This window comes from Tyto alba, unplaced genomic scaffold, assembly GCF_018691265.1.
Source record: "Tyto alba isolate M040663 unplaced genomic scaffold, T.alba_DEE_v4.0 Super-Scaffold_6, whole genome shotgun sequence".
NCBI lineage: Eukaryota > Metazoa > Chordata > Aves > Strigiformes > Tytonidae > Tyto > Tyto alba.
The window spans coordinates 35,747,222-35,807,016 of record NW_024881327.1 but is presented as its reverse complement, the minus strand read 5'-3'; the positions used below and the strand labels follow the sequence as shown (position 1 = coordinate 35,807,016).

The following is a 59,795-nucleotide window of genomic DNA, read 5'->3' as shown; positions in this document are numbered from 1 at the left end:
GCACAGGGGCCTCAGGGCACTTGGGCACCCAGCTGCCTCTGCTGTCCTTCGCACTCAGGCAGCCGTGGGGACTGGAGGGTTCCCATTTGTCTTCTAAAAAATAACCAACAGCGAGAATCGAAAAGGTGTGTTAAGTACACAAGGCGTTTGTTCCGATGTTTAGCTTTAACCAGTCTGTACCTGGTCAGCTGAATTTGTTTATGAAGTCTTATCTGATTCTTTTGTTTTACAGTTTCTCAGCTCAGGCGGCTCATTAGCATGTGAAAAGTACATAGTGACCATCCTGCTTCTGTAGGTTTATTTAGCCTGATTAAGATCTTTCAGGTGTTCTGACTGAGTAATCTTACACACCTGTTTGAATTGTTGACTCAGACTATAATTAACACAGTTTCTTAGTCCTTTTGAACAGAAAAGAGCTTTGCCAGTTGGATTGTCCCGGTTTTTCAGTCACGGTAGTCATGCTGCATCTGGGTTGTTACGATGTGTCGTGTTGCTGTTACTTTGGAAATACTGAGCAGCTGTTCATTTCGTTCTTTAAAGTATCACAAGAGGGCGCTCACCTAAAACTAAAAGTGCATGATTCTGCGTCTATTTCCCCCCTTTTTTTTACCTTCTGTTTTTCTCTCTCCAATGTTTTGACAGTGCTCAGATATATGTTATAAACAGATGAAAAAGTTCTATGGATTAAAAGGATAGAGACAAAAGTGCTAGCATGAGGAAAATGATCCAAGCTGTTTGCATTATTTAATTATTAGTAATTTTAATCCAGGTGGCTAATTGAGAGTATATTAGCTACTCAGAATTAAAATTAATAGTTTGTTAATAGCTATGATGGTGGTGTGTGTTTTGTTTAATTATGAGCAGGCACAGTGTTTGAACTCTGCACTGCTGAAGATTGAGGCAATGAAAAGACTTTGTTAGATCAATCAAGACCTGTGGGCAAGTTACAAAATTCTCATTGCAGTAGATGAAAACTTAGTTAACTGTGTTTGGACGCACACTAGCATGTGTAGATGAATCCCTAAACCAGAAGAAATAACTAGTGAGTTCTTTCTTGTTTAGTTTATATATATAAATTCCCAAACCTTTCCAACTTTTTAGAAACCCATGAATGAACTGTTTGACAGAATATTATTGAAACAGCCACAACTCACTCATAACTTAATATAGCTAAAGGAAGGTGCAGTCTTCCTGAATGGTCTGCTAGGCAAAATGTCAGACTTCTTCCACTTTAGTTTGATCTTTTTGTTTGCTTCACACAGGCATTAACATTGATATGATTTTCTGTACAGGAAATTACATGCAGTTGCTGTAACCTTCATATACTTGTTCACTAGGCATAAAGTAGCTATTCATCCGGCGTTACAGTTGACTGAACATGTTCACTTTTAATAGAAAGGAATGGAAAAATAAATGCAAGTTGGTACAGATTTTATCAAATGTTACAGATATTAATAGTTACATAAGTAAATGACACTCAACTGAGTTCCAAAGTCCACTGTCTGACAGGTAACCCAAGACAAAACAAACACAGGTCAAGCATTTCAGTAAGGTTTTATTTTCGTCAGTAACCAAGCAAAACAAAGTATTTTTCTTTCAGTGATCAAGAATGTACAGAATGAATCCTTATATAATGAATAATTAGGAAAATAATGAATAATAAGTATGTGCAATTACTGTTTTAGTTGAGAACTGATTTGCTTCCAGTATAATCCAGAATCCCACTTCTATACAAGTAGTTAATGTGTGTATCTTTCTCCCATATTTCACCCAAATCTTCAAGTACTGCCCTGAGGAGAACCCCTCTCCTGCACAGACGTGTGGGAGAAGGCATTCACACAAACGCCTGTGCAGCCTGCTGGGGTTACAGCTATAGTCTCTTCCTTCCAGTTAAAAGCGCAAGGATGGTTGTGGGAACACAGAAATCACGACAGTATATTCATATCGTTTTCACTTCTATTGTTTTTAGGCTTCATTTTGGAAATTACCGTGGTGGTGTAGAACAATGTATTTTAAAGCATGGGGGGGGGGAGAGCTGCTGGCTAGTGGAAGCGATGCCCGGGAGACAAGCCTCGTCCTGACACAGAAACAAGTCGAGTTTCGGGGATGCTGTTGTTCGCTGACTAGCAGCGCAAACAACGCCAGTACGGAGGGCTGTCGCTGCGATTTCCCCGAGGAGCGCCGCGCAGGTCCTGCCCCCCCCCGGCTGCCTTCACCCCTCCGCTGGCTCCTTCCGGCCGCCGCCGGCGGGACCGCCGCCGCGCCGCCCCCGCCGGACCCCGACTGCGACTCCGCCGCGGGGGGCGCGCTCTTCGCCAGCCGCTGCGCTCGCCCCGCGCCTGGCGGAGGCGGCGCAGCCCTTCCCGCCCCCCCCCCCCCCCCCCCCCCGAAGCGCGGCGGCGGCGGCGACTCCTACTCCGAGACGCGACGCTCCCCCGGGGTCATCCGGCGGGGGCCGCGGGCCCTTTAAGGCGGGGGGGGGGCGGGGCGGCGGCCCGCGCGCACGCGCAGGGCCCTGACAGCCGCCGTGGCCGTGGCCGCGGAGCTGGCGCTGGCGGCGCTATGGGCTGTGGCGGGGTGGCCTGAGCCCGCGCCGCCCACCGCGCTCAGCCCGCGGCCGCCCATGGCCGAGCCGGCTGCTGAGGAGCCGGACGAGCGGCTGCTGCTCCTTACGGAGCCGGCGCCTCAGGCGGGGCCCCCCTGGCCGGGGCCGCGAGGGGGGAAAGCCGCCCCCGGCGGGGCCGTGAGGCTGTCTGGGGAGCTGGGGCTCGAGGAGGAGGAGGCGGACTCGGGTGAGGAGGATTCGGGGCCCGAGGGGGATGGAGAGGACGAACCTCTCCTGCGGGCCTCGGGCACCGGCCGCGGCCGCCGAGCGGGCGCCGCCTGGGATAAGGAGCCCCGCGCCGCCGCCGCAGGTACGGCCCGGGGCCGCCGGGTCCCCGCCGGGCGCGGGGGGAGCTGCGAGGGGTGCGCGGCTTGGGGCAGGGGGGGCTGCTCGGGGAGGGCTGCCCGGGTGTCCCCGGGCGGGAGAGGTACCCCCTGCCCTGTCCCGTCAGCTTGATGGGCAGTGCCCGGTGCCTCCTTGGGGTGTCCCTGGCTCACGGGGAGCTCCTTACGAGCTTTCACCGCAGAGCATAGTGCCAGCGAGGGGCAGAGGTGCGACGCCCTTGCTCGGCACAGGAGCTCTCCGACAACAGACTTTGAAGGGAAAGTGGTCGTAATTGGCTCTTAATTGAAATGCCTTATCCTTATGCGCAGGGCGGCACGAACTCATGTACATCTTCATGAGCATCTCCACTGTTACTTCTCCTTGTTCTCTGTCTCCTGTTTTGTTGGGCTTTGCTTTGTTTGTTTCTATCATGTTTTTTGAAACGTTTTTTTAAAAAATATATTCATATCAGTACCACTTTTAAAAGTGGTAAACACTTTGCATGTTTACCAGGCTCTGTTCTGTGGTGGGACTGGCAGCTGCTTCCTGAACACTTGGTGAACACTGTCGAGTTTTCTGTTTGCCTCGCCTGTTCTAGCAGTTACTTGCCCGTGGCTCCCATCTTTTCATCCTGTAAAAAAATTTTAGTCTGTTTCTGTTCTTTGCTCCCGTCATCTGTTCAATTTTTCGTATCATCACGTGTATTAAGAGTTTTTGGTGTGAACGCTTCTGTTATGTTTTTGGTTTTCATAAGAATTTATCTGCTTGCCATGTTTTGAGATCCAGCCTTGAAGAGGAAGAAATGTGATGTGGAATTCAGAAATGCGAGAACTTAGTTATAACTTTGAAAAGAAGCATAAGCGTGGCCATTGTCTAATATGGGCAAGATGATAAACTACACAGTATTTATTGCTTATTTTTTTTCTTTAGAATTTCAAGCTTTCTAATTCTGTGCAACTTTGTAAATAGGTGTGCATCTAGGAAAGCTTTGCTGATTGCAATCTGTGGACTTCTATTACTTAATGGTGTTTGCTGCTCTAATGATACAATAAGATTTCTTGCCAGAGTGTGGTGAAAATTGTTCCTTTTGCAACAATAGTGTGTTAAAAATAAAAAAAATCCGAACAAAACCCCTATCCCTTTGAACAAAGTAAGTTATGCTAGTAACTTTTTTGTTTAGTAGCTGTAGAGAGCTTTGGCTAGTGTACTGTGTTTAACCATAAGAAAAAAAAAATCTCTTGTTTTAATATATGGTCCCAAGTGTAGACCAGACCTGTAAATGTGAACATGTCAAATACTGATGATCCTCTGTCTTGCTCCCACAAGACTTAAGATGTGTTAATGAGACAGTACTTCTAGCAAAGCATAGTAGTTAATGCTTCAGAGGGAAGACTAGAGCCGTGGGTCTTGCACTGCTGGGGCAATTAGGATGGTGAATGCAGTGTGCTGCTTGGGATCTGCACCAAGAGTATGTAAGAAAATCTCAGAGCTGTGATTGCAGCATCTCATCTCTTGCTTTGTTGTCCTTACTTTTTCTGTATGTCTAACACTTGAAGGTACAGGATTGTTTAATGTGTCAGGTGGAACAAACATACAACAGATGTTATTCAGGAATGTTATTGCAACATGAAGAGTGTTTTCATAATGGAGTTATGACCATAATATGAGGCTCTGTATAGAAAAAGATGGAATTGGTTGAAGGGACTATCTTTAATTGTGTTGATGTTAAAATAGTATAAAGCTAGTTTATTATTGAATTGATACATGTTATTTTTGCAAAGTGTATTAGTTTAGCTTATGTCATGTTAACTTGATGGAAGAGCAGGTTTAGGTGTATACGTGGATGATAGTATTTGTATTTTCTTCGGCATGTCCTCATCATTCCAGTATAGCAGATTCAAAGCCTTAGGCCTTGTCCAAATTAACTTGAAAAAAGTTAAAGAGCTTGGTAGTTAGACTGTGTGTGTGAGCCCTGGTCACCTGAGTGGGAGTTTAATGACGAGTAGTTTTCAAGAGCAGTTGCAAGAAAAACCTTGATTAGTTAAAATTTTAAGTTTAGAGACTGTATTGAGAGTAAGTTGTGACCATAACATTCTTTCACAGTGGAAAACTTGGTTAAAATAATTTTCTGAAGACACTACCAACTCAGAAAACCCTGCCATGTTCAGCAAATACTAGCTTCAATTAAAATGGCTTATTTTAATATGGAGAGTATTGATAAATGGAAAGGAAACTTCTTAAAACAGACAGTTTCCTTGTTTTCAGCCTATATGTTTTTATACAGCCACATCACTGGGGTAACAACAGGCTTTCTAGTAGCATGGTAGCAATACTGAACAAATCACAAGTTTCAAAAATTATTTTTCTCCTCTTCCTTGGGCATATAGCATAATGTGGTTTGTTTGGTTTTAATCTGATTTTGAATTGAATGTACTTTTCCCACAGTTGTCCTTTATGTTACAAAAGACATGGTTCAGGAATGTCTTCAAGGCATTGAGAATTCTTAGGGGTTTAGATTCTGGGATGAATGCACATAAATGAAAAACTGACCTCCAAGCTGTTTTCCACATAGACAACTTCAGTCCCTGTGATAGAAAGTTCATCTGTAGGTCCTCTTCACCTGGAAGGTTAATGTGCAGAGCAGCCTAATATGGATGTTGCATTTTGTTTGGTAACAGTATAATTCACAACCCTAATTTTGCTTTCGCTGGTAAAAATATGTAGTAGTTGCAGCTCAGCTGTGTGATGTGATGTTTCTCATGTAGAGATAGTTGAGGCTTGAGTATGGAATAAGAACCACTGATTCAAAGTGACTTTTTCCATTAAAATGAGTTGTGGTTTTTTTTGGTTTGTTTCCCTAACTCACTTAAGTACTTTGTGACAGGGAAATTTTGGAACCCTTTCCTTCTCTCTTGGTGTCTGACTCTATGAAATGTAATTTATTGGTTGTCTCTGACAGTCCCAGTAAAAGTCTTAAAATTAAACTGTAGTTTATTGCAGAAGTATTGGCCAAGTAGTCTAACAGATTCTGATTCAGTGGGCTGTAGTTGTTGATCCTTAAGGATGAGCTGTTATTAGTTTTAAGGCTTTTCTTTCTGTTGGCAACTTATACTATACTATGTTTTATGCTTTTTAGTTGGTTTTGTTTGGAAGCCATGTTATTACTTGTGAGTGATTCATGTAAGCAAGTGGTAGTGTTCTAGAAAACTTCAAAGAATGTCCTGTGCTACAAAAAGGTGTTCCCAAAACATCAAGAGTGATTTTTATTATTTTTTTTTATTTGGCTATCCACAAACTGTTTAGGAGTATCTTTTTCTGAATAGATTCTGTGTTGATTGTCATTCCAGAAGAATGTATGTGTTTTATTTCGTCTTAAATTTCTTCAAATGCTGAAATGGGACCAAGGCAACTTTATCTGTGAATGTTTAATTTAGAATAATGTAGCTGTTTCTTAATGCAGAAATGAGCCCTAACGCACAGACCCATTAAAATGTACTCAGTAAGAATGTGGAATATCCTTAGCCTGAAAAGTAAGGTACGAAAACCTAGTTTCAAAACTTTCAAAGAAATAGTTTGAAAAAGTTTCAAGAGCAATAGAAGTATTAAATCATGTCGACTTCTTTTCTAGTTATCTTTCTAAATGTTTGCGTGGAGTCATAGTTTGCATAAATGCCTGCATACAGCTGATTTTTCTGGTCGGTATGTAAAGAAATGCTACAAGTAGTTGATAGTATCTTAATGTTGGAATGGTGATGACATGCAGTACTTCACTGAGATATTAGTGCCACTTGTCAGTGCTACATGTAACGGATTCTTTTGTGAATAACTAAGTTGTGTTTTAGCAGATAATGATCGTGTTAGCCAAGCTGTTAAATGAATAGTATGATACCATTCTAATGGTTAGTGGGTAATGGACAGTTGGCTTTCAAGTAGCTTTCCCTCTACAAAAGGACACAAAAATCTTAATAAAAATGGTATGTAAAGTCTTTAGCACTTTTTTTACAGATATGATTTTTGAAGGGATTTTTTTCTTATAGGCTTATGTAAATAAAAATCTTGAAAAAACCTTGAAAAGTGTAAACACTTTGCAGTGGTAGTCTTAAAGTAATTGTTGCAGATTTGGCTGATTTACTTGAAACAAAAGGTTGATTGGGTGATGGTTAATCAGTGGGAAAACCCACCCTGATTTAGTGGGCCAGATTTTTCAGCTTGGTATTGAACAGGTTACCAGGCAAGGCTGTTAACTTTTCAGTGTGTTTACTGAAGTTGTTGTGAATTTGTAGTACAAATTACACTCAAGATTGCTTGTTGTCTTATTTTTCAGGGCATACAGGACATAATGCTGATATGAATATATTTCTAGATGATCCAGAATTTGCAGAAATTATTCTGAGAGCAGAACAAGCTATAGAGTGTGGAGTTTTTCCAGAAAGAATCTCTCAAGGATCCAGTGGGAGTTACTTTGCCAAGGATCCAAAAGGGGTGAGCATGTTATTGCAAAGTCAGACACTATCAGCAATGAGCTTAAAATGGAAATTTAAAAATTCTATTTAAATTGAAATTAATTTAAATAAGTTGTTTAGTAATTTATGGTATGCCAAAATCTATATTGGAAAAATCAACACAAGTAATAATTAGATTTCTAATTATGTCTTGTAGCATAAGCTAAGCCAAAATAACTTATTCTCTGTTGCAGTTCTACCATGTTTTGAATGATTTGCACCAAAGAAATACAGGCAAAAAAGATCTTCTAACATCTGAAAACAATTCAGGAATTCCTTTGTGCAGAATCAAACATTTTGTTCTTTGTATGTTTTAATTGATTTTTAACACAACTGAGTTTCTGATTTGGGTACCATTTAGGTTTCATTAGCCAAACATCCTATATTTTTCTCTCTTTTCTTTTTAGATGGTCTTTTATTTAGGTCATGTCTCCTTCCTTCTGTATGATTGCTAGATGGGCAAGAGTGATATAGACAAATTTACCTTTTTACTTGTACTTGTCTACTGAATCTTAACTTGAAGATTTGGTTTCCTCTCCCTAAGTGGTAGATGGTACCTTGAATAGGACACCTCTTTGATGATCACTAAGGTTGCTTTGAGACAGAGAAGTAACAGTTACCTGAATATCTTTGTTGGAAAGTAACATTTGGCTCGCGTTATTTTAGTAAAAGAACACAATGATTCTGACGTACTTTCTTATTGTTTTCTTTAAATCAGAAATACTTTGTCTGCTTACCGACCTGTTCTAAAAAAGACAACTCCCAACCTCCACACCTTTGTAAATTTGTCATATCTAATTTTATTTTAAAATCAGTCAGCAGTCTTCTGGTCTTATGTAGATGTAGGTGTTCATTAATCCTCAAGATACCAGTTGTGCTGGACATGGAAATTGTGAAATTTCACGTGCCTAGGTATTCAGAATGTGTTCAGAATTGTTGTTCTTCCCTGTATCACCAAAACAGTAATTTCTTAGTCATTTAGGAAGTATTATGTTTTTTGTTTAGCTTTTATTCACATTAATGGTCATTACAGAATATATTCTTGTTTTGCCAGTTAATTTTCATAGCTGTTTAGTTTCTTTTAATGCCACTTTTCTGGTGGTAGTGTTTACACTGTGTTGAATGAGTGATTTTTAGAATAGTTACCTGACTTAGTACAAATAAATATATGAATTTATGAATTTATTTCTTAGATGGAAAGTGCCAAAACTACCCCTCTAAAAATCTTCTAAGAACTGAATATTGTAGTTCATACTCCTGTGTTCCAGGAACATTTATCAGTGATAACCCCCTTCATTCTGGTGGAGGAGAGCCAAAGTAGGTTAGGAAGGAGAGTGTCTCTCTTCTTGAAACTGGAAGGAAAAAAATAATTATTTCTCTTATCGCTTTGTGGGATTTTTGTTGTCGCATACAATGCTGTTAATATGAAAACCTGTTCCAAGTTTCAGCAGACTTCTTAAACTTCAGGTCACTTCCCTACTTTAGTAGTTTAGTTCTTTGTAGGTTTTCAGGTTGTATGCTTATATATACTTATTAAAAATTTATACTTTTTTAAAGAGGTATTTTAAATTAGGATTATAGTTTATTTAATAAGCAATTGGAAAAAATATCTGAGCAAGTAACCAAATACTGGTTTAAATCAATACTTTTTCAAAAATTCAATGCATGATGTGTCTAGAGAGTATTCTGTAGTGTTATGCTAAAAAACAGTTAAGTTTTGGGGTTTTTTTGGAGTTAATGCTGTTCGACTGAGATCCTTTATTTTTAGAAAGTTAGTTAGTAGAGAAATTACTTGAAAAAAAAACAGACCTGTTATGGATTTCCATATGTGCAATTCTGTTTTGTCTGAAGCATCTCCAGACTGATTTTGCAGTTTTTTGGTGACTAGCAAATGCCTGAGAGACTCACTGTGCCCTGGGGCTAATGAGGGTGCGCTTGTGATTTTTGTAACCATAGTATTTTGGACAGAACACCTTACTTCCTTGTTTCTTACCCAGTGATTTTCATGTTGCTATTACTTCTGTTCTGCAGTAAAGTGTTGGTTTTGTTTCTAATTAAGTTCCTAGTAGTGACGTGCCCTCCCCCTTCATTCAGGCCATTGGTTTGAATGAATTTAGGAGAAATGAAGACTAAACCACCACATTTTTTAATGTGGGCCAGAAAAATTTCATTGCAAAATATGAAAGTATTTGCCGACATGGGCCTGTGAGAATAATGATACTGAGTTCCTCGCTGACCTTCAATTTTACTTTTATTCTTCGCACTAAATTTAGAGCTAATTTAAGTTGATTATCCATATTAGAGGTCTGATAAAACTTCATTTTGTCAATAGTGCAACTCCCATTTGTAGAATGGATTTCACAGCCTGTTTGACAGAGTATTGCATCATTCTACTTCAGACCAGTTTTGTGACTTGCTTTCTCCTATTCTTCTTGAGTAATCTCCTCTTCCTTATGCTGGGAAAGTACTTATTAAAGACATGCTAAGCCTTCTTTCTGGTCAGCTTGTGAAGTGTTTACCCACACAAATACCAAGTTAAAGGTAAAATAACCTGTTTCCATTAGGTTATTTTATTCGCTGATTTGAGGCTATCAGAAAGATAAAACTAAAATTGCCTAATTAAAATTATAAACTTTTTGCATTTATGGGCATAATTATATACTGATATAAAGCACTTGGGTACTTAATCAGTACTATTGCTGAAGTGTTGAATATTTCTGCATTTGTTGTTCATTGTGTAACCAATAAAGTAAAAGACATTGTGTCTTACAAACTGTTCTGCAACATGTTTTTGACAGTTTAGCTATTGGCTAATTGGTAATGCCAATGAAATCAGTATAGAGATTAATTTTGACTTGCAAAATTAAGACTGGCCTTGGTAGGTTGTCTACATACTGAGCTTTCTGCTTCTTTTATGGTCCTCACAACAGTGGCTCTGCAAAATTTAGCAAGGTTCTAACTTCAGTGAAACCTTGAAAACCATATCTATGTTTGAAGGTATAGTATAGTATGGTCCAGGCGAGTAACAGAATGAGCTAAACTCCCTTTTAAAATGGGCAGTTTGTAGGAAGTATTATCCAAAGAACAATTCAGGAAAGAGGTGATTAATAGCTTGGCATGTACTACCAAGTACACCACTACGTTTCTGGGAAATGAGAAGCTACTAGCTTTGTAGATACTAGCAGGTAGATACCTGTGATTCAACAGGAAAAAAATCAAACTCTTTAACAATTCTAAACCTAACGCTAGAATTTTGACTGAACTAGTATACCAAGTAAATTCAGTTTCCAAAGTGTTGTGATTTTGAAGGAAAAAAATAAAAAAAGGTGTTCAGAGAACATCTCAGCTTTCACGTTGCATAGAATACTTATTGTAAGTGTAATCTTTTGTGTAGATCTAAATTGACTTGTGTCAAGTTGCACAGAACTTCCTAATGATTTTGAATGTAACCTTAGAATCACAGGTATAACATCATGCTGAAACCAAGAGAATTTTTGTCAATTTATTTCCTGCCCCAGTTGATAGGAAACTACTTTTATTGGATGAACGCAAATAGTGATATTTCATAGCTTATTTCTCCTGGTAGTTGATGGATCAAAGGCTGGACAAGACAGGTGATGCTACTAATGCCTGGTGTCTTGTGTGATCTGTTTACAAACTGAATGAAGTAAGTTCTCTGTAGTTAGGTTGTCTTGGACAAAGTGGGTGAAAATTCTCTAGAAGCTAGAACAACTAGTCAGGTCCTCTCCCTCATATAGCTGAATCAGCAGTTGCTGAAGCAGAATGCTTGTTTCTGATTGACAGCAAACTTGTTTGTGACTTAAGACTGTGAATCAGCTATGAGAGTTGGTGCAGCAACAGGCAGTGTTTAGCTTATTGAAAGATTCACTTGTTTTGATAAGGATTCAGGAAAGTACGGATATGTGAAAATGTTTCTTAAGCAGTTGTTCTTAAATATTTATTAGATAAGAATTTGATTTACTCACCATGGCCCTGTGTGTAGGAATGAAGCTAGAGCATTCTACAGCATTTCGCTTAAGCTATAGAAGAGTCATTACGTGGACTTTATGCACTAGGCTAAAGTTTATCACAGGCAATTGGAAGGTCATATGTTTTAGTGTGGTAATAATATTGTGGTTTGAGGTTAACAAATATAGAATCATGTGTAGGAGGCACCTTGAGAAATCATCTATTTAACGCTTGTCTTGTGGAGCATGATTGTTTTAACATGATTCCTGATAAATTTCTAACTAACCTGTTGTTAGTGGAATCCTGTTTTGGAGACTCCACAACCTGGCAGCCTGTTCTAGTCTTGAGCTACTCTTAAGATTCAAAAAGGGTTTTTTCTTTGGAACTTATCTGTTGGGATTTAAGCCTATCATTTCTTGGCTCGTTAACAGTAAATGTGTTGTTCCTTTTTTCTCTATAGCAACCTGTTACATAGTTCATTGTGCCCCATTTTCTCATAGGCTAAACAATCCCTGCTATGCAGGCTTTTGTTATTCACAGTTTTTGTGCTTATTCTCTTCGTTTTTACAACTTTCTCCAGTTTAACATATTTCTTGAAGCATAGTGTACAAAATTGGAGTGATTTTAAGCTTTACTGCGTGTCTCTAAGTAAATGGTGGCTGAACCATTGTCAGCTTTGAGTTGAGGAATCTACTGCACTGGTAAATGATACCACTCTTTGGAATTGCAAAGTGCAGAATATTTTGATCCATTCAAACTTAAAGCAATAAATACAATAGATATAAAAGAGAGAAGGTAACATTTGATTATTAGCATTCTGTATCTTTGTCACTTTCCTGGAACCATTATGTGTCTGTCTGAAATATCTCATCAATGAGTTAATTGGTGGGTTGAAGATTATTTTTAAAACTACTTTCTAAACCTCCTTTTTAAACTATTCAGTATAAAAAATATGCAGTCCTCTTTAATTTTGAAAAAATAGTAAATGTTAGATGGTTTTGATTTTTCTCTTATGAAGAGCTTATTTTGAGTTTGTACTACTTCTAGACAAACATTTGATACATTTATTTGGAATACTATTTCTGTTAGCTTTATTACTTGATAATCTAACAAAGAGCAAGTGTAAAATGCAATGTATGGTATCTAACCAATACTTTCAAATAACTAATTTTCAAAATAATGTTAATCTTCTGCAACTCAAAGTATTCAGACTTTAATTTTATATTATTTATCCTAGAAAATTATTGGCGTGTTCAAACCAAAATCTGAAGAGCCTTATGGACATCTAAATCCAAAATGGACCAAATATTTTCACAAAGTTTGTTGTCCTTGCTGCTTTGGCAGAGGCTGCCTCGTTCCAAATCAGGGATACCTCTCTGAAGCTGGTGCCTATCTTGTGGATGACAAGCTGGGGCTAGGGGTTGTACCTAAAACTAAGGTAAAAGTTAAAATACATAAATTATTGAATGCAAAAAAAGTATAGCGACAGATTTGTCAGTTCTTGGACTGTAGATATAGAGACATCCTTTTGCATATCATGCATTATCCCTAAGTCACTTATAAACTATTTCAAGCCCAGAGGCACAGTGGTTTGGTGTAGAAATAGTGACTGATTTTTATTTCAAAGGATAAGCTTGAGATCTAAATTGAATCTCTTCTTTGGAACCACTTCAGTTTCTAGCATTTTCTGACACTTTTGTGCCTCGTGTTCTAGTGAGATGCAAAAATTGCAGAGTAGCAGCATATAAAGATTCCCAATTTTATGATATGTAAAATAGCAAATATTCTTCATATCTTCATATAGAATTTGTCTGTTGGAAATGCCTGATGCTTCCTATTTGCTTTTTTTGACAACTAAGCATAAAATTTACTGTAAATTTATAATTGGAATAGCAAGGAATTCTGAGCTGTGTCTTTAATGTTCTTATTTTAAGGTTGTCTGGCTTGTCAGTGAGACCTTTAATTACAGTGCAATAGATCGTGCAAAGTCAAGAGGAAAAAAATATGCTTTAGAGAAAGTGCCAAAAGTTGCTAAAAAATTTAATCGAATTGGACTACCTCCTAAGGTAAGATGACAAATAAGTAATTTGTGCATTTCCTGATTCTTACAGAAAACTTAGAATTGAAGAAAAAAAAAAAATATTTGTAGGTAACTTCACCAGTAGAAGAAAAACCTTGTTGCTTGTTGAAAACTATTCCCGAATGACTGAAGCTTGATAAATATGACTGTTTATACACAAAATCTGTCTACTCTGTTACATCATTCCTTCATTTGAACTACTCTAATAATATTGCCACTTTCTGTTTCAGTTTGCAGTCTTGCTTCTTGCTGGAGGAGTAACATGTTAAACTGTTGTACATCTCACTGAGTTTTTTGTGTGGCTTTTTTTTCTTTTTTTCTTCCATTTTCTTCAGTGTTTAGTGTGTTTCCCTTCAGTGTCATGTTTTTATATTATCTTAATTGTTTCTCCCCTGCAATTTATCTAGTGCTTTAATTTTTCCTAACTCTTTATTTTTTCTCTTCTATTCTTAGTTTTATTCTTTTAGGTATCCGATTGTTTTGTTATTCTACCTTCCTTTCATCTTGTGTGCAGTACTCCACTGACTAAAACCTCACATCTTTCTTGCCTAATGAGCCTTATTGTATCCCTCAAAATATTACCACAGTGTTCTTCTCCTAAACTTTTAAAACACAGGTTATGTTCAGCTTGGGTAATCCACTTGTGTCAGTTCCCAGCAATTTTGATCCGTGTGACATACGTTATGCAAGCTTGTGTCAGCATGGTTATTCCACATGCTATGTGTTTATCCACATCTCTGCACGTGTGCATCCATCTGTATTTTACTTCTCAAATATAAGTCCTCTTTTGAATTTTAAACTTGAGCACCTTTCCTCTTGCCCACACATATGGAGCTTATGCTATCTGTAGTTTTCTTCCTTGGACTCTTTTGGAAAACGTATTTCAGCAATTTTAATGAAAAAAGTGTCTGTCTTAAAAAATGGTTAGTACTGCCATTCTTACCAATGAAACATACAAGTGTTTTGGAGAGGAAGATTTTTTTCCTGTAATTTCTGGTGAGTTTCGTGTGAACTATTGAATCAAGTCTTTCCGATTAAAAAGATAATAGATGTTACTTCTTTCTCTTTTTTTTCAAATATTGCTCATAACACTGAGTGTTCATTTATGTTGAGCTATCTAGCTACATTTTATTCCTGGTAAACTCAGTGAGTGCTTAAACAAATATTAAAAAAAAAAAAACACCAAAAAAACCCAGGAAAAACCCTCATGATTTGAGTCTTAATCTTTTACCTTTTTAAAAAATGTTATACTGCCTGTTTTCTGAACTTTGGAAGTATATGATCAGCTTTTCTCTTAATGTTAGGATTGGTTATGTGACTTAGCCAAGTGCATTTTCCAAATGCAGTTTCTTCATGTTTCAGGTTGGCTCCTTCCAGCTGTTCGTTGAAGGATATAAGGAAGCTGACTACTGGCTCAGGAAGTTTGAAACTGATCCTTTACCTGAGAATACAAGGAAAGAATTTCAGTCACAGTTTGAAAGATTGGTTATCTTGGATTATGTCATCAGAAATACAGGTACTTGTTAGTGTTTCTCAGTATCTATCTGTTTTTGTGAGGCAGAAATGGTAAGCAATGCTGGCTAAAAGCTGCTGCTGAAGGCTTTTAATGAATTTCAGATGCTTTTCTCACAATTAAAGGCCAGAATGTTGCATTTTAAAGTTTAAAAAATTTACTTTGGATTCAAACATTAAATATTGCAATATGACAAAATCCAAACAACCCTTTTCAACTGTTAAATGATATTTTAAGCAATGTAAGAACTCAAGAACAAATGCTTTTATTTTGCTTTAATTCTGTCAGCAAGCTATTAACTGTCTGTTTCTCCTGATTAGGATAAGGGGTGGCAGGATTTCAGGAACTGTGAGAAAGCCATGACTGCCATTCCCTTTATTGTAGGCTGGAGCTGATAACACAGTTTCACATTAGTGCAAAATAGTTCATATTCATTGTGACTAGGCACTGAAGCACAACTGTGATGTATATCTTGGTTCTCCTGCATTCTTCTTTCACTCAAAGTGGGATTCTTCTTTTGACTATGTGGGTTGATTTATTTCTGCAAGGATCCAAAGGCAGTACCATATTTAAAATACTTCCTTTGCTACTTTGTCATAGGTGGGCGTATTTACTATTCTCCAGACATACCAGCTCTAGTTCATTTTCCTTTTCTTAAATTCACTTACTAGAAGGGCATCCAGCTGGAAATAAGTCACTCTAACCTGTGTCTTTTTAGAAGCAAACTAAAAGAAGAAAGTTTCATCAGAAAATAATACTTCCTAGCTGCTGCTATGGTCTGTCAGCTTTATCAAATAGATCCCAGTGTTTCCAAACAACTACGGTGTCCTGTGACAATCTTAAAATTGTAAGGAAAATACTCAAAATGTAAAACCTCGTTATGTGGATGGTTTCACCTTCATCTTGTATGTCTAACATGATAGAACATGACAATCTTCTGATGAATGTTGAACTAAACTTAAGGGAGCACCTTAAAATAACAGGATCTACAAATCCATGCAGTCATCCTCTCTCTCTGAAAGACCTTGTCAAAGCCCTCAATGTCTCAGTTTTGTCTGAAAGGTGTAGACATTTTCAACTTCTGAAAGGGTATTCAGTTTCCCCCCCCCCCCCCCATCTTTGAAGAGTCTGTTTACTCTATGTAGGCAAACATCATGCTATCTATAATTTTGGAGGGCCTCTCCCTTTCCCCATCAGCATTAAAACAAGCTTAAAAAGTAAGTAATTGGGGTTGCTGCTGCTGACAGTTTTTTTCCCCAGGAAAAGTGCACGCTACAGACAATCTTTCTGCATAAAATGAATTAAAATATTTTTTCTTGGCTTTCTTGATAATTTGCTGTATATTCAGCCAGTTGGGTAAACTAAAGCAGTAATACATACTTAAGAACATTCGGTAAATTTGGGGTCTTTCCAGTAAATCAGTTGCCTCATACATTTCAATAAAGCTAGACCACACACATTGTGATGGAAAAAACTTTTTGAACAGTTTTGCCTGACTCCTTTGGTAAATTCTCTGTTTACAATATTAGTCATTGTGTAAACTTTTGATGATGATTTCTTTATAAATGGCGTGTTGTGACATACGTTTTCCTGTTTAAAGACAGAGGTAACGATAACTGGTTAGTCAGGTATGAAAAACAAGATGATGGACTTGATCTGTCAGATAAGGTAAGAAAATTGTACTCTGAAACACCATTCTTTAAATAGTTTTTTAACTTGATTTTGCAGGGGATGAAGTACATGGCTTTAATCCTGGTGCATGGTCTCAAGAAATACAATAACTGCAAATTATTCTAGGCAAAATGAATGGAAAAGCTATCTGGATTAGACTAGTCTGGATAGAGCAGTGGTAGAAGTTATTTTTATTGTTCTGTATTTTTTCTTTACTAGCTTTGTCTATAATAATAATAAAACTGCCCACTGTTGCTCAAGCACGTTTCTTCAGCTATATATGTGCTCTGCTTCTCTTGTGTTTGGGGAAAGGGGAAAGGGCTTCTCTTTAGTGGTGGTACAATAAGAATTCTATGTGCTGGAGTTTTTTTGGATACTCCTTTGTATTGTTTCAATTGACTTTCAGCAGTGAAGCTAAAAAGTATATTATTTAGTATTTTTAATGTATTTCACTCTTTTTGTAAGCGCATAGGTATCACTTATTTTTGAAATGTTCCTTCTGTAGGATAGCCAGTGGACTATAACTAAAGAATCTACTGTTAAAATTGCTGCAATTGACAATGGTTTAGCATTTCCTTTTAAACATCCTGATGAGTGGAGAGCATGTAAGTATTGCATTTTTCAATTGCCTTCCTTTTGGGAGAGTAACTTCCAAATAATATTTTTTTAATTTGGGTTGTTGTAGTAAGAAACTAAGAAATCATCATGATAGTATTGAATTTTTAAATTACTCTTCTTCAGAAAGTTAGCAACAAATGCCATTTTTGCAATGGCATGTGTGATGTCATCCTTGTTCATATTTTTCTTACCCTTATGCCTTTAAACAGTATCAATATATGGATATACATAAAAATACTGGTGTATGTAAATTGGCTGATGGTAGAATTGGAAAAATTTAGCAACACATTTTCTGATGTGGGTTTTCTTGAAAAACATGGTGGAAAATTACTTGAGTGTAAGGATATACAAGTTGTGTCTCTCATGGCCATATTTCTATTTCAAGACAAATGGTACTGTTTTAGGTGAACGAGCAGACAAGTTACACGTTACTTTCACTTGTTCTCAGCTTTAGCTTACTTTGTAGAAGTTAATCTTTAGTTAGTGTTTTTGAGCAGACTGAAATTGATACTACTGTTAAAGTTAGATTGTGTCTGACTGCATCTCTTGACTACTAATAGTTTATAGGGAAGTGCCCAACATGGTTTACAATTATTTCTGGGGACTGTCAGCCAATCAGGTAATTATGGCAGGTAAGTGTGGACTAGTTTTGCTGTTAGAAGGCTAGTTAATACCCCACCCAGAGCTCTGTGTAGTCTCTGTGTATCTTGATACTTCAGTAGTTACTGTCCTACATATCTCTTGGCGACAGTCACTTCTGCAGCTGTTGTAGACACCTGGCAATTACTGTTTATTTTATACCATCTTTTACTATAGCATCAAAAGTAATAAACTTGAATGATCCTTTAGAATTCTTTTGCAGTTGGACAAGTGTGTGACAATTCTGTAAAGGTAAAGGCCAGAGAATAGCCTGTCCAGAAGGCAGGAAGTTGGTCTAGCATGGATGAGCAGGGAAATCCTGACTGAATTGGGACCCCAAAATTAAGTACATTAAAAAAAAAAAAAAATGGAGGTGGAGACTCTCCTGGGGAAAATAGAGACTTTGTGCAAAAGTGCAAGAATGGAGTCTGGAAAGTCAAACCTCCGTTGCAGTTAAGCTAGCAGAGGCCATAAAGGGCAACAAGAAAAGGTTAAGTAAATTAGAAGTGAGAGTAGGGCTGAAGAAAAGTGCAGGAAAGACCTAAAGGCAAAAGGCATAAGAAAGAACAAGGTTTTCAATGCTGACTTTGCCTTGGTTTTCACTTGTAAGATTTGCTCTCAGGCTCTTGGGTCTCAGAGCTCATGAGCAGAGCTGCTGGGAATGAATCATTACCCAAAGCAGAAGAAAGAGAGCACTTCAGCTGGTCACAGAGATGACCTGGACATATGGAGCTTCGTAGGAGCAGATGGGATGCTTTGGACACACAGTGGGAGCTGGCCGATGTTGTATGAGGCTCTTTGCTCATCACTCCTGAAAGACTGTAATAATGTGGGAGGTTGTTGATGACTAGGAAAAGTTAAGTATCACGTCCATTGTCCAGAAGAGCAGGATGCAGGGTACAAGGAATGATGGGGTAGCCAGCCGAACCTCAGTCCCTGTGAGGATTGTGGAATGAATCCTCCTGGAAGTCATGTTCAAGTACATGAACAACAAGAAAGTGATGGAGAAGCCAGCATGGATTTACCAAGGACAAACTGTGCTTGACTGACTAGACAGCTTTTAAAAAGATGGCTGGTTAAGAGGATGAGGGGAGAGCAGTGAATATTGATTTTTTTTTTTAATTATTATTATTTCCCCCCCCCTCCCCCCCCCCCCTTTTGTGAAGCCTTCTGCATGGTCTCTCATATTCTTCTAGTGAAATGTGAGATACAAACTGGACAAACAGACTGTGAGATGGGTAGAAGGCTGGCTGGACTGTCAGGCTCAGAGGGCTGTGAGCAGTGTTAGGAAATTCAGTGGGTGGCCTGCTACTGGTGATATTCCTCAATTCCTGCAACTGATGTGTGGTGTCTTGTTTAACATCTGGTAGCACTAATTACTCTTAAAAAAGCTCTTGAAAAAGCTGTTTAACAGCAATTACGTGAAAAGTTAAGAACAGTTTTCTCAGCATGCTTAGAAGCCAGCATTTTAATAAACCCAAATTTTTATTAAAAAATAGTAGCTACTTTTTTGTTAATTCTTCAGTATGAGTCAAACATCTGAAAGGTTTCTATTTGATTGCAAACATTATTTCACTCCAGAGGAGACTGCATTACTAAACTAGAAAGCCTCTACTGTTGCTTACTGTATTTAATGTATATACCTTTTTTTAATTATTGCTTCAACTAAATATTTATTACTTAAAATGTATATTCACTGTTTGGAAAAAAGGCTAAGTAGCTGTAAAGATGCTTTTGTAACTGTAGCCAAAAGAGGTATATGGGGTAACAATGTTGTGAAAAATGGTGTGTTACTGAGATCTTCCAGTAGGCAGAAGAGTATGAGGGGCAAGCACTTGAGAATTTATTTTTTGCCTGTTGTTAATCATTAAGTGAACTGTTTTTCTGCATTAGATCCCTTTCACTGGGCATGGCTTTCTCAAGCAAAAGTTCCATTCTCTCAGGAGACCAGAGACCTAGTTCTTCCTCGCATTTCTGATATGAACTTTGTACAGGATCTTTGTGAAGATCTTCATGAACTATTTAAGGTGAATCGAGTGCTGCTTTGAGTTGAGCATTACTTGAAATATCTAATACCTGTAATGGAACACTTAGATGGGTTTTGTTTTTATGAGTTTAACTTCTGTATGTCATGATACTGTGCTATTTTAGCTTTAACATCAGCATGGTAGAAAGGGTTTATATAATTAGGAGGAAACTGTGTCACTAATGTGGCTAATTGATAGTAACCAGCTCATCTGAAAAATATATAAAAGGTAATTATGTGAAGTTTTACATAAACAATTAAAGCTAGTTAACTTGATAGCACAAATCTGTGTAAAAACTCTATTTGACATACCTGTGTGGTGTGTATACACCTAAGAAAAACTGTAGCAACCTGAGGAAATATTGTATTTAATGTAACTTAAAGTGCCTACATACCTTTGATATACTTAATTTTACACATATATTGTGTGAAGTTGATGCAGAAATCTTGAGCATGTTTAAAGTTAAACTTATTTTAAAGATACTGAAATTGTGCTACAATATTGATGTGTAAAGTGTCCTTTTCTGGGACACTATATAAAAAATTGTGTCAGATGTTCAAATGAAATGATACAAATGATCAGGATAAAAAGAAATGGACATTTTAAACTTTTAATGAAAATGCAGCTGTTATGTCAAAACTAATTCCTGAAACACATTTGCAATATCTGCACCTTTGACTCAGTTGTATTCAAAGTGGCTCTGGCTTGTTTGTTAAACCCAGTGGAAGTTGAAGGATTTAATAAATCTGAGGGAGGAAATATTCTTTTGCCAGAGTAAGGGTGAGAGACAGAGCAGTGTAACACTATGTGATGGTATTAAGCCTACCTAACAATACCCTGGATTAGTATTCACTGATGTATTTTATGTTGTGGAACATCCTTCATTTTCACGTACGTAAACTTGCTGCAACAAATAGACCTTTTTGCGGGTCACACTAAGACGATTTGAAGCTTCCAAAAATTATTATACTGTTGGTAAATATGACTGTGTATTATGAATTTGTGTGCTGTAAATATATAGCTAAAAATAAATGGGCCGTTTCCTATAATAACTCTTTGTTTTATTTAATAAAGACTGATAAAGGATTTGACAAGGCTACTTTTGAAAACCAAATGTCCGTTATGAGGGGGCAGGTAAGACTGCTTTTTTACATTTTTATTTATGTATTTAACTTGTCATCACTTCTCAGCTGTTTTTTTTTAGAGCTACAAAAACTGACTCCTATTGAATTGAAAGACACTTGAAGGTATATTCATCTGAGAGGACTGAATTTCTTTCTAGAGTTTGTTCTTATCTGAATATAGATGAGGCAGCAGAAAGTGTATACTGATTTTTTTTTTTATACAGAAGAAGATTTTCTTAAATAATGTAATTGGGTTTTATTATTTTTGTGGGGGATGTGGAGAACTTAACACCTGTATATTCTTAGAAGGTATTTTAAAAATGAAATGCTGGAGAAGAGTCATAAACTTGGATGGAAAATTTAGTGGGAAATTTCATGATGTTACTTTAATAAATGTGACTTTATTGTGGACAGTTAACTTGATTATTGAAATACCTCTCACAAGGAAGCAATATTAGGTAATAAAAATTCTTCATCCTAGCAAATGTCAGAACCATACTTGGAACCAATCCAGCCATTTTCAGATAATTAATTATTGTTGTGGTTTTTTAACACTGAAACAAGTGAGGAGAAGGGTTGTTCCATCTGCTTGCTGCTTTAAAATTTAAGACTGGTGTGATACACTGGAAAACTTTAGCTAGGAACAAATTTAGTTCATTGTAGGCATAAAACAGTGATTTGTGAAAATGTAAGGGAATTGGACTAGATAAATTAATAGTCCCACTTGCCCTGGATTTATTGGAACTGACTTCTCTGTGTTTATAAGTTCAGCATGGATATTTTAAAGCTAGACATTAACAGTTCCTAGAGTGGCTTAATCCAACCTTTTCTCTGTAGAGTGTCCTATATCAAGAAGTGTACCTTGCACAAGACTGCAGCTCTGCTTAGTCAAACGTAATCCCAGTTAACATTGGTTATATGTGGTGGCTAAACGCCAACAAACCTTACTTATTAAATTGAATTATAGGAGTAATTGCTGAAATAACTTTTGTGAGAAGTCTGTGCAGGCACTGGAAGGTCATTTCTGAAGTATTCATCCATCTTTAAACTGTGTTAAGTAGTTTTTTTTTTTTGCGTGATGAGACAATTTGCTGCAGGGAATCTGTTATTTAACAAGAAGCTCAAGGGAAAAAGCTGATGTATATATTTGAGGGAGATCTAGCTAAGGTTGTCGAAATTACTTCCCACTATAAAGGCTGTGTCTGGTCTCTTTCTTCACACCCTTTCCCTGAGGTGGATTTCAGCAGATATTTGGGGTTTTTGTTTTGTTTTAAAATATCTCTCTTGCCATAATTGAATGTGTTTCACTGTGGGAGATGTCATGTTTTCAGGCATGGATTTAGGGAAGAAGTGCAGATAATGAGTTATTCTTGAATGTGATTGAAAATACATCAGCAAATGATGCCTTTTAGCACTGATTTTAGACTTGCATTTGGTGTGAACACAAAGAATGTTACAAGGGAATTATAGAAGAGTTGGTATCTAGATCACATGATAATGGATTAATTCAGTTAAGATGAATTTGCAGGATAGCAGAAACATCTGTAAATACATCCTTAAAAATGAAAACTTTAAGAATTAGAAAATGAAGAATCTAGTTGATAAAGAGGCTGAAGAGAAATATATTGTGCGCATAAGTGGTGAGATTTAAAAATCTAAGGTACCAAAAGTAGTTAAAACCGTATTTTTGTGAAGCAGGGGGGAAAGAAAAAAAACACACTGGGAGGGGTTTCAAACTCAAGAAAAACAGTTTTCTCAAGAATATGGAGGTTAACAAATCAGGTAAAACAGAACTACAGAGGATTGCCTTAGAAGATGTAAATGTCAAGTGTAGTTGCTGGAAGAGCCAAATTGCAGTAAACTCTGCAAGGCTTTTTCTGTCAGGGTTCTTCGGCCACGACAGTGCAGCATGAGCAGGGGATCAGTTAAGTCACAAAAGGAAGAAAGAGGCATTGTGCATGGGGAAAAAAATGTGTGTTATCCTTAATATCAAGCCTGTGTCACCAGAACTAAATTGAATACCTGCTTCGGTTTTCAGCAGGATAACATTGAATGTGGAATAAAATATCAGGGCAGTTCATGAGCACTGACATTTCAGAATGAAGATAAGACTCCTGGGAGCTGAGGGCTGAATTTGGATCTTAGCACTGGGTTTACTGTGGGGCTTCATACCTTCTGATATGAAAACAGTTTGGAGCTAAATTTCTGGTAGATCCTATGTTAAATACATGTTGATTGCTTTCTTGTAGGCTTTTTTTGTTAACAGTGCAATGCTCTTGATGTGCTAAATTTAAAACGCTTTTAGATTTTTATCTCTAAAATTTTCCAAAAATTTGCAGAGAATTGCATGAAATATTCAAGAAAGGAATAGAAGGGTAGTCAGATAGTGGTAGGATGTCATCATGTCACCAAATAAATAAAATATTTCTACTTGCAATCGAGTATTTTTTAAAAATAATTTAATTGACAGCACAGTCCTCTATAGCGTTGAGTGGCATCTAAATTTAGGAGCCTGTTAGCCACAGTTTTATTTGTGCACCCTCACCTTACCTGCTTTTGCTCTTTTAGATACTAAACCTTACTCAGGCATTAAAGGATGAAAAAAGTCCCATTCAGCTTGTTCAGATGCCACGGGTGATTGTGGAGCGAAGTAGCACTGGAAGTCAGGGCCGAATTGTTCATCTGAGTAATGCATTCACACAGACCTTTCATAGCAGGAAGCCTTTCTTTTCCTCCTGGTAGCAACAAAAACATGTGGGAAGAGTAAGTTTCTCTTAACTTCAGAAAGCTACTTCTGTGTAAAGGGTCTGCAATAATGTATTTCTGCTGTATACCAAGAGCTCTGACTGCCAACACCTCAGAACTTAAATTCTAAAGACTTAAGAAATGTATTTTGAATGTAATAAAAGTTTACAATTTTTGTGTCAAAATTGTGAATTCTTCTGTCAGGGAATGAGAAGAACTTGTCCATATTGTATTTTTATAGGCTGAATTAATGTATTATGAATAAGGGAAGATACACAGTTTGCATATGCTGAGAAACTACTTTTGAATACAATAGGAGTTCTTTTTGTTTAATATAAATATGAGAACCTATACATTACCAATTTCTTTTTATATGCTCTTTAAAAAAAGTGCAGAATGTTATCTTTGGTTGTGAAAATGCTTTTCCTTGGAATTTCTTCCTGATATTTTAAGCTGTTTATAGATTTTCATAGGCTAGTTACTTGAAAAGTTGTGCACTAAAAAAAAAAAAAAAAAAAAAAAAAAAAAAATTAATCTGTCCTTGACAAACAAGAAAAGGAGAAGAGAAAGAAGTGCTCCAAGTAGGTTTTTTGTACAATCGGACCAAAAATAGTTAAATAGTTGAATTACAGCAAAATTCAACCTGAGTAAGTACACGCAGTTCCTACTGTGACAAAATAAACTGAGTGTACATTTCAGAGGTTGAAATTTCACCTCTAGCTTTTTGAAACTTCTGTGTTTAAGCACATGTATGGAAAATTGTGATATTTCTTTATATATTCATCACAATGAAAGAATTGCACCATGTTGTTACAGGTTTGTTTTGCCATCTGCGTATAAATGTGTTCATCAGTAGTCATGGAAGTGGTTCTGCACTATTGACAAAAGCACTAATGTGTTCATTACAAAGCCAGTCTGCCTTCTAAACTTCTGTCTGAACACATGGTTATTTTTTTTCTGACTGGAGAAAAAAAAAAAAGACTAGTATGTAATGCACAGAGACTTCTTATAGTGCCCTTAGCAATGTCATGCTCATCTGCCAATTGCCATTTGCATTTATGTTTAAGTTAAGTGGTTTAAGACTTGATGGTCATGTTTCTAGATCTGTGGTTTATGTAACATGGTAAATATTTTTATTTTAGTAATTTTCTGGACAGTTAGGACTGGAACCGGGAGAAAAAGTGCTGCTTTTATGAAATCTTCAGTATTTCAGACATTGCTGTATTTTGTAATTCTAAGCAATACTGTTAAACTCAAAAATAATAAGATGCTTGTATTTTATATAATTTTGAGTGGATGTAAATATTAATGTAGCATGTCCGCACTTCACATGATTAACTGAAACGTTTAAGCCTTAAATGTAAAACTCACTGTACGGTGGAGTTCAAAGTCAGATTGAAGTGACCACCTTTATAAACTTTCCATGGTTGTTTCTATCCAAACCGTTTAAAATATTGAAGATGGTGTTTATGTACCAGACCTGCCTCCTGGAGAAAATAAACGTCACGCTCTGAAACGCACGGGGTTTAGGCTCAGATGTCTTATTTCTCTCTGCCTTCGGTCTGGTCCAGCCGGGGCCCGTCCGGGACCCACGGGCGGGGGGGCGGCCCCTTTCGGCCGTGGTCGTGGGTCCGCCGCGCCGCTGGGGGGCGCCGCAGCGCCCGCTGCCCAGCTCCCGCCTGGGCCGGGCGGCGAGGGCTGCCGGGAAGGAGGCGGGGGCATGGCGGCGAACCCGGGCGGGTTGCGCGGCCCGGAGCGGCCCGGGGCGGGCGGGCTGGCCCTGCTCGGCCTGCTGCCCGGCGCTCCCCGCTGCCCGCACGGTGAGCTGGGCGGCGGGCGGGCTCTGGCGGGGGCCTGGCTGAGGCGACCGCGGTGTCCGGCGGGTTGGGGGGGGGTCGGCACCTCCCTGAGGGTCTCTGCCGCTCGGGTCCCCTGCCAGGGGTCGCGTCCCACAGCAGCCTTTGTCCTCTGTTAATGCCTTCGGCTGCGAGCTCGGCACTTGCCGCGGAGGCGTTAAAACAGATCTGTCGGTTTCTCGTGTGTCATTGTATATTTACGTGTGTCCTTTAGGTCCTGCTCTTCTGTTTGTAAAGACCAGCCAGGGAGACGAGGAAGGACGCAGATTTTATGCTTGTTCAGCTTGTAGGGATAGGAAAGATTGTAACTTTTTCCAGTGGGAAGATGAGAAGGTAAGAGGGCTGCTTAAGACTTATGATAAATATTGGGATTTTTTTCTTCTATTCAACAGCAAATTGGAGAGGAAAAAAAAAGGTATAGTTTGTTTTGGAAATCTGTGGCAATTGCTGTTTTGTAAACGTTGTCTAATGGTTTATATTTAGTGGAGCATTTATTTCTGTCAGGAGAACATGTTTCAAGGAAGACTGCACATTTTGAGCAAAACTGGCATTTGTTACTGTATTGCCAAAACACATGTGTATTCAAGTTACGAAGCTCACCAATACTATGCAGCGTTGAACAAAATAGGATAGTTCTGATCCCAGGATGTCCTCATCTTCCATGATTAAGATAGCGAAAATCTGGTGGATGCTGGCAAACACTGGGATATACGTAATAGTGAGGTGGTGGGGATCAGTGTGATGCTCAGTAGTCTCAGAACGCATGCAGCAATTTCTCTTCATCTAAAAAACTTCTGTCAGATAATTGTAGGGTAACAAAATTTGGATTGATATTTTCATGAAGAGCTTGCTATGGTTTTTGTCCGCTACGTTTTATGTTATGTTTCCTAAATGAGGATCATGTGTTGTGGTCATTGTCCTCAGTAGATTGGCAGGCTGGAATTTAATCGAGTTCTTAAGCAGTTCATTGCTGTGCTGGTTACTATTAACAAGTTGTACAAAGAGAAAATAAGGTGGTTAACCACTTGGTTGTGTCAATTTAAATGGTATTCCTAGTGAAATTTCATTTTGATTGTCACTTGTATCAGAGTGTCTTTTGTTCAGTTGAATTTTACTCTCTCTCCCTTTAACACATCAGTTCTATAAGTTTTAAGCAAATGTTTTGAAACTGTTAACTGTGAAACCATAAGTATGTTTTGTGGGAACAAAGTAGAAGACTTAGGGGAGACCTGTCATGCCTCTAAAATAATCACACACAAAAGACTTGGGCAACATTTCTACTGTCACCAGTTATTCAGGATCAGGTCATAGTACTTCAGAGGGAATGCAACTGCTGGCATGTACTAACAGAAAGTATACCTCTTCTGTCTTCATCCTAATCATGTTTTGAGTTTTTCCCTGAGTATTGCACGTGGTAGAAGAATTAAATGCTTCTACTTATTTTTTGCACAGTTTAAATTCACAATGAGAGACTCGTGTTGTTTTGCAGCATGCCTCTGTGCTGCAGTAGTGCTTGTTCTTCTGAAACAGCAATCCAAAGAATGTGACAATTCTTCTGTGCAGAGCAACTAAAGCATGAGACCTTTGATGCACCCTTTCTGTTTAATATTGAGATTTAACGTGTAATACGGAGCAATATCTGTTTGTTTTGTAACTTTTTATATACATAAATTTTGCAGGTGTCAGAAGCTAGGCTTGCAGCACGTGAAGAATATAATAGAAATCATCAGCCCTCTTTTACACACAGACAGAATGTGGAAAGGTATTGTTATGTCTATTTTCTTCAGTAAAAATAAAAAAATGAGTTTAGGTACTCTGAATGTAGAGATAATATTTCAGGATTCTTTAAAATACGAAAACATGCCAGAGGGATTTGGAGAAATAAGAACTGGTTGACTGCAATGGGAAAATAACATGAAACATCTAATTAGAGCATGGTAGCATGGTATTTTCAGTGCAAGAACTGTTTTGGGTTTTTTTGCTGTGTATAGTTCTTCTTGCGTTAGTGCTCATGATGTACTAACAGCAGGTCAGTAGAAGTTTCAGAGCGCAGAAGTAACAGGCTCAACACTGTGAAATATTATTTCGTTCACATATAGATAGTGGAGTTTTGCAAGAGAAGCTTAAACTACATAGATTGTTTAAATGTCTGAACTCTTAAAATATATGAAACCCATTCATAGCTCCCCTTCATATCTTTTATAGAGGCTTTTTCAAAGTTTGTTCCCTATTGTCTTTTGTATATAAAGATACAGGGATTTTGTTCTGTTGCCGTTACCAGAGAGGAGGTTTTGCCAGGAATGCCAGCAACTGCTGTTGCCATCTGAATGGGAAAAGCACTCGGATCACCAGTTCCTGTGTGGTATCTCCACTGCCCAGTTAAAAAGTCCCAGTCAACTTTTGTATCCACTGGAGAATAAAAAAACAAATGCACAGTACTTATTTGCAGACAGAAGTTGCCAGTTCCTACTGGATCTTATTATTGATTTAGGATTCAGACGAGTGCTCTCTGTTGGAACACCCAGGTAGGTCATTGAGAATTGTTACACTGTCAAATAATATTTATCTCAAGTGCGGCTTACTAATACTTAAATAATCAAGGATTCTCCTATAGTAAGGGGTTCACAATGCTTTAATGGGTTGGGATTATCCAAGCATCTTGTGGGGTCTTGCTTTGAGCTCCTAAGATACAGGAGAGGACTGTAGCTGCACTGCAAATCACACACACACACTCACTTCAAATGTCCTGCTTTGTTTCTTACAGAAGTGACAATGAGTTCCTTCGCTTATGTTTGCAGGGGTTTTTGTTCATGGTGATTCAGTAGGCTCCACTGACTTTTCGTCTTTTAAGACTAACATATTTTTCTAACTGTGAATATTAGCCAAACGGAATCATCCAAATTCAGATTACTCCATTTTCTCTATCTGTTTGGTTTTAGGTTTAGTAAAGTACCAGGCATTCTTGTCTTGCAAGATAATTTCTGAAGCCAATGATTATGTGTTAAATTTCTTTGCTCCAATTATACTTCAGGCTTCATGAAATGATCCAGTCAAAAGCATCACAAGAGGAAGACTTCAGGGTTAGAAGCCTTCTGCTAGATATTGATTTCAGGTGGGTTTTGACAAACATTTATCTGTCTGAAGAGTATGTACAAAGATTTGTGTTCTTACTTCTTTAAAAGATAAACTGGTCTTTGTTTTCCCTTTCCCATTTCTGCATCTCTGTTCATGCACACACACACAGAAATGACAACCAGTTTATGAGAAAAGTAATTATACTTTTTTTCCCAGTATTGATATATGTTCTCAGTAATCAAAACCCAAAGATGTTGTTTTTCTTAAGGCCTTGTTTTCACTGTAAATGCCACTTAGGGCAGGCAAGAAGTTTTTTTATATTTTTCTACTACTATTAAAACTTATTTTACAGGTACTCACAGTTTTACACAGAGGATGAATTCTGCCACTACAACATGTTTAATCATTATTTTTTTGGTGGAGAGGTAAGGCCAAGTATTTCTTGAGTGCTTTGTAAAGAAGTACATGTTGTTGATGCAGAATTTTGTAAGAAAGTCATGGCTAGTCTAGTAGAAAACAAGTATCATGAGATAAAAATGGTCAACAGTACTGGAAATCAAAGAATAACAGTGCCTCTTCAGTAATTCTCTCCCACTTGATTAATAGATAAAGTTGCCTATTAAATTTATGCTACTTAATGTTACTTACACACCTTAGCTGCTGCTTTTATTAAAATGACAACTTGGTGTGAGTTGTTGCCTTTTATAAGTATTCATTAGGCCCGTTCTTGCGTTGCTACAACAGAATTAATTGTTTTGTTCACAGCCTTTAAAAGCCCAATGGATGCCATGGGACTTATTCACTGGTACTTGAGGTGGGAGGGAAAAGGAGGCTTTTCTGCTTTCTGCCAGGCAAGCAAGGTTAAAAGGTTAACCTTGCTGTCGTATAATGAGGTTGAATTAGTGTAATGGTTAAAGAAAATGCTGAATTTATTGTTTCTCTTTAAATGTCACATGAAGTGCTTAATTTTGAGTTTATTAGGAAAATGGCAGCTGTAGTAGGATATTTATTGTAGCTCTGTACAGAGAATCACAATGTAATTCAATTCCAAATGTTAATTTCAAACATTTATCCCAATACAATGTTCATTCTTTGCTCTTCCTCGGCCATTATTAGTAAGCCACCACTGATTTGCATAAACATGTTTTTTGCAATACCTTTCACACTATGTAGATAATTTTCAGATTTTTTCCATTCCAAAGGCTAATTTTGAATGAGATCCTGAAAATAAAAAGCATCACCTAGAATTAAATGGGAGGCTGGTCTGAATTTCTTACATTTGATTTTTTTTTAATCCATTACTCTGTTCAAGTTTTGTATTTTTCAGTTAAAACAAAAAGCTCTGTTCATCTGCATTATAATCGCTGTAGTGTTCTTTTCAAGGTGTGAAGAGGTGGCACCTGTACTGACACTGTATTGCAGTGTACTCAGGGACTGAATTGCAGCACCTTTGAATGCATATTAGGGTCAAAAATCTCATTTTGGAATGCAATAGAATCTAAGAAATAGTTGAGAGAACACTGCAAGATGGCAGTGGATACATAGCTTTTTACATTTCCTTTAGTAATGGAGTCCAGGTTGGATTGCTAAAATTTGAACGCTGTATTTTTATAACCAGTATGGATTGAATTAGTTTTCAGTGGACTGACTTTTTTCCCATTACTTTGATAATGTTTTGCAGAATAAAACTAAAGTTAAAGGACATGAATAAAATGTATTGTAAGCCTGAACTTTGCTTTCTTGCTATAAATAACATATTTTTTCCAAGTTAAATTTAGTACCCTTAAGTTCCATCTTCAAAGTTGAATCTTATGAAATAGTAAATTTATTGCCAAAACCAATATTTTTACAGTTCTTGAATCTATATTTCTGGAAATTAACCTCTGTTTCTTACAGGCTGCATGTGAAACTTGTAGGAAATTCTTGTATCAAGACAATGGTGAAAGAGTCATTATGGTAACTGATCCCCCATTTGGAGGTTTAGTGGAAGCACTGGCTTCTAGTTTTAAAAAACTGATGGCAATGTGGAAGAAGACAGAAGGCGGCATGTATTACAACCAGACAGGTGGGTTGAGCTGTAACATCACTGTAAAAAGAAGTACCTATTTAAAGTCTGTGGTTCTTGCTACTCAGATGAATGTGAACACACGTTATAGATTCTAAAGATGAACTAGCATATATCTAATTTACTCTCCTGATACTTTTAGTTTATTAATACCCAATTCTCTAAGACTCTCTTAAAAACTTTAAAAAGTTTTTATAAATCTGCTTTGCAATTAAAATGGACTTTAAAGGTAGAGAAGAATAAGCTGTCAAATCAGTACTTTTTCTTACCAACCTAGACAGGTGATAAGAGTTGTTAGTTAAGTGGAGTTTACAGCTCTGCATATATAAAATATGCCAAAACTTTGTTACCTAAAGGAACTAGTTCTTATGCCCAGCATGACATACACATGCATGTTTATGTATTCAGAACATTTACTGTAAATTTTTCATGCTTCATGTACCTTGTTTTTCTTTAATGTACATCTAAGTCTTTTCATTACTAGGTCATAACAATCAAGAAATGCCCATGTTTTGGATATTTCCATACTTCTTTGAATCTCGTATTCTTGAATATTTCCCAAGCTTCAGTATGATGGATTACCAGGTATGACTGAACCCGGTGAATCTGCTGAATTTCAGTCATGTGCTGTGTGAACAGGAGTATGAATGAAAGCAGATATAATGGCAGCATTAGTCTGTAGGTGGGCTGCCTTGAAGTTTAATTTTGACTGCATTGGAGGCTCTGCAAACCCTGTGGTGCTCATTGTGTGAAGCCCAGATTCTGTATTTGCATTAGTTACACCTTTGATAACTTTGTCACACTCCAACAATTCGTTACATATCTTTAACTCATCTGTCATCCGTCCATTAACTCATTTCTTTTACCAGGTTTTCAGGATGACAGAATTTGAACTAATTTTGACAGGTGCATATTGCAGAGGTGACAGGTTTCAATTGAACAGTGTTTCATTTTTCCTAGATGTTGAAATGTCAGTAGCTTGGTGGGTAATGCCCAGCCTTGGATAAGTAAAATAGGATTATTACAGTATTGGGAACATAATTTCTTGATATTAAGGTTGCACAGATTTAAAAATAAATGAGACTAAATACTTGCTGTAGAATTTGTAATAGAATATGGGGCTAGAGGATTTTATATAAAAATGCAAATTTCACAAGGCACATATAAAGATGATAAATATGTAAATAGTTCTGCCAGTGCTTAGCATCCAGTTTAAGACTCTTTTTCTGTGGCTTTATTTTTCTAGGTAGACTATGATAATCATGCACTTTATAAACACGGCAAGACGGGTCGTAGACAGTCCCCTGTCCGTATCTTCACGAACCTCACCCCAAGCATGATTGTACTTCCTGTGGAGGAGGGTTATAGGTAAGATGTGTTAACGCTCAAGTGACTGAAAGAGCGCATTTATTCTTAATTAAAGCATAAACTATCTAGAGGACTTTGGGATGGTGCTAGTCAGTATTGTCATGCCTAACTTTTAGATGCCATGCTCAAGAGTGCATTTCTCTGTCTCATTCTAAGGCTGCATGTTCCATAAAAAATGTGTAGGACAGCTGGGCACCTAAAAAGAAGTTTACATTTTCCAGGGTGGAATGATGAGATTCCTCAGCTTGTCTGCAGGAAATGTTTTGTACACCTACAAGAGAGATTTACAGCTGTGCCTGATAATCAGCTTGGTTGAGACAGTAGTTAATAAAATGAACACTAAGAGAAGCATCAAGGACAAAGGAATGGATTTGGTTTGCTTTACTGCTGATAGTGTTGCTAATTTGAATTCAAGCACCTGAATTTTACAGTTTGGATGCACTGTGTCGAAATGATTACGAGGTTCTGGGCCTAAGTGGTGATTTTCTGCATCAAAAACATCGCCTTTAATTTAGCAAAGTGATTTTGAAATCCTCATATTTATTGTTGAGGTTCTATAAAATTAATTTGTATTGCTTCATGAGCAAATAGTGGACCAATACCTTCATAAATGTTTTTTTCCAGGTATTGCACTATATGTCAGCGGTATGTTAGTTCTGGTAACCAGCACTGTGAGATGTGCAATTCATGTACATCAAAAGTAAGTATTTTGACTTTTCTGGATGGCAGTTATAGCAGTAGTCAGATAATAACTCCTGTATTACTTGCTTTGGTAAAAACCTAATCTGATACTGATTTCCTTGAGAAACCTCAAACAGTTCAGTTTCGTAGACACTTCACAGGACATCGTTCGTAACCCCCTGGGAACTAATTTCTCTTTCCCCAATTCCTTTGTGCTGGAAGGAGGACAGGAAAAGTTTCCTGCTTGCCACTTAGACCGTACCTTATTCATCAGTGGTCTGTTGACACATACATTTCTTCTTAGAAATTCTTGTAAAATATGCTATTTTCAAAATGCAGTCACTATGCTGCAGTTGTCGCAGATTTGCAGGACTGTTGTTTCTAAGTTACAGTCCTTCCTACAGAGGACCTGTTTCTATAAATAATGGGGACATATATCAGTAATTCAGTTTTGAGATAGAATTAGTGTTCTTTTTAAAACAAACAAATAAACAGTGCATTTATTCATCTTTTGTAGGATGGTAGACGATGGAAACATTGTGTTCTTTGCAAAAAATGTGTAAAACCTTGTAAGTACAGAAAAATTCTTTTCTAAATAAAAATATACTTACTGTTTAAGCTGTAATCCAAAGAAACTGAGATTACAAACCAGAAGAGAAAATATTCTGCAACAGAAAAAAATGTAATCTTTCAGAAGACAAAGGAAAGATCTCAGTTTCACTCGAGTTGTCATTCAGTAGCTTAGGTATATTTACACTGTGTGGAAATGTGATAAATTCTTGTCAAGACATACTAAATCCCATTCATATTTGTTATGGGTAAACTTAATTATTTCGATTTGTCATATAAGTGTTTCCTGATTTTGTAAACATTTTCATTAGAATTTCATAAACAAATAGGTAATTACTGAAGTGTTTGAGTGGGCATGGTCAAATTATGTTTCATACACAAATGCAGTTGTATTTATAGCTCTATTTAAATAGCTGAAACAATAATTTTTGTTATTGATAAAGAAGTTGCAATTTGTAAGTCTATTTTAACATCTGGACTATTTTTCATGTTAGGATCACATACAGGATAATAGTTCTAATGACAAAATAATTCAGTTATATTGAAATAGTTACTCGGTACATCTAATGAAGAAGTACCTGGCTGCCTTATGAAATGTGGTAAGGGACTAGAAGCTGACTACGTCCATCTCTGTAAAACTAAAATATAATTAAAAACCTGGTAATACAGCCTATATTTAAAGCTTAATTTCAGAATTATCATTCTAAACCTTTTCAAGATCATAAATCACGTTACTTATTTTGCAGCTTGGTTTCACTGTAACAATTGCAACTGCTGTGCTCTTCAAAACCACAGCTGTGAGAAGACTGATGCTGGCTGTTTTGTTTGTGGCAAGGCAGGTCACAAACGCAGTACCTGTCCCAGTCTCTCTGACACCACTACGGCTTGCCAGTAAGTGTGATATTGCATTAATATAATAAAAGATAGCATTCAGATGAGATTAGATCTTACTTCACTGTAATGATAAAGAAAGAGATGATTTTTGGCTTTGGATGCTGGTGTCAGCTTTCACCCGCTTGCTGTACTGGTGGGAAGTATATACTGAAGGGAGGGTATGATAAAAACCAGGCAGGTCACTTACTGTGGCTCCCAATTCCTTAACTATGGCTTTTATTTCAAGACTGCTTTATAGAGATCCCAAACTTTGCTGTATGGTGAATGGAATAGCTCTGTCAATAAGATTAAAAATTAAAGTAATGAAACATTTAGCCCCTTTGGGTTCCTCATGAAAGGGCAGAGAAGAGAGTCACAGCACTGTTTTTATTGCTTCTTGTCTCTTTTGCTTTGTTTTGGCACCTTTTTCTTTTGTCCTTCTGGGATTTCAGGTACTCTCTGTAGTACCGTCTAAATCTCCACCATGTAAGATCTGTATTAATGATGGTTACATTGAGCTTCTGTAACATACACAAGCACATACTTGTATGTATCAAAAGACAAAAAAAAGCTGTGAGTGATGGCCTTCAGATGGAACTAACTGAAAAGAAGAAAAGGGATTTGTTAAGAGGTGATACAGCAGTTGGCTCAGTCTTTCCAGTTTGGGATAGTTGGCCTGCACTTCTGTAACTTCCTCTCCAAACTACGTGGGTGGGTTTGTGATTCTTGACTTGAATGGCTGTAGCAGTGGCAACACGAATCTTTCCTCCCAAAAGATGTGCCACTGTTGCATAGTGAGATTCAGGTAGTTAGCCTCTTGGATCAGCATCAAGAGATTCACCAGGTGCCTGCTGGATGGTGGAGGACTGCAGGTACATGGCTTCATGTCCTGCTATGACATTACTCTGAATTTCGGTTATGGAGTATTAGAGATAAAAGGTAGCAATATTTCATTTTAGATCTTTCTTAAAAAATCCTTCCCTTAACGTTTTTTTTCTTTGCTTAAAAAAGTAAAAAGGATACTGAAAGAAAACAATGAAACCTCATTTATTCTGTCAAGTAAGATATTATTTTGTGTATTGTACTGAGTGGTTGAGTCCTTTCAGACCATAAGCTACTTCTTTTGCTGATTTATTTCAGAAGATAGCTTAGGTTTCTTTTTCTGATAAAAACATCTTGTATGTTTTAGTTAAAATTATTCAGTGTTTTGGGTTATGAAATACATTCTTTGTCAGAAACAGAAAACAATCCACTTGCTGGTTACTTAGGTCCTGTATTGTTTGCAGGAGTCTTTATAATACTGTTAAACTTTAACACTTTGTTCTGAGCCTTTCTATTGTATATTCATGCATTCTATATTGAGCATGAAAGTCTGTATGTGCTTTTTTGTACTTGGTGAGTGGCATTTCTTAAGTTCTCTACATCTGTTTAAAGGTAAATGCTGAATTAGTACATAGTGAAAAATGGCAGAAAAGTGGACAAACAGTTCTAGGAAGATTAGATGTCATAACATTGTAAGATGGAATGTTCTTTGTGCTTTCTGTGACAGTATTTCTGAGGTTCATATAGCCCCATAACCACATTATTTAAAATACCATCAAGTGTAGAAGTATGTTCTCCATTCTGTTGTAATCTGTATGTTCATTTTTTGCTTTACAGAGCTGACAAAAAGCAAAGGAAGAAAACTCAAAAGAGGGTAAAGGTGGGGATCTGTAAGAGATCAGCTATGAAGCATGCTATATTCTTCAAGAAAAAAGTAAAGAATAAGAAAAAAAAGACATGAACTTGTTTGCCAATACAAAGTGTTGTTGTTTTTTGTTTTTCTTTTTTTTCCTGGACAGCCTTTGATTCCATTTTCTAAAAATGCTAATATTAGCATCCAAAATAAAACCTGATTGAAGTAAAAGTGACGATTCTTTTGTTACACATCATTACTGGCACAAAAAAAATGCTAAGTAAACCGCACAGGTACCATGTATTTGTAAAATGTAACATTTTCGTGTGATTAGGATTAGCTATTTGTCTAATTTAGTGGGAGTCTGCAGTTAAGGGAGGAGTACTGCTGAGAGGTGAGGTATTGGTGGATACTGTGGCTTTGTGTCAGGTATTGGGGGGCTTGGAGCAAGGGAGTAGGTGAGGTTAGGTGATGGGAAGGCACAGATTCTTAGGAATCCCGGCTCTGTTAGTTCCAGTCCTCTCAAAGTATGGGTTTGGTGACTTTTAAATTTTTTCTCCAAATGGAAAAAAGCCTAACAACAACAACAAAAAGTACCGCAGAAGCTTAGTAAGTGGGGAAAAAAAAAAAGTGACCTTGTAAGTATGGTTAAATGTATTTTTAAACTACTTCCATGAAATAAAAAAGAAACAGTATTTTTGGATTGGCACTGCTGCCAAAGGTGGGTTATTCGCTAACAATGATTGAACTGAGCGCGGGTGCAGCGTGTTCCGGGGTGTCGGCATGAGGACAAGGGAGGTGTGCGTTGCAGCCGGGGGGTTGAGGCGCTGCGGTTAAGGCAGCACTGCTTTGCGCGCCCGGGGCCGGGGCCCCACCGCCTCCTTCCCTCCCTCCTTCCTTCCCTCCCTCCTTCCTTCCCTCCCTCCTTCCCTCCCTCCCTCCTTCCCGGCCGCCGCCGGCGTTTCGGCCCCGTACGCGACCGAGAGGCGGGAGCCCCGGCCGGAGGCGAGCCCTCAGCCCCGGCTGAGCGGCGCAGGGCGGGCGGCGCCCGGCCCGCCTCCCCGCGCGGCTGAGGGCTGAGGGCTGAGGGGAGGCGCAGCGGCCCCGCTCCCCCCGCGGCGGGAAGCGCCGCCTCCGGAAGCGGGGAGCGGGGGGTGGGACGCGGGAGGCCGGCGGCGCTGTGGGGGCAGCGGCAGCTCGGGCGCCGCCCGCACCGGCCCGGCGCCATGCCCGCCTTCCGGCAGGTGGGGGAGAAGCAGCTGCCCCAGGAGGTCGTCTTCATGGCCTGGTCCCCCAAGAGGGACCTCATCGCCCTGGCCAACAGGGCGGGGGAGGTGAGTGCGGGGCTGGCGGGCGGGCGGGAAGGACGCTGGGGGGGGGGAGAGCTGCTGCCGCTGGCGGGAAAGCGCCGCCTCTTCCGCAGCCGCGGGGTGCCGTTGCTGTGGGCTCTGGCGTCCTTCTCGTGAGCTTAGCCAAGCATCTAGGTACACCGAATCTCCTCAAGCTTCTCAATGGTTACTGCCCCTTCCTATTTTACTTAGGAATTTCCAAACAAATTCACTGGTGATACTCTCATTACCTTCATCTGTGGGCTTTTAAAGCGCATGAAATGTTCTATTTAAATGAAATATATTTTCAAGTTGTTTTTTTTTTTTTTTTTGTATGTGTTTCTTTTGTTTGTTTGTTTGTTTTGTGTTTTTTGTTTGTTTGTTTTTTCCCAGAACTGCTGTATGCCATCACGCATGAAGACAGACTTGTACTTTCAGGCTGTCTCTGCTGGGGAGGTGTGGGTAACCCCTGTTGTTTACAGGCTTCTAGGCTCGTACAAAATACACTTTATTTCTCTGTATTGCTGTAAACAGTATACTGCCCTCTATGATTACGTGGGAGTGAATCAAGAGCTAGAGGATTAGGTGATGTTTAAGAAACAGAAGTTACTGGAAAATAGTTTTAAAAGTGTACTTTGAATGGATTTACAAGCTGTTATTAGTGGGTGAATGTGGCTTATTTTTTTATCGTCAGTGTGTTTGCTTTGTAGGTTTTACTTCATCGGCTTGCAAACTTTCAGCGAGTGTGGAGTTTGCCTCCAAATGAAAATACAGGAAAAGAAGTGACTGCTCTTGCTTGGAGACCGGATGGCAAAAGTAATGTCAAGTATATGAGGTGATAACGGTGCAATAAAAGTCCCATTGGAAATCAGTGAAAGTGGTGGTGATACTTCTTATCTGTGAAGGAAACTTTCAAGTAAACTGTGCTTGAAGAGAAGGGTGGCTTAATTTTATGTATGTTTATTCAGAGTAATAGAGTGATTGACACTGTAATTGCAAGAAAGATTTGCAAGGCGGTCTTTTGTCCAAAATACTGCTTTTCAAGGTATAACAAAACTTCCAAGTTCCTACCTAAGCAGAATATTTTTATATGAACTACAGAATAGTAGAGAGAAATATAGAGAAAGAGGCTCGCTGGTCAGGACTGACTGAAGAGCTTAGCTTATTTAGCATAGGCCGAGCTTTAGAGGCTAAAATTACTCTAATAATACACCAGAGAAGAAAGAAAAAAAAGTTTCCCTTACCAACAGAAATAGTGTTGAAATTAGTAGCTTAATAAACCTAGGCTGGAAATCAGTTAATTTTTTGACTCATTAGGGGTAGGAGAATGGGAACAATCCTCTTCCATGACATGAGGGTAAAAACACCTGTATTGTTTTATGATCGAGTCTGAAGAGTTTAAGAAACTTTTTTTTAAGCTGGTTGCCTATGATCACAAGGAAGTAAGCACAGAAACCCATGCCTGCCATATGCTTTTATAGATGAATGAAGTTAAGAAGGTGATGCAAAAGTTGCTCAGCATGTTCAGTTCAACACCGTGAATAGACAGAGATGAAATTCTGTCCAGTATCTGGCTTTGAAGACACATTATTTTTGAGTTCAGTATAAAGTACAAAGTTTTGCACGTTGGTTATTTATCCATTTTACTCATCTTTCTCTAGTTTTGGCTTTTGGTCTTACTGATACCAAGCGGATTATTCTCTGTGATGTTGAAAAGCCTGAAAGCTTGCACTCCTTCTCTGTGGACTCATCCATTACTTACATGCATTGGATGGAAGTAACTGAGGAAAGCAGGTGAGTCTGAAAAAACTTAGAAGTAAATTATGGGCTGTGTAGTGCCACCTTACTAATAATGTAGTATGTTACAAGCAGCCATATAAAATAATATAATATTATGTAGCTGTGGCTTTTTTTAACTAGTTGGCTAAAACACTTTTCATATGCTTATTTTCAGTGCTGTTATCTGAGTCTTGTGGTTCTTTAGGTTCTACACAAAAATTTCAGCATGATCTTGAGTGCCCATCTCTTAAGAGCTGCTTAATCTAGTGTTAGCTTGTACAGCCTGTCTTCTGATCCGGTATACTTCAACACCAATTAATTTATTAAACTGATTATAATAATGTTGTTATGTTAGTCTATTTTGTTAGTCAGAATAAGTATTATATTTAAATCTTTCTTCACTTGTGTTTTCAAGATCATTAGTTTAGTGCTTATATGTTTCACGATGTGCCTTTGGGGGGTGCCAGCCCCACTGGCAATCCTGTTGTGGGTGTACTTGCTCCAGGAAGTCAGATTGCCCCTAGTGACCATGAGCTCTGTGGCATTGGAAAATTCTCAGCAGCACCTGTGAGCTGGAGGACATCATGGTCTCTGTTTCTGTGGTCTTACAAAAACCTCAGATACGCATCTTATTGCAGTGCAAGACTATAATTAAATAAAACATTTATTTTTAAAAGGGAGGTTTATTTATTTAGAAAAGGAGCATGACTTGGGCATTTCTCCGCCACCTCAGGAAAGCATCAATCTTAAAACAGACAGAAAATAACTTCACCTTAAATCACTATAGCGTTCTTCTCCTGATGGGGATAGACTTACCTCCTTATGGGGACTCTCATCCTTCTGGCGTGTCTAAGGTGTGGTATTAAGTATTGCACTTTAGTCTTCCTCTCACTGTAATGTGTTTTTAGAGTGAAACTTTTCTGAGGTGTAGGTAGGTTGTACTGCAGGGGTGTACAGGGTTTGAACAGAAAGCCTCAGTCAGTAACTGCATTACAGATGATGAAGGATTTGGTGGCAAGCTACTGAGCCAGCAGATACAAACTTTATATTCTCCTTGGGTGGAAATAAAAAAAGATTTTCAGATTTCTTTTATCAATTTGACCACCTGATAAATTATTAAAGGCCCCATAAGGGATTACCCTCTGATATTTTGTAACTAATATGTAGGACGATTGAGTATATCCTGTAACTTTGAGGTTAGAAAGAAATTCTCTCCTCTCTATTTTTACAGCTTGGGTGGTAAAGACAGTCTTACTTCTTTTTCAGTGTTCTCACTTCCTTCTACAATGCTGAAGATGAATCAAATCTCCTTTTGCCTAAATTACCGGCGCTACCAAAAAAGTAAGCATTATACTAGTAAGCCTGAGAAGATAATTTGTTGTTTGTTCTCATTGTTTTGGTTATTCATCTTTAATACTCTCTACAGATGCTTTGGATTAGATGTCTTCACATTGTTATTGAGAGTAATTATTTTGTTTTCAGTTACAGTACCACTGCAAAAATTTTCAGGTAAGAAATTGTCATTTTATATCTCTCTATTTTTTTGTTTTATTTTGTTTTTTGGTATTGAGGCAAGCTACATAAACCCCAATCATCTGTTTTGTGTTTTCAGTGAAGAAAAGTCAGATGAGATTATGAAGCTTCTGGGTGATGCAAGGTAAATTCCATATGTAGGTGGTTGTTGGACTTTTGGGGGTTTTTTTGGTTGGTTGTTTTTTTTTAAAGCTATAAAATAATGGGTAAGTGGATTTACTTTTAAGTTATTCATAATCTGGTTTTAAGGGTCCTGGAGAAAGGATATGGAATGTCTCTTTTTTTTTTTTTTATGTACAGAGATAGTGTTCAAAGAATATATTTAAAAAAAAAAAAGTCCCCATCAGTTTACATCTTTTCTCCTCATTTTAGAGGGATCATAAGGTACTTTATTAGCTACTGCTGTTGGTGCCATATCTTTTCCTCAGAAGAGGATTTCTTGGGGTGCATTTAAAGGCTATGTTGTATGTGTTACTTAAGCTGGTCTAGGAGACATTTGTGAATCCTTGTTATAGACGGGGGAATTTCTGTGCGTGAGTGTGACAAAGCTGAACTTGATATTAGCTTTGAAATCAGCTGTCTTAGGGTTACTTTAAAATAAAGCAAACATCTCTTATTAGCGAACACATGAGGAGCAGTTGGAGAAAGTGTAGTTTAGCAGACAGAGACTGGCTTTGTGGAGTGCTTGTGGTGTGTTTCTGAGGAGGGCGCTTAATGTCTGTGCCTTGTTTTTCTGTTTGCTTTCTTTCACTGCTCTTTACAGTCTTACCACTGAGAATCATCCTTGTTATTTTAAAATTTGCATCTCTGTCACCAGTTACTCAATTCTAAGACTTGATACTTCTTACAGTAGGAGTTCCTTGCTAGAAAGACAGATGTGGCAGCTGTCTGTGGTGTAGGAGCTTTCTGGATTCTGTGCTCCTTCATCCATTCAATCAAACCAGGAGCTGTTCAGATACTGTTTTGTTAAAAAACTTATGTCTTGTCTTTAGCATAAACATTGTCCTTTAACATATGTTTAGGTGTATAATAGGCAGAAGTTGCCATTAATTTTATTGTATTTGTAAGGCAACATGTAAAACATGCTCATTTTTTATGCTGGAGAGCATTACTGCTCAGTGTAATGTAAGCAAGTATGTGTAGTTGAATATGTATGAATGTATGACAGCAGTAGACAGCCTCCCTGTCCAAGGGTTAATGTTTTAAACATGGACAAAGAGGGAGGGGTCGTAGAGAAGCTTTTCCCTAAGTCATTGTAGCAAGTTGGTTTTAATAAGAGAGCAAAACACAGACCTGCCTGTTCCAGACCCTATTCTTTGCACAGGGTTTCTGTTCCTGATGCTCTTGTTACTTGTGGCTGTTCTTTGCTGCTGCATCCATTTCAAATATTTATTGTCTTTGAGATTTTTGCTGAGGAATGCCACTGAGTGACTGACAATCTTACTCTGCGTGTAGTTAGGATAAATACAGGGGAATACAAAAGTAGCTTTGTAAGAATGCTTTGCGGCCTGTATTGATAGGTGGGTCGAATCTGTTACTTTTTTCGTTGGTTAGTGAAGGACTTCTGTGCCTACATTGTGTTATTTTTTCCCCTATTCACTCAACTAATTTAGTAGGTGATACTCTTTCTGTAAATGTTAGAGGGAGGTCTTACCAGTGAAATCCAAGCTAATATTTTCTTTTGGTTTTAAATTTCTTGGATTGTAGACAGTAGCACAGTGTTACTTTTTGTTCAGTGATTCTTCAGAAGATATTTAGTAAAGGGGTGGAATCTAAGTATTAAGACTTCTATTTATATGCATTAGAATTTGTTTCTGTATGCTCATCAACATGTTCTTCTGTTTTTATAGGCTTAATGCTCTTGTCCTTGGTGGCAGCTCAGGATTTATTGAGATTTATGCTTATGGAATGTTCAAGATTGCTACTGTAACTGGGGTACATTCTGTTACTTTCCATATTTTTTCTTCATAATATACCAAACTACATATGAATTGAATGAAAAAATACAGAAGTATGCTTACACGTAATTGAAAATTCAGGGGTTCCTGAATTTTAAGAAAGGAATAGTTGTTTCTCTTGATTGGGTTGTGTGGTTATTGTTGGAAAGACATTCTAACTCTGGTGATTTTAACATCTTGTTTCAAGTGAAACTAAGTTCAACATAAATCTACAGTAAAAAGAGTGCTTTTGTTCCTGAACAGTAGCTGAAAATTCCGCTTTGTTTTTACTTGTCATTGACTGTAACCTCCTTTGTATGTGAACATGTGAGAGCAGTAAATACATCTTAGAGGAAATACAGTATTTCATGAACTTTTCAACTGGAATCTTTCAGGTGGCAGGTTCTTGTCGGGGACTATGTTTGTCTAGTGATTTGAAATCACTATCGGTTATTACAGAGATACGAGACTCTTTGGACAGTGAAGCAGAGATAACATATTTTCAGGCAAGTAAAGTAACTTTAAAATGTTCTTTAAATTACTTTCTGGTAGCTTTGTTCTTTCCCATTGTTTGCAGAAAAATCACAAACTGGTATTTCCAGCCTTTCTGAAATTCACCCTGATGTAGCTTTTGGATTATCATATTAACATGCAGTTTCACTAATGAGGCAGATGGTGATGATCTGAGGCATTTTTTTTGAATATTACTTCAAATATAACATTCATTTATTCAGTTACAGTTATTCAGATTTTCTTCATTCTGCACACAAAGGCACGGCAGAAATGCTGTTGATTATCCAGAATATCCAGAACAGTCGTCCTTAAAACTATTACTGTTAGAACTCCAAAATGAGGAAAGTTATCCGGAGTTTTTGTGGATGTATTAAAAATATTTATTTCCCTTTTGAATTAAATGTATTTCCCTCTTAAAATCAACTTTAAAGAAATGAGAAATGACAGTTTTTCTGTGGGTCCTCCCAACCCATCTTTTCATTTCTGTAATGTCTTAAAAGGCAAATCATCTGCTAACTGTTGCTTGTTTCATTTGTTATAGCTGGACACTAGTCTATTATCAAATTACTTACCTGAGGTAACTCGAATGGCCCGGAAGTTTACTCACATTTCAACGCTGCTACAGGTACAGTTGTGCTACAACATCCTTTTAATATCACAGTTCTTGCAGGCTTTGATATTCTTAATGCAAGTAAAATAAATGTTTTCTAGTAGGAAGCTTAAGTTGGTTTTAGGTAAATGTGGAGCTCTAACTTGGAATTTGATAATAAATTTTATATAATATCTACTGTATATTGCCCCTTTGTATTGCAACATCCAGTTCTTGCATGTGTTTTGAAGGGGCGAAAAAAAAGAATGATGTCTGTATCTGTATTTACAGTATATAAAGTTGTCATTGACCTGTATGTGTGAAGCATGGGAAGAAATACTGATGCAGATGGACTCACGACTAACAAAGTTTGTACAGGTACTGTAGTACTAACTGTTCTTTTGGAAAAAAACATTTTTTGCTGTATTTCTGTTGTTCACGCTAACATACTGCATATCTTAATGTTGCTTAAGCATAATGCCTCCAGATACCAATCTCTAAGTTCAGAGGCAAACTGGAAGCTATTGTGTGTCAAGCACTCTGACACTGAAGATATCTGAGTACAATCGAGCACAATTGTAATGTGATACTACTTTATTTTATTTATTCTAAGTTATTCAAAAGTGATAGTTTTCAGCTTCAACAGCTTTTGATCAGTTGCTTTATATTTAAGGTTGTGCTCTTTGTACTGTAGTCTGATAAACTGAATACTGTAAATGTTAAATAACAGCCCACCAGCACTTACACCCTAGGTCAGTAGAGCATGTATAACAGCCATGATTAAGATGCTCTTGGATTTTGTGTTCATTGACCATAGCTAGAAGTTAATTGAATCAAATTATTTATTTATTTTTTAAAAAATAGATTCTTGGTGTTCGCAAACTGCTTAGAATTTTTACTGGGTAATACAATTGAAAATAAGTTAAAATACTAGAAAATTTCCAGTGATCAGTAGTCTGATTTCAGCATTCAGGTATATGGGTGGGTTTTCCAGTATACATTAATCAAAGTCTTTGTGAGATTATTTGGTGGCCTGAATTTAATCTCTTCACCAATGTATTTCAATCATTTTGACTGACAGGAAAAGAATACAACCACTTCTGTTCAGGATGAGTTTATGCAGCTGTTGTTATGGGGCAAAGCAAGGTAGTTACTGTTTTATCTGAGTATGCATTTGCATTTGATATTGAAATACAAAATGAACACGTATTTGGTTCTCTCCCCCACCCCCCTCAGTCTGGAACTTCAGGCGTTACTAATGAACCAACTGACAGTAAAGGTATGTCAATATTTTTTTTTAACATATTAAAATAATCTTTTTATATATATTTTAAGCACTGTTCTGTTAAGTTAACAGAACATTATTATATGTCTGTATTTCTTTTTTAACAGGGTTTAAAAAAACTTGGTCAGTCCATAGAGTCTTCCTATTCTAGTATACAAAAGTTGGTCATAAGTCATTTGCAGAGGTAAGTCACAGAATGTCCAATGAATTATAGATAAAATGGTGCATTATATGCTTTGCTAAAAGACAGTATGCTGTATTGGTGGTTCTCTGTATGGAGGGGTGCTGGTGCAAAGACCATGACTGTGGCAAAATGTACTATTTTACTTTTGGGTAATGGAGAGCTATTGCAGTGTTATCACCTGTATATCACTGCCTGGTGTGTTTATAGGATAAATGCAAATTACTCACACCAGCTTTGTGTAGTTAAAATCACTAGGACAATATTTGCTTTTCTGTGAAGTAATACTTACATGAAACTCTTACATGCTGGACCACCTTATAAAGCTCTACACTTTGCACATTTAATTGATAAAAACATAGCATGCAGGGAAGGGGTGAATTTCCAAAGAGTTACTAAAAAATTATACTACTTTGCTCTGTCTTCCTAGTGGCTCTGAGGCATTGCTATACCATTTGAGTGAGTTAAAAGGAATGGCTTTATGGAAGCAAAAATATGAGTCTCTGGGATTAGACGCATCTGGAATTGAAGGTAGTGTGTGCACTACTTACCCACCCTGATTTAATTTTTGGAAGCTTAATAATAATGGTCAGCTCTTTTTGCAGATGCTATTACTGCTGTTGGCTCTTTCATCCTGAAAGCAAATGAGCTGCTTCAGTAAGTATAAGGTCTGAAGAGTTTAAAAAACATGCTTGTTGAGCCTTTTATCTAAGGGGAGGCATGTGGCTGGGAATAGAGGAGGTTGGGAGGGCAAGGCTTCTCTGGTGGTGATGTGCTTTTGTCTTGTCTCACTGCTTCTCATAGAAATATCCCAAGACTAGCATTACTTGGAACATTGCATCGGGCATTTCTTTTAAAATTGATAGTGCTTACAGGCCTTTCCGTAGTAAAGATGGGACTGAAGCCTGGAGCAGCTTGTGACATTTAGATCTGGTAATTTCTTTTCTCGTTTCTTGTTCAGAGTTATCGACAGTAGTATGAAAAACTTCAAAGCATTTTTTCGATGGCTGTATGTTGGTAAGCCTGATGACATAGTAAGCATCCAGTATCTGTTTTGTATTGTAAGCACTGAAATGTCAGTAAGTAATTAAGCCAATCTCTGTTTATTTCTATCATAGAAAATTTCTGGGCATCTAAAAGGTTACAGTTGAGGCAAGAATAATTATAATCTTAAACACATAGATGATAAATTTGATAGTTCTCAATTAAACTTAGTGTCTGTACAGTGAGTGTTGTATATATTTATCCTGTAATGTTATGCCAAACTGCTTCACGAGTAAGTTTGCTGGTCTTGACTTGGAGAAATTGAAGGATTTTGTTTAGTTTACACCAAATTTGCAGTATAGTCTAACTCTCCTTTACTCTGTCACTTGCTGTTTTCTCCTGTGGAGACCTAGTTAGCTGCAAGGTTATGCACAGGTGGAAACAGTTTCTGAATATCCAGATGCACTTAATAGGCACCTCGGTAGCTGGGTAGCTGCAGGTGAAATGTTAGAAGGAAATGCAGAATGCTGTATTTTAGCCTGCTTGTTTTCATAAAGTTGTTATGAATAGGTTTATAATTTTTAATTGATCTTTTTAGAACTACTTTACAAAAAACTAAGCAGTCCTACGAGATGTACTGTAAAAGCACCAGAAATGCAGTGTTAGCACTTACTGACAGGACTATGATAATTTTAATTTTTAAAATTGCTGAAAGCAGAACTATCAGAGTTCTCTGGCATATTGTTAGAACTTTCATTACTTAAATGTTCACTGTATTTGCTTGTGTTGAAACTGGACAGAGAACTGTTTATGTAAGCCTCACTGATTTAAAATTACTTCTGTGCAATTATCTTAAAACACATTCTGGGCATGACAGTATTCATCTATTTTATATATATACATCTTACTACTTTTAGTATGTACATGTATACGTTCTTGTGAACCCTTTTTATAATAATATTATCTCAGTCTTGTACAGACTACAATGCAGTTGGAAAAGATTAAAGATAAAAATTCTCCAAGATTTTTATTGTAAGCTAGTGGGACAGGTGAGGCTTAATATAAGTCTCAATTCATAATTATTCATTCCAAACTCTTCCACTTCTGGTAAATTAATCTTTCCTATTTTATCAGCAGTATTTTATTACGTAGTCGTGGAAAATTAGAATATTATGACAACATTTTAATATTAATGCAGTAAGAATATAATTTTTCCCTCAGCCATGTTGAGGATGTCAGAAGATCATGTGCTTCCAGAGCTGAACAAGGTAGTAATAACATTTTCTATTAAGTGGTGGTATACTCTGTATTCTGCTTGACTTGGACACTAGATTAAAGGTTTATTTTTGTTGCAGTACTTAAAGGGTAATGTCTGTGTAATTTCTTTGAGAAAGATGATTCCTGCAGATTCACACTAATAAGCTGTCTTGCATGAATTACTTTTTCTTTGTTAATAACTGCTCTTTTTAGTACATCGTATGTGAATGCGAGACCTCTGTGTATGGCAGCTCTTTACACGCTCTGAATGACTCCATTAACCAGCATGGGATTTTAACATCTTTACCAATGCCCTGGTAGAGGAGATGGAATACACCTGCATCAGATTTGCAGACACCATCACGTTGGTTGAACCAGTTAATACACTCAAGGGCAGAGGTGCCTTCCAGAGGGAAATTGATAAGCTGGAGGAATGGGCAGACAGGGACCTCCTGCAGTTCAACAAGGCCAGATGCAAGGTTCTGTCCTGGGGCAGGGTAACCCCCTGCAGTTGCACAGCAAGGCCCCAGCTGGCTGGGGAGCAGCTCTCCTGAATTGGGCTTGCGGATGTTTGTGGATGCAAACTGGACGTGAGCCAGCAGTGTGCCCTGGCAGCCAAGGCAGCCAGGAGTAACCAGGGCTTTACTAGCAGGAGCATGGCCAGGAGGTCAAGGGAAGTAGTTACCCTCCTTATTTAGCGCTCCTCAGATCGCATCTATAATACTTACTCCAGTTTGGGGCCCTCCTGTACAAGGCAGACACGAATAAACTGGAGTGAGTTCGGCAGAGGGCTCTCAAGCAGATACCCTGTGAGGACAGGCTGAGGGGGCTGTGCTTCGTTAGCTTGCAGAACATGTGTTCTGTGCTCACTGAAATGTATTTTTAACCCTTTGATTTCCTCACTTTTTTATTTTCCATTTAGATGACTCAAAAAGATATCACGTTTGTCGCAGATTTTCTTACTGAACACTTCAATGAGGTAAGTTATATCGGTTTGCCAAGTACAGTGTCTGAGTATTTTTTCTGCCAGGAATTGAATCTGAAAAATCTTATTATGATTAAATCATCTTTTTGTAAACTACTTCTCATTAACTTTGGTTTTAAATAATAGTTTTGTTTGCGTTATTTTTTTCAGGCACCAGAACTTTACAATCGTAAAGGAAAATACTTCAATGTGGAGAGAGTTGGCCAGGTAAAGAGCTCGGGAATAAATGGGGAAATCCTTAAATGGAGAAGCTTTTCAAGCTGTGCCCACTTTTCTTCTCTGTCCCTTTTGCTCTGTTGCACATTTCAGTAATGGTAAAGGAGAGTATTTTAATTATCTTCCCCTATTATTAGGAGGAGGAGTGTTTAAAAACATAGTTTTACCTTACAAATCCTGTATTTTTAGGAAAAGGGTGAAACTTCGTCGCAGCCAGCAATAGTAATGCAAAACTGAAATGTGTTTGTTGTCTTCATGCCGTTAATCACTGGATTTCAAAACATTTGTGCTCAAACTTGATTTAAAATTCAGTTTCTTATGGAAATGTCACTGTAATCTTAGACAATAGTTGATTTTTCTTATTGTTTCTAGAAGGGGTGGAATATTTAGATTTAAGTCTAAGGGCATGATAAATTAGGATGAAATGTTTAATGGACTCATGAGGGCAATGTTGGAGGTGAATTCTAATGTCCCTTACTCTTAAAATGCAATCTCAAAAATGTCCGTTTCTCTTCTAGTACTTGAAAGATGAAGATGATGACCTTGTATCACCACCTAATACAGAGGGAAACCAGTGGTTTAACTTTCTTAAAAATAGTACTCACCTTAAAGGTAACATGTGCTTTAGTAAAAAATAAAAGCGAATGAAGGATATACGTAGAATGTAACAAATTTAGAGGAGTAATCTGTTTTTTTCGTGCTCATGAGTTATTTCTAGAGTGTTAGTCATGAGTCTTCATCTGAATAGAATGACATAAATGGCCATGTTATTTTATGCAGTTTTTATGTAGCTGCTTGTCCAGTCAATTACTATTTTCAGGGTATTAGGAGTTTCCTACCTTTTACGTACGAGTCTCAGAAATGTTGGCTTGGAAGGAATCCCAGGAGATGTCTGTTTTAGGACATCTTCATTTCAGTTCAAGGAAGTAGTAATTATGCTTAGGTTATACCTGGGGGAAGTGTCCTAACTTGTTCTCTTTCACTGGAGTCTGAGACTATTTTTTAATTAGTGGTGAAAAAGAAGTAAGAGACTATGACAAGCTGCTGGTGAAGATTATTCTTCTTTAACTTCAGAAACCATAGACTGTAAAATTTCTACAACGTAAGCTGTCTTGTAATAGAATTTGCTATGGCTGCCTTTTTCTGCCTATTTAATTCAATAACAAGGGGGGAAGTGGTAGCATTTCTTTTGGAAGAGGAGTATTTAGAAAATGTATTTTTAGACATATTTAGAAAATATGTCTGATACTTTAAACGTGTAGACTGCTTGACTGGTCATTTCTGTTACTACCCAAGATGCATGATTGGTTGTAGAAATGGTTTGTAAGTGGTTTTGTTGGTATTAATTTGGCAAGTATTGAGATGTGTATAGGATTATAGGACAAGTATTGCTTCCGTCATTAACATTTTCTAACCTTCTTTGGTGTTTTATAATGCTTTGTTGGTTAATGCAATTTTTATAATTTTTTCAGCTAAACATTGGAAAAGAAACAGGTTATGTACTTAAAATAAGTAGTGAGACTTATCTGAGAAGTGAAATGTCTTCTTACAAAGTAGTTCATTTCACAAGAACGAATCAGTCCTATTGAAGCCATATCAGCTGCTATAAAAAGTATGGAAATTGTTTTGCTAAAACAATATATTTTATGACAACTGTGGTTTTAGCTCTTGGCTAAATGCACTTCCGTCTTTTTGCAGTTTTGAATGGTCTGTCAAGAAAAGCTGAAGGGGCAGGATGGCCTCCATTTCTCATTAATTTATCTCATTCATATTGTAATCCAGTTAGTTACTTGAGTTAGAATTTATTATCAGGGAATAACTGAGGTGGTCACCTAATCAATACACCCAAGCAGGCCTAATTTTGAAGCTGAGGTGGATTGCTCAGGCTTTGTGCACTTGAGTCCTTTACGTCTGAAAGGTGAGAAACCCTGCAGCCTCGCCGGGCACGCTGCTTCAGTGACTAACCAGTCCTTGTGAAAATTTTTTTCCTTGTGTCTGACTGGGATTTCCCTTGCTGGAGCTTATGACTGGTACATCGTCTCCTCTACCTGTGTGCAGCTTTGAAAATCATGTTTTCTGTAACTACTCCTTTAGGCGTCTGAAGAGACCAATGGGTTCCTCCTTGTTAGCTCTCGCTTCTCTAGGCCAAATGAACCCACCCCCCCAATTTCTCCTTGTGAAGCGTGTGCTCTAGCCTTGTGGACATCTTACTGACATTCCACCAGCCTCATCTCAATTTGTCATTTTAATAACAATGTGGTGTGTTTTTATATAGTTACAAGCATTGTTTAAATTACCTTTCTGTTTACAGAAAGTCCACTTCTGTTTCCCTACTATCCTGAGAAATCACTGCATTTTGTCAAAAGGCAAATGGAAGGGGTCATTGATCAGTGTTTACAAAAGCCAGCGGTAAGTTCAATTTATATGAATGATAACTTTCTTTTTAGGGGTAGCAGTCAACTGAAGATAGTAGTCATGCCCAGTAAGGCCTGAAGTTTTAATCTTTGCCTTTGAGTGCCTCCAACTTAGGTGGCAGCACGTAGCCCAGCTTCACTGCTGCCAGGATGTCTCAAGCCTTTGACTAGGGAGAGCATAATGGGGTGTTTCTTGTTTCATGTCTTCTGTTCCCATATTATTGGGATCTATTTTTAATGTTAATTAGCTTAGTTGGCAATATTTTAGTCTGTATATTAGGAAGAAACACAAAGCAAGTGTATCAAGTGACAGTAGTGGTTGCATTAGAGACGTTTATTTCAGCATAAATTTTGGTGGATTTTTCTTTCAGATATACTCAGGTGGTTTTGGTTGGTTAGTTGTGGTTTTTTTGTCTTAAAGCCATGTATAATTATGAATAACTGCCTGCATTTTTTGGCCTATTTTCATTATATTTGTTAGGATGTAATTGGAAAGTCAGTACGTCAAGCAGTCTGCATGCCTCTCTACAAAACTTCTCAAAGGTATTTCTTTACATTATTTCTGAAGCTCAGTTGCACAAAATTACAGTAGCGTTTTATGAACTGGTTTGTTTTTTCCTTTTCAGTGAAGATTCCACACCTCAGTTATTTAAACTACCATTTCTGTAAGTATGCTGCTATTACTTGTTCTCTGTCATTTACCAGTTATTAAAACTTGATCTAAATTTTCATTTCCTGCCCCCACATTACAGGTGGAATGACAAAACATCCAGTATACATTATGTTCTCTTTACCATATCAGAGAATTCCTTTTCTAAAATATACATTTTGAGGAGACATACTGATACTTCCAGGTAAGGGAAAAAGTGGTTTGTGAGCTTTGGCACATGTATACAGAGACAATTTTAATCTATTTGTAAAAAGAAGGAATGAGCAGCATGAATACAATCTTTCTTGGATACTAGAGAAATCGGGAAGGACGTTAGGAAGTGCAGTAGGAAACTGCAGCAGGAGTTTGTGCTACATTAGACTCAGAACATCTAATCGCAAGATGGTTTTAGGCTTAGGAAAAAATCAGGCTCCCTTAGTTTTGCCCCTCACAGAATTACTGGCTTGTGCAAACTTGTGAAAAATTACAGGGAATGATGCTTTGTGTTGCTTTGTCTTACTGTAGATACTATTCTTTGATTAACCCTTTACAGCCTGTAATTTAATAATCTAAGGAAAAATGGGAGGTGGGCTCATAGGTATGACCAACAGAATACATCTCTTTGGGGGTGTAGTTTTGTGCACCTTCAGAAGTTTCTGTGTCCAGGATGCAGTTTGTCACTACCTAACTGTGCTGATGCAACTGTTTAAGATGCATTCTGTCAGTGGGATCACTGAAATGACCTGAGTTTAGACAACAGCAAAAACTCCTCCTCTGTAAAATACTGATTTTTATGATCTGTGTCATTTAATTTGAGGAGATAATGAAGTGTGACGGGGTGAGAACTTTTAAAGCAGTTTTACTGCTGAAGAAAATACATGGTGAAACTATCTTTTGTGAGAGCTGCTGATGACAAATAACAGCCTTGTGGTGTAGTTTCTATCCTATTTCATCCCTCATTGATACCTAAAACAGTCTAAACTTGTTTTCTGTAGATTTGAGTAACAAGTAACTTAATGGACGTGAGACTAGGACAACTGAGTCAAGAGTTCAGCAAAGATGAGCTGTACCCCACAAGCCAGATGCAGTTTCTCATTTGACTCCATTAGTCACGTTTTGCTGAGAGGCAAAAGAAATCAAAAGGTTCCTGTCCACCAGTTACATGATTTTGGGATGTAGTCCTGTATTGTGCTAAGCTTAGGCAGGCTTACACCATCTCTTACCATAGTTACCATTAGCAACTCTGAATTCTCTATGAACAAAAAATAAATTAGTCACTGAGATAACTGTTCTTCTAGGTCTGTCAGTAATGGAATTCTTGCAGTAGAGTTTGGAAACTTCTTGAACAACAGTATAAATGAGAGCTCAGACTCCAGGTCAGTATATTTGATTTTTCTTCCAAAATTGCAGATTGCTAAATTGAAGACCATGTTTTCTGGTGTTTATTTTACACTAACTTTTTCGGCATTGTAGTTTGGCTTTTATCCTGCAAGTTATTACTTAAGACCCTGGACCAGCTTGTAGTCCCTGGGTGAGTCAGGCTGTAAGAAATTGTGCAGGTGCATGAAGCTGCAGGATTGTAAGAGTCTTATTTTGCACTTCATCTGCACATCAAGTGAATTTTAATTTTCTAGTTGAAAAGTAGAGCTTTAGCACATGTGCAAGAAGCAAAGCTAGCTGGAAACAGCTCTTGCTTATATCTGTGATGTTCTTGAAGTAAGATAAAGTGAGACTTGATATGCCTGAATGAAGACATCTTAGAAGGCGTGGCAGACTAAGCTCATCTTTTCATATAGAAAGGCCAGATGTGATTGCCCTCAGTACCTTCAGTTGTGTTTCTAAATTGTCTTTGATGTTTGTGTTTAGTTTTTTACATTTCACCTGAAATGAGAAAAACAAGATGGCTAGTAAGTTGAATTTTTTTTTTCTTTCCCCTTCAGAATCAGTTTTCCTACATGATGCAGGAGTCTGCCATGGTTATGGCTGTCTTTCAGTGTCTTTGCTGCATGACTGACCTTTTTTATCGTTTACAGTAAAGCTCACTGTTAACTACTGAACACTTTTTAACATGAATGCTGTACAACTTAAAAGTGAATACAGAATTAAAATATTCCTTGATGCTTTCTAAATTATTTTCCTATAGGTACTACAGTTGTTTAGATGCACATTTCTATGATGATGAAACTGTAACTGTAGTTCTAAAGGAGAGTGTGGAGCAAGAGGGAAAGGAGAGGGTCTTAGCTCAGCTGCCTTTATCTTCAGTATACACAGATGAGGACCAAGAAGGGGAATTAATCTGGGATTCTACTAAAAGGTACTGAAAAACTTTGACCAAGTCTCAAAATGCAGAACTGAGAAGCAGATGAAACAAATATTCTAACTGCATACAGTTACTCGTGCTTTGTGTGTATAAATATTTTAAAGACAAAAACTTTATGTGCCAGGAAGAATGGGGTGGGGAGATGGAAGCTTCCTAAATGGTTTGTTTTGTGGTTCTTTGCAGGTTGGGTTGGGGGTTGGTTTTTCTTTTTTGAGACTGAATGCTACCTGTGTACATGGCTTTCTTGAAATGGGAGGACCAGTTGAAGACATCCTCTAGAATCAGAAATCTTTAGAGGATGATAACTTTGCTGGTCAGGATACTTGAAGTTAGGATGTTTTCAGCATATTTGTTCATATACCTCTGCCTTGTAATAAGGATACATGGATTTTTTTCCATCTTTCCTGTGGTAGTCACACTTATGACGATTGTCAGGTTAGCCTTGAAACATCAGAACTGGTGGCTCTCTCTGTGTTGGCATAGGGAGAGGAGAGCATCTGAGGGAAGCAAACACACACACATAAAAAGGCCAATATAGTTCAAGCTGTGAATTCAATCTTTAGTTGTGCCTCACTTGCTTTTTCTTTTTTCTCTCTGCCTCTCTCTGGTGGGTTGCTTAAGATACATTTTTACCTCAAAATAAAGAGCCATACTGAACTGTAATTTTTTTTTTTTTATGTTATAAAGAAATCCTGTATTGAAGAATGAACCAAACATATTAAAACGAAGTTCAAACCAATCCTGGCCACTGTAATAGTTCCTTGAAAGGTCATGGAGGCCAAACTGTGTAAGTGGAGGCATGGCCTCCAGGACTTTGTTCAGAAACCCCTCTTCTGTCAGAGGAGAGGTTTGAAGGAAGGCCATCCTCATCCTTGTGTTGTAGCTGCTACTTGTGAGAAGATGAGGCTTTGCAACTCCCTTCTCACCTGCTGTAATCTTTTACCTCAGTTGAAGCCTGCTGTGTCTCCACAGTTGGATTCCCCACTCCAGAATATCTGTAGCAGTTATGACGGTTTCAAATGCTTATCTGCTTGTTTCATATGATATAATAAAACTTAGACATAAAAAACTGGACTGACTGAGGTTTTTTTCAGTACTGGAATTGTTTCTTATGTACTAGCTTTGTGCTTCTTACTATATGCAGGCTGGATGAGCAAAGTGGTGAGATATCCACACGTACTGTCTTCTTGGAGAATCAGTGGAGGGTGCTGGAGAATATGAAAGCTCAGTATGTTTCTGTAAATGGCATTAGAAAAGTTTCCTGTGTGGTAAGTACAGTATCTGTGAAGAAGCCTGTAAACTATTAAAAACCGCATGCTATGACTGGAGTGAGTGATAACCTGTTTCTGCTAATTTAGTGAGATTTATCAATTTTTTTTTTCTTTTTTTAACAAATAGATTATTCTCTCATCTGTCATAAGTGTGTCAGGATACAGTCATATCTCTCACAACATGGAAAAACTTTAACAGAAGTTAATAGATCTACTTTATTTTTCAGACTGCAGAGCAATAAAAAAGTTGCTAGTTTTCTGGGTTCCTCCATTTGAAAGATAAAGGCTATTTGCAAAGCTATTGGCTGACATTTAAAATGGTATTGATGCTTTTATTTATTTATTTATTAACAGAAACTTCTTAATATCTCTGTAGCTAAGTTCAAATCTCCGTCACGTGAGGGTGTTTGAGATGGATGTAGAGGATGATGGGGAAGTTGAGGAAGAAGAGGAAGAAGAAACAACTCAGCTTGCAGCTGGGGAACCCGACGAGCTAAATCAGTCTGCAGATAACCAGGACAATGGGCGTGGTGCATCTGCTGAAGAACTACCTGATGAAACTGAAGAACATGAATCAAGTCTGGATCCTTGACATAGGCTTTTATACTGGTAAAGGGACGAGACTAATCTAACTGCAGGCTGCTGAGATGATGTCTCCTGGACCTACTCAAGCAGCTGTAGTAGGATGCTGCATGTCAGAATTCTGTATTGCTTCTCCACTAATACTGTGTGTGTTCTAGAGTATGTTTATTTGGCCCTTTTTTTATTTGGCACATGGTTTGGTATGAACTAAGTTTCCTTGAGAGCTTTTCCATTTGGAATTTTTTAGAGGTGAGGAGAAAAAGAAATACTGACTGATGCTTTTCTAGTTACCCTGGTCAGTCCTGGATACTGTTATTAAGAAAAAATTAACTTGTACGTGAAAGCAACAAAACTCAGGGCTGAATTATTTTCTTATCAGAATTTGTGTTCTAGTAATGGGTTCAGAAGCTTCCTGTGGAGCCAAAATCTAAGAGTGTATGGCCAACAACAAGCTTTCAGATCAGGATAAGACTAGGTAGACAAGAAAATTTAGCTTAAAATTGTTACTTAAGTACATGCTTTTAAAAACTCTTTTGCCAACATCTGTCCTCAGTAACACAGTATTTCAATCTGTGCAGTTCTTCAGTCCTCAGTGCAACATTTTTGTGTGTGTGTATGTTTTGTCAAAGGTTTGTGTGTCTCAGCCTGCCTACTTTCTGTGAGATTGTTCCTGAAAGTCTGTCTTCTCCATCTGGTATTTTTGTAATGAAAAGTTACAACAGAGTATATTTTTTTTTATTCTGATGTGGCATTGTATGTCATGCGTAAGCTTCAGCATAATCATGTTCCTTGCTAATTTATACGTTACTATAAGAATGACATAGTGAGAAGCAGTAGAAGCTAGAAACTGTTTAGAAATCTAAAATGTTTTCTTCTTCCTTATTAGCTGTCAGAGTCTTAACTGACTTAAAACTCAGCTCTTTGAATGAACAGTGCTGCTAAATGCATGATCTTCCTTCGGAACAGTGAGTGTACCTTGTGTTTGTAAAGAGGACCAGGTCTTATTCATGTGCTCCATTTTGTACTTCAAAAATAAATAAATCTTCTGAATTTGCTATTTGGCTTTGCAAAAATCAAATACTAGGCTTACCCTTTTCCTCTTATTTTGAAATACACTGGTTTTAAGTAACTATTTTTGCAAGTGGACTTTTGAAGTTTTGGGGCTGCTTGGGGGAGACCCTTGTAAACAAAGCTGTTCAGTTTTGAGAGACTTCTTATTTTTCCCCTACCTTACCAACCTCCTTGAAAGCTCTTTGCTGTTCAGCATTCTCATCTAACAGATGCTGATGGTTGAAGTCACAATGAAGCTGTAGGACAGGAGGGGCAGAAATGCCCCTTCAGAAGTGTTGTGGATTTTCTGTGTAGAGCAGATACTCTTGATGAGAAATTGCTGCCACAACAGAACCCACTCAGCTTGGCCTTGTGATCTTCCAGGAAAATTTTACTTCTGATCTAACTTGAAGAATTGTCACACTACAGTGCTTGGAAACAATTGCTTTCCTGTGCTTTCTGCTGAGTAGTTTTAGTCCATGGGCATATGGAAATCTGATCTGTCCTGCCCATAATTGTTTCTAAATTTGTGTTGACAGTAGATTTGTCCCATGCCAGAGGGGCATGCCCTTCAGAAATCTCCCTGAGGTTATTCTGTGCATCTTTCTAGTTCAGTCTTGGATATACTTGAGTCAATGGGGGTTTTGTTTCTGGCTTGGATAAGTACACATGCACTTCCTACATTTCACAGTGACACGATATGAATGTACCAGTCAGTGCTTCTGAACGCATTGCTGATTCTGTCAAACTTATTTTTATTTTGCTACCAGTTTTCTGTAGTAATAAATGTGTCGGTAATGTTGCTTATGCATCTGTTTTCAAAAGGATGATAGGAAATACTTGATCTAGAAGTTTTTCAGGACTTTGGTGGTATCTGGACATGGTGATGATCTCACTTGCCACTTCGATTTCTTCTTCATCCTTTTTTATGCTAACTGAAGGCTCATTCAACCTTTTTCTGCGAGGAATTCTTATTCTTTCTTGATAGTTTTGTAGTCAGAAGAACTTTTATATTCTCAGCAAATGTGCAAACAAACCGCTCTTTGCAATACTAATCTTTAGGTCTCTCAGGATCATGTACTGCTGCCTCTTTTTTAATGACTCGTATTTTGTATGCTGCATTTCTAGTTTTTTAAAGATCTTGGGCAGTTTTATTTTTTGCTGTTCACCTTGCATAATCCCTTTTCTAGACCTTTTTCTACGCCTTTTCTGTCTGATCTCAGTGACTTCAAAACTTGCCACTTTGCCGATTTTCTGCTTCAGTGTCTCACCAGCTGGTGCTGTTCTGCTTCACAACCTGGGCATGCCACGGTACTGTTGCTTCCCACTTAGATGGATTTCACTGCAGGCTCACTGCTGCCTTCATAAAAGACCACTTCAGCTGTTCAAAAAGACAGGAGAGGGATGGAGAGAAATAGTGAACAAAAGCATGCTTTAATTAACTGTTTCTTTTTGCAGAGGGGAGAAAGGTATTGTTATATAAATACACATCCCGTAATTGGTCCTAATGCTGCTTGGCTTTGAAAAACTGACTTAAAAAAGCTTTAAGCCCATATGTAAACCTGGACAGAATGGGAAAGCCATGTACTACGTACTTAAGTTCTTTAGTAAGTTTCTGTGGCTTGTAGTCAGAGTTGGCTTATGTGTCTTGTTACATATGGGAGTAATACCTGAGAAGCTCACTCTTGCTACTTGTACTAGCTGTTGCTCTTGGAGTTGTGACTCTAATTTCATGCTTCACAAGCTGGTTTAGGGGAAGAGCTGGCTTAGCTTGTGCCATGGAGCAAGGGTATCAGTCTAAGAAGGACGTTTTGGAGAGGAGAAGGAAGACTTCATCATGGGTCACTTCATAATAAGTAAGGAGAATGCATATGAATGAGGGGAGAGGATGAAAGCAATTGTCACAGGTTGAGTCTCAAGGAGGGAGATGCAAAATGACATAGGGATCTTTATGGAGAATGCCACTGTGGAATTCTAAGGAAAAAAAAAAAAAACACACCACCTCTGGAAGTGGAAGAGAAGAAATGCTGGTTGTAGGTGAATAAAATTCACTTAACTATAGCTTTAGATTAAGTAATAGAGCTGTTAACGAATCAGTCTGGAGACCATTGGTGCCAGCAAAGTCCAGGGTTCAGGTAAGTTATAATGGGATATAAATGTAGTGTGGGTGTTCCAGCATTCTTCCCCCAGGGGGTATTATACAGCCACTGCTCCTGGCTGGCAGTTTTACAGCTCTGCTAGCAGCTTTTTGCAAATTATGTAATTATGCCTGCTCTTGTGAATCAGAAGACCTTGGGTGGTTTTATGCAGTTCTCACACTTAATCTAAAGGATAAGGTAAAGAATCCAATCAGGTTTGATTCTTACAGTTCTCACTAGGAACCCTACCTCCTGGAGTGTTCCTATTCTTACTAAGAGGAAAAGAAAATAACCACTTATGGCCTAGTATAGGAAATAAAAGACTCTATTTTCAAATCCGTACTCTTACTGTCGTACAAAAGGAATTCAGTCCCATGTCAGTAGAGCTGCTGCATGTTTGATCTGGTGTTGGGAGTTCTCATAATATATGACTGAATATGTTCTGCTTTGAACAAACCAATTATTTGTTTGCTCGACTGCAAAAAAATGTTTGATTCTACAGTCTGGAGTTTTAGGGTACATGATAGCCACCTGAGACAGTGCAAAGTGACCAGAAGATAGGATTTGGGAAAAAAAAAACAAACCAAACCAAACCTCTTTTTCCATCCTAGTAATTCTTTTACAGATTTAGAGGTGCAATATTTTTTCCCTGTGCATTTTTTTTCTTTAATAAAAAATTTAAGTCTTCAGAGATTGATTTTGCTTCTTGTAATTCTCAAGAGAATTCATATATAAATTCTGTAATGAAGACAAAGACTTGCCCTCAGGTGCACTGAAAAATCATTCTCTTAAACAGCCACTACA

General features: G+C 37.8%; 3 protein-coding genes across 5 annotated transcripts; all 3 read left to right on the top strand.

Annotated features, from left to right (window-relative positions):
* The first annotated feature begins 2,497 nt into the window (after positions 1–2,497).
* Positions 2,498–25,337, top strand: PI4K2B (phosphatidylinositol 4-kinase type 2 beta). The gene is made up of 10 exons (XM_042807747.1): positions 2,498–2,915; positions 7,254–7,411; positions 12,638–12,838; positions 13,335–13,466; positions 14,843–14,996; positions 16,594–16,661; positions 17,170–17,269; positions 19,815–19,948; positions 21,023–21,082; positions 23,641–25,337. The coding sequence occupies exons 1-10, from the start codon at positions 2,624–2,626 to the stop codon at positions 23,812–23,814; spliced, it is 1,473 nt and encodes a 490-aa protein (XP_042663681.1). The 5' UTR covers positions 2,498–2,623; the 3' UTR covers positions 23,815–25,337.
* A 198-nt stretch (positions 25,338–25,535) lies between these two features.
* Positions 25,536–36,101, top strand: ZCCHC4 (zinc finger CCHC-type containing 4). The gene is made up of 13 exons (XM_042807746.1): positions 25,536–25,637; positions 25,888–26,006; positions 27,353–27,435; positions 27,923–28,198; positions 28,705–28,785; positions 29,101–29,173; positions 30,645–30,813; positions 31,298–31,398; positions 32,060–32,181; positions 32,806–32,881; positions 33,380–33,431; positions 34,179–34,323; positions 35,965–36,101. Exons 1-13 carry the CDS (start codon positions 25,538–25,540, stop codon positions 36,086–36,088), a joined length of 1,521 nt encoding a protein of 506 aa, XP_042663680.1. The 5' UTR covers positions 25,536–25,537; the 3' UTR covers positions 36,089–36,101.
* Positions 36,102–37,135: 1,034 nt separating this feature from the next.
* Positions 37,136–56,858, top strand: ANAPC4 (anaphase promoting complex subunit 4). 3 transcript variants are annotated; one of them, XM_042808117.1, is made up of 28 exons: positions 37,136–37,314; positions 38,019–38,124; positions 38,970–39,102; positions 40,354–40,428; positions 40,570–40,596; positions 40,700–40,744; positions 42,471–42,555; positions 42,953–43,063; positions 43,612–43,695; positions 43,951–44,037; positions 44,741–44,805; positions 44,896–44,938; positions 45,052–45,128; positions 45,556–45,656; positions 45,731–45,782; positions 46,087–46,142; positions 47,331–47,377; positions 48,289–48,345; positions 48,502–48,558; positions 49,086–49,179; positions 50,879–50,976; positions 51,463–51,524; positions 51,608–51,646; positions 51,734–51,835; positions 52,929–53,006; positions 53,774–53,944; positions 55,095–55,218; positions 55,598–56,858. In XM_042808117.1, the coding sequence occupies exons 1-28, from the start codon at positions 37,207–37,209 to the stop codon at positions 55,811–55,813; spliced, it is 2,400 nt and encodes a 799-aa protein (XP_042664051.1). In that variant the 5' UTR covers positions 37,136–37,206; the 3' UTR covers positions 55,814–56,858. The 3 variants fall into 3 exon arrangements, with proteins under 3 accessions (XP_042664051.1, XP_042664052.1, XP_042664053.1); XM_042808118.1 differs by lacking the exon at positions 37,136–37,314 and having other exon boundaries at positions 38,044–38,143; XM_042808119.1 differs by lacking the exons at positions 37,136–37,314; positions 38,019–38,124; positions 38,970–39,102 and having other exon boundaries at positions 40,351–40,428; positions 40,514–40,596.
* The last annotated feature ends 2,937 nt before the right edge of the window (positions 56,859–59,795 follow it).

What these genes read in the sequence shown, in the direction of transcription:
- PI4K2B (XM_042807747.1), top strand. Translation starts at nt 2,624, where the DNA reads ATGGCCGAGCCGGCTGCTGAGGAGCCGGACGAGCGGCTGCTGCTCCTT. An exon ending in GCCCCGCGCCGCCGCCGCAG is followed by an intron (nt 2,916 to 7,253) that starts GTACGGCCCGGG and finishes CTTATTTTTCAG; the next exon opens with GGCATACAGGACATAATGCT. An exon ending in TTGCCAAGGATCCAAAAGGG is followed by an intron (nt 7,412 to 12,637) that starts GTGAGCATGTTA and finishes TATTTATCCTAG; the next exon opens with AAAATTATTGGCGTGTTCAA.
- ZCCHC4 (XM_042807746.1), top strand. Translation starts at nt 25,538, where the DNA reads ATGGCGGCGAACCCGGGCGGGTTGCGCGGCCCGGAGCGGCCCGGGGCG. An exon ending in ATTATTTTTTTGGTGGAGAG is followed by an intron (nt 29,174 to 30,644) that starts GTAAGGCCAAGT and finishes TGTTTCTTACAG; the next exon opens with GCTGCATGTGAAACTTGTAG. An exon ending in GCAATTCATGTACATCAAAA is followed by an intron (nt 32,882 to 33,379) that starts GTAAGTATTTTG and finishes CATCTTTTGTAG; the next exon opens with GATGGTAGACGATGGAAACA.
- ANAPC4 (XM_042808117.1), top strand. Translation starts at nt 37,207, where the DNA reads ATGCCCGCCTTCCGGCAGGTGGGGGAGAAGCAGCTGCCCCAGGAGGTC. An exon ending in ACCACTGCAAAAATTTTCAG is followed by an intron (nt 40,597 to 40,699) that starts GTAAGAAATTGT and finishes TTGTGTTTTCAG; the next exon opens with TGAAGAAAAGTCAGATGAGA. An exon ending in AGATTGCTACTGTAACTGGG is followed by an intron (nt 42,556 to 42,952) that starts GTACATTCTGTT and finishes GGAATCTTTCAG; the next exon opens with GTGGCAGGTTCTTGTCGGGG.